This window comes from Helicoverpa armigera, chromosome 21, assembly GCF_030705265.1.
Source record: "Helicoverpa armigera isolate CAAS_96S chromosome 21, ASM3070526v1, whole genome shotgun sequence".
Taxonomy (NCBI): Eukaryota; Metazoa; Arthropoda; class Insecta; order Lepidoptera; family Noctuidae; genus Helicoverpa; species Helicoverpa armigera.
In genome coordinates this window covers 7,430,745-7,501,042 of record NC_087140.1, presented here as the reverse complement: position 1 = coordinate 7,501,042, position 70,298 = coordinate 7,430,745, and the positions used below count along the sequence as shown (strand labels likewise).

Below are 70,298 nucleotides of genomic sequence, written 5' to 3'. Positions count from 1 at the left end.
GTCGAAATCAGATTTTGGTTTTATAATTTCTGACATGTATTACTAATATATTTATTTACCAATATCATATTCTAAATATAGCCATACTTAACAAATTAAGTACTGTTCAGGGTTTTTGTAACTAAAGTTTTAATAAGAAACTAAAGTACATATATCTGCGCACTATACAAAGCAATATACAACGGGTTAATGAATGAATTTTTTCAGACAACATTTTTTAACCTTTTCATCGAATAAAACATTTATTTTAATCGCCGTACAAAAACTTAACATTACCAACAATAGCCAAACACCACAAATGTCATTACCAATCTAATTTACAACAATATAGGGTCCTAACATTGCCATATGCGCGCCTTGTAAACGCCTGTCATTAGAGGGTGCACTCGCAGTGTACTGGATGCAACTCTCTGAGGACTTGCAGTTATTGCTCCTCGTTTATATTAATGTCGCTAAATAATTCGGGATAATGTTACAAGTTGTGATTTGAGTATTGTTGTGCATATGTGACTTTTGTACTTACAATGTTATTTTTTGTTTGTGATAATGTAAGTGTCGGAACTAAATTGTTTTGCTCTCTTCATGAAATGTTCGATAGTTTGTACTTCATTCTATTGAATCTGTAACGTTTCATAATTTTCTCATCGAGATATTCAGAACGTAGAATTTTGTTTTAAAGAATAATATGATGAACTTCAGTTATTTTTCAGCAGCCGGAGTTACCAAAATGAAGGCGACGGGGTTCCTTATTCCGGATGGTTCAAAAACAAAAATTAAAACCTGAAATTATAGGATTAAAACCCAGAAATAATAATCTTAGTCCCCCTTTTGATATTTTTTCGAGGTACACAATCATTAGAATGCATTATTTGTATGAAAATAAAATAACAATAAGTTTGTAATCGTTATTAATGATAAAGGATTTCGGTAACGTTTAAATAAACTTAACTGGAATAAAATCTTGATTAATAGATTTCGGCTAAAACACGTGTCCGTTGTATCAATTTAATATGTTTAGATTGTTTAATTATAAGAAGAATTAGGTACTCCGCCACCCAATGTGTGCACGAGCGTTTTTTTTTCAGCTGAAATATAGGTATTGGTCTATCAAATTCAATTGGTTGTTCTCCCCGCATTAAATCTTAAAATAAGCAATGACTATCAATTTTATTCATACTTTGCTGAATGAAAAATAAAGGTGTTTATCTACCTTTATAAATGCAATCTCTGGATGCAGGTACCTACTGTAAAAGACAAATGAATCTCATTTCTCGCTTCTAAATTCAAATTAACTACATCAATTAAGCGAGTAATATCGAGCAAAAGATTACGTAACAAATCAAAGACCCGAAATATTCCCCTACCTGCGCAGCGACGACAATACTAGCTTACCTCCTACCCTCTCCAAACCACGATAAAATACCATCAAGAAACTACATATCAACTCTTATATACAAGAAAATAAGAACTATAATTCAACATTTTGAGGTTATGTAACAGCATTGTTAAGTTGGTAAGGCATTCCCGCCACTTCATTTGCGAAAATGTTGGTACGCCTGGCTAAGTGTTGCACGCTGTTAAATTAATGAGCCAATCTCAGTCGGCCGGGGCTGCCACCTCTATATTTTACAAGGTGGTAATATGCCGTAGTGTGGTGCTTTAAGAGGGCTATCACAAATTTTCGCGAATTTAAACGTTTTATACGAGTTTTGATGCTTTGGATATAGTCACAATAAAAAAACAAAAATAATATTCAGAAAGTTTGATCATTTATCTTGAAAGTGTATTAAATAAATATTTTAATTTGTCCACGTACATCAGTAAAATCTTTGTCTCTGCAAAGGATGTTTCATAAAATGTTGCTTTTGGGTATCTTTTGATGCTTCGGTACTCCGAGGATATAGCAATTTAACCATTTATAAAAATGTTCAAGATACAACTATATCTTGTACTTGGAAGTGCTTAAATCAATTTATTACAATTCATACAGTATTACAACAAAAATAATTCTATAAAACTGAGAGTTACTGACAATTTTCCGTACGAAACTATATTTTTTATCTATGAAAGTATAATCCAAATTCAAATAAAAAACATTTAATAATTAAGGTGGTATTGTTATAAAGCTTGAAAAAAAAAATTGGTCTATTTAAAAGTAAAACAATATTTTAAAATAATTTTTGTTTGCAATGCAAAAATCAATATAAATCTTGTGACGCGCGGTGTTCAACTTTAGTCAGCGCCAGGCGCTTACCGAGGAGGGACGTATCGCTCGCTGTTGCGCCGCGTAAACTCGCCGGAGTTCGAAAAATATAGCGCAACCTACGCATCTAACACGTTTTGATACTAGAGAGTTTTATTTTATTTATTACTTATAATGATCTGATTGAAATGTAATATACATAAGTATTAGGCCATGATATTCTAATTCGAAAATGTTATAGATTGGGTTCTCTTTTTTTGATGTTGGTTATAAAGAAATATGTACGTAAATGTCATCGTCGTTAGTTTCGCTGTTGCATAATAATGTAATTGGACTTCTTTGATTCTTGCAGGATAATGAAAGCATATTTAATTCAGACTATCAGACTCAATTGAATACCAGTACAAATAATATGGTAAGTATTTTTTGTCACCCGCAAAAGGTATACGTGACATATTTGTTTTAATAAACTATCTACATTCCTAGTTTTCATTGTTGCAGAAAAATGAAGATACAATACATGGAAGACGAATTATAGATTTTAGTTTTTTTATAAATCAATTACTTATAATTGATAAACATGGTGAAAAGTTTGGTTGTCGATTAAATAATTTAAAAATTGTAAACGATTACTTGTTTATTGTAACTCAATCGAGCTATTCTAGGTTATAAAATTCATCGGTACAAATAATATTTCATAAACTATAAAAACAATAAATTATTTCGGAAAAAAATGGCAAAGTCTCAAGTTTGTTTGTGCCGCGTGGCGGTCCGCAGGTGTGCGTTGCGTATTTCACTAGACGCACACATTCGCAAGTGCTGCCGGCTATCGTCTAATTTACCTACAACTGAGCAATTCGATTTTGTAATAGCGCTCTTAATATTGCCCTGTTTTAACAACAGCCAAGTACATTAAAGTAAAATTATGTCTGTAACTTTCGCTATTAAGGTGCGGAGATTTTTATTTTGATTTGTTTTGGTAATTGTGTTTCTGTAAATGCTTTAAGATTGTATTACATCTTGTAAAAAACGTTGCACCTTGAGATTAAGTGCTGCATGTACCATTCACGCAGTATGTCTGTTATAACATGCCTATTTTCGTTCAATTTTCAGGCAGTATCTTCTTCTTATAATTAATTGAATAAAAGTGGTATTCACTTTCGATTTTAGCAGAATCAAGTTTTTAATATGGCAATATACAATGTGAGTCGGAAATTGCAACTAAATTTCTACAGTTGGAAAATTGATTTTAGGAACTGAAGATTTCAGGACATTGCTATTCTATGAATTGAAATAACACTGAAAATAATGTTGACAAATAAAACTTTCCATTACCTTTCTTGAATATATGTACTTGTTGAAATTAGAACTGTTACAAGCTCGATAAGGATCCCGCAGCTAAGATATCTCTATTTTTCGCATAACATAAACACGAGCATAATGTTCCATAAGTTTGTCACGTCACTAGAGGCTACGGTACTCCGTCGATACATAATTTAGTATGGTGAGGCTAACAATGGCCAGGTTTAGAGCAGCCGGCCTCTAATGAGACCTCTCGCGCCCGGAGTACGTAGCACCCGCGGTGCGAGCGGAGCGAGTAGCGGGAATAAAAACCTTGCATAGATGAAAAGCTGAAGAGTAGTAGTAGCTAGTAAAAAGGAAAATGATCGAAACAATGAAGAATTTAATTATATAACCAGTTAAAGGGAATTTAATAAGGGAAAATGGTAAAAACAGTGAAAATATAAGGTCTCTCTAACTAGTTAAAGCGATTTTTTTTTAGCATTAATTTATTCATTTGAAAATAATGTTCCATACATAAGTTTGTCACGTCACTAGAGGCTACGGTACTCTGTCGATACATAATTTAGTATGGTGAGGCTAACAATGGCCAGGTTTAGAGCAGCCGGCCTCTAATGAGACCTCTCGCGCCCGGAGTACGTAGCACCCGCGGTATGAGCAGAGCAGGAAGCGGGAATGAAAAACTTACATGGATGAAAAAGCTGAAGAGTAGTAGTAGCTAATAACAGGGAAAATGGTCAAAACACTGAAGTATGTAATTACATAACCAGTTAAAAGAAATTTGATAAGGAAAATGGTCGAAACAATGAAGAAAGTAACGTCTCTCTAAAAAGTTACAGGGAATTTAATATTTTTTTCGTGGCATTAATTTATTCATTTGAAAGTAATGTTAATACATAAGTTTGTCACGTCACTAGAGGCTACGGTTGTCGATACATAATTTAGTACGGTGAGGCTAACAATGGCCAGGTTTAGAGCAGCCGGCCTCTAATGAGACCTCTCGCGCCCCGAGTACGTAGCACCCGGACTGTGAGCGGAGCGACTAGAGGGAATGAAAAACTAGCAAAAATGTAGGACTGAAAAGCGTAACTAACTGGATAGTAAAAGGGAAAATGGTCGAAACAGTGAAGCATGTAATTACATGTACAACCAGTTAACGGGAATTTAATAGGAGAAAATGATCGAAGCAGCGAAGAATGTAAGGTCTCTCTAACAAGCTAACGGATTTTTTTTTTCATTTTTTCGTGGTGCTAATTTATTCATTTGAAAATAAAGTTCCATACATAAGTTTGTCACGTCACTAGAGGTTACGGTACTCCGTCGATACATAATTTAGTATGGTGAGGCTAACAATGGCCAGGTTTAGAGCAGTCGGCCTCTAATGAGACCTCTCGCGCCCCGAGTACGTAGCACCCGGGCTGTGAGCGGAGCGACAGCGGGAATGAAAAGCTTACATGGATGAAAAGCTGAAGAGTAGCTACTAAAAGGGAAAATGGTCGAAACACTGAAAAGTCTAACAAGTTAAAGAGAGTTTTATACTTTTTTCATGGTATTTATTCATTCATTTGAAAACACACGTTTGGTACTAAGTATTCTATTATCTACCAATAAGGTATGTTTTCTCGCACTCTAGAACTTTTTGTCTATATATATTTATTTAAAGCCAGCGCGATTCTTTACAGTATAACAACCAATGATAGGGTTCTTTACTATTATTCAATCGCTCATTTCTCTTTTGCTCTCAGAAAGTCACACACACATCCTCAAAAATTCTTTAATCCTCGAAAATCAAACATCCACCAAAAACCTGAGAAAACCGCTGTTCCTACCACTATGCCCTCTCCCTCAACACAACAAAGGTATCCAGAGTGTGGGCGGAGGGTAGTTTGCGACCTACAAATGTGGCAATTAGCCCACTGCTGACTAATGATCGCCAGACCGTGATTAAGACGAACCCGAAGATAACGGATACTCCCGGGAAGCTTTTCGTGTGCTCAACCGGTCGGATTAGCTATACGAAGTAGGATATAGTAAACAAAGTGTAAATAAAGTTAGAATTTTTAACTACTAACTTCTGACAGCAATTTTAGCTGCTTTCTTCGGTAATCGTCTCCTATAACCGGATAAAAAGTAACCTGTATATTATAATGTTGTGTAAACTAAACTACCACAAAGTTTCACTAAAATCCATTCAGCCGATTTTGCATAAAGGGGGAAATAAGAGGGGGAGAAACTCGTCAATGCATATGAATTTTTGCGTTTATAGTAATGCATACAAACTTTCGCGTTTATGAAAATAATAGAAAATAGGATATAAAAGAAATATTTAGATAGACTAGAGAAGCTATATTATTTACCGTCTAAAACAATCCAAACGAAAATTGCTATGCTATCTTTTCAAACAATAGCAACAGCCTTTACTAACACGTAATACGATCCCCAAGGATCATGGTTTCAACCACCCTCGTGAACGTTGATAAGTAGTAGCATGCAGTCTTATTTGTTCACTTTATACAATAGTTTGTCTCAAAAGCAGCCCTATTAATATAACTAGCCGATACTGATACCCTGCAGGTAATTTGTGGCCGAATTAGGCTATCAAACATTTACGGGCTCTAAAGGTACCTATAGTTAATGGAAGCTGATCCCCCATTATTGGTAAGTTATTCAAATGGTTTGGCTCTAGTAATCTACAATGGGGTTAACTTAAACTTATTTACTGGGCGCCTATTTTAGATTAATCTTGAATTCGTTTCGTAAAGGGTAAACATCAATATGATTAAATAAGGATATTTTTTTATTTAAAAATGTTCTTGTAATTTCTCTATCCAATAATTTTCAAGGAAATATTTATATCTCCTAAACCACAGGTGTGAGCGAAACGACCAAAAACTCCTTTGTTAACCTGTCAAACCATTTAAATAACAATTATAATCAAAATAAAAGAAACGAAAACCTTTTCTAAAACCCCTATACGCTCTTAAAAAGCCAAGCAAACACACTCGTTCAATTTCAATGGCCGCCGATATCCAAGGGGTATTACAAATTGGTTCTACAAGTCGTTCCGTGCACCATCAAATCTAAAACTTTATAAGACCCTTATTTGTACGGTGTTAAGATTCATTTTAGAGTGAGAAGGGCGTAATTCAGTGGTCACTAGAAATTGGTGTGTGCAGTAGAACTCAATCAATTCGCAAGTCGTGTTTGATCGGAAAAGAGCCCTTCTAGCTCGTATCGACGGTATTAGTTTACATATCAGTTCTTTGGAGATCTGCTATTATCTTTTTAATGGGATGTTACATTATCTTGTGTTTCGGGTGATTTCAGGCTATTTAAAGTTGTGTAAAATAGTTCCCTTGTATTAATACTACCGATGATATTGAAATATATTAATTATCTACTAGCGGTCGCCCGCGACTTCGTTCGCGTACCATGACGCAAGGCTAAAAAACGATTTCAATGCTAAAGAACTTAACTGCAGTATATCATCCCAAAACCATACTAAAACTAAACAGCCGCTCTATAAAGTGCCACAAACCGTGCATATCTTCAGACAGTACATAAAACATGAAAATGTTCGTGCCGAATCTCGCGGCATTATCAAAACGTTGCTAAAGGCAGGCTCTCGGGGCGGATCGACAAATAATTGATGACTGCATTAGAGACATGTGTCCGCCATCTTTAATTCAAGCGCGCGAACTCGGTTCCTGAACGGATGGCGCGAAATGGTGACATAATCTGTATGAATTTGAAAGCTGCCACAGATAAGGAAAGCTTAGTGTAGGGTTGTGAGAGTATTAGTGTTAATAGCTTGAAACACACGTAAATTCAGTAATCGAATAAATAAAATTTGATTCAATTTTCAGAGAATCACAATGGTCAAAAAACATTGATTCCCTAAAGCTGCCGAGATACAACTCAAGTGTCATTATACATGCAGTTTCGTCCAATCAATGCACCTACATACATAAATAGGTACCTATCTACCTACATCCTACACCTAAAACAAAGTTGACCCAAAATCTCGTACAAGTTTGCCAGCAAAGCTTTTTAATTCGCACTCCCAGTAGGTGGACATAACGGAGCACCCTCTTATCTGGAGCACTTAGTAATTTTGTCTAATCCGATATACAAGTTTTAATACCCCGTCCCGTTCGCCCGCGGCTACAAAAAAGGGACTATGTTAAGTCTCGAAAAACTGCACGTTTTCACACGCTCATGCCTTGTGTTGGAGCCATGATGATAGACTTTTTTGGGAATGGTCTCGTTTGTGAATTTTCTTTGTGCAGAAGTTCGATTTCGCTGTGGAAGGAAAGTCGTTAGAACCAACTTCTGTGTCATATGGAAGCTTTTTATTCTACTTAAAAGATATGGTTAATGAACTTTGAAATAAACCTTATTTCTTTTTATATTCTTATTTGTTTATTTAATACTTCTTGCACTCAAAGTGCAATGGTTTACTTATCGCCTTAGGTATTCTCTACCAATCTTCCTTATGGAGTTACTGATGGAGAATATACTTATGTACCTATAGGTATGACCTCTTCCTAGATGTTTGCCAAATATGTACTTTCTGTCTTTCAATTCATTTATTCCCAGTTTAAAGAGTTCATTAGTAGGTTATGTGATACACGATAATAGAGAAACTGAGAATATGCTTCGGCCAAATCCGTACATTTTTATATTTCTAAAGCTGTCTTCATCGTGTCACCCGTTAGTGTGGCGATCCTACTCCTGAATTACGCATGGAGATTCGAAACATTCATTCCGTGCCTCCGTCTCTTTCTGTTCCATGCATTATTAAGAGACGACGCATAATATAATTGAAGTTATTTTCAGCTGGACCTTCCGTATCGGGGACGCTTTTAAACGATTTAGCATTTTGGACCCCCTATCTACGCCCTTTTAATTGACCTTAGATATCCCGTTGATAAGTTAAGGCAATTTTTGGAACACCTGAAAAAAGAAAGGATTAGTAAACTTATATATACTACACAAGTATACAGGTATACTATTTTTGGCAAAACCTCATGTATATTGTAACCCAAGGAAACTACAGTACAAAAGAACTAGAGTGAATCATATTTTTTAGCATTTTTTTTCTATAAAAATATATCTCCTAATGCTAACCAAAAACAATAAAAGCTGGAACGCAATTAAAAAGCTCGTAAACTCGGAACGCGACTCAACTTCGGCACCCGACGAAAGTATAACAATGTTGTTTTTCGCATCGTATAAACCACGACCGCAATCTACAAAGAAACAAGTTCAAACTTGGCGCAGTCAGACTCAATACAAAGGGGAACGGGCTCCGAGCTCGTTACCATTCATAATTCACCGGGCAAACTCTTCGTACGTTTTCCCATTAGAAATTTTATAAGGTTTTTATTGCGACGCCCGTTTCGCTCTCCCGCCAAAAGTTCGCGCGCAAACGTTTGACAGTTCGCGAGCGCCAACCGTTAGGTGTGTTCACAAATTCATTCTAGTTTTTTAAATTTTAAAAAAGGTTTAGCAAAGAAATTGTTCCTTTGAGACGCGGATCGGGATCACCCTAGAATACTGTAGATGATATTACTGTTTCAAATAAATAATTTATTTGTTTTCGCTTCAGTACACTAAACGTTATTTAGACATGTTTCTACACCCCTTCATCTTACAAGTTTGACATCGAATTAATTCAGATTGGGCTAAACTTGAGGCACATTTGTTTTGATGAGGAAATTAATCATCTCCAAAAAAACAAATGCAACAAAATTTAGACCCACAACACAGTATGAATATCGCATCAGTAAGGAGACATTTCTGAGGGCCATACTTTGTACTCCAAGACTCCAAGTTGATTGCGGTCCCAGCCATTCTCACCGAGCTGACGTCGTGTAAACTTTGATAAGACTTTCCAGAACTTTCGGAAGGGTTCGAGACATTTAGCTAACTTCTATAATGACCGGGCCTAACATGAGTTTAATTTTATGACAACCAGACGGCGGCAGTTTAGGGGTACAACCGAAAAGTACGTACGTTGCTTAGTTTTACTGCGATTTTATATGAGATCAAAATTCGTTTAGGGTTTGATATGATGTTCTCAATATAAGTACCAAATTAAGATCAGACTTATCTAAAACAAGCTCTCTTTGCTTTTGAAAGTTCTTTACTTGTTACAAAAGTTAATATTTCTGTTTCTTAAATTCTTTCCAGATGTACTTAGGAAGAAATTCTATAAGCAGTTAAGTTCGTCTTAATATCGTATAATATGAGATAATTAAATTAAATTATCTTTATTTCAGACATTTTTAGTCCATAGTTTTTTACACACAAAATTTTAGTAGGGTTGTTAGTGTAATAATGATCCTCCATATAAAATTCATCCGGAAAAGTTCATAGCATGCGGTTCATTATTTTCTTATTCACATATCGAGACTTTAAAATCCTTTCAAAATTAACAAGCAACTAATTATTTTAGAGGAGGATATCAGAAATAGTTCTACATATTCTCTTGCACATTCACGAGGTGTCGCTAGTTAGGCAGCCCGAGCCAGGTGTATTCAAAGAGCCCTAATCTGTCGCTCGCCGAATAACTAAATTCTGTCCCGATTTATATTTCTGCACAGATTTAGTTTGCTAACACTCCTCGTGTTTTCCACGTTCGAAGCAGATCAGGGCTGTACCACTGTCAGTTTTATTAGTTCTTTAAACTACCTACTGTTTTTGTAAGTAATCGGGTAACTGGGTTGAGGAGGTCATACAGGCATCAGGAGTTGTTCCATGTAAAACACTGGTACTCTGCTGCGTACGGTTAAGAGGACGAATTGGAATTTTTGGCGCCAAGGATGTCAATTTTTAGGGTTCCGTAGCCAAAATGGCAAAAACGGAACCCTTATAGTTTCGTCATGTACGTCTGTCCGTCTGTCCGTCTGTCCGTCTGTCACAGCCGATTTACTCGGAAACTATAAGTACTACAGTGATGAAATTTGATGGGAATATGTGTTGTATGAACCGCTACAAAAATATGACACTAAATAGTAAAAAAAAGAATTGGGGGTGGGGCCCCCCATACATGTAACTGAGGGATGAAATTTTTTTTTTCGATGTACATACCCGTGTGGGGTATCAATGGAAAGGTCTTTTAAAATGATATAAAGTTTTCTAAAAAACATTTTTCTTAAAGTGAACGGTTTTTGAGATATCAGCTCTCAAAGTCGTAAAAAGTATGTCCCCCCCCCTCTATTTTTATAACTACGGGGTATAAAATTCTAAAAAAAATAGAGGTGATGCATGCTAATTAACTCTTTCAACGATTTTTGGTTTGATCAAAGTATCTCTTATAGTTTTTGAGATAGGTTGATTTAACTGTAATTTACGGAACCCTTCGTGCACGAGTCCGACTCGCACTTGGCCGGTTTTTTTCTCAGTAAATACAAAACGGATCAAAATACAACTTGGTTACCTGAAAGTTCATGATATAAGCCTTATTTTGTTAGTTGTAGAAACATGATTAGGTAACTTTTATAACAGAGAAAAATATATCAAACATACCTCTTTTTAAAAAGAGATTCACATATTATGGGCAAACGGGACCGATTTAAGCCTCTTAACTTTTTTAGTAGTTGAGTATATACATACTCTTTAAAATGGTAGTAGGAATTTTTATTAAATTAACATTTCTAAATATTAAAATTACAAAACCATTTTGTCGCTTACGACTTTTAGTTATAAGCTAGCGCGCGTATTGTTATCCTCGCCCCGCTCAGACGCTCCGACCCCTTTTGGCGCCTTAGATGCGCGTGCCGGTTATGGAATTATTGTTGACCACTTCCTCGCCTTAAACTGGAAGCCGACTCCTACAAAGTTAAGAAAAGGCATCACGGCCCACCCTTTTCCCAACTAACCTACCTGTGTTCTAGGTCCTCTTTGGCGTTCCACGATGATTCTTCTTGGTATGGAATCAAACATACGTTATATTTTCTTATTTCATAGTGAAACTTGCCCTTACATACTTTGACTGGCATAAATATCTTTCTTCCTAAAAACCTGGTTAGGTACATAAGCTGCTCCTTCTAATATCTATACTTACCTCAATCTTCTTATCGGGGATTAATGAAAGCTTTTTAATTTGACTCATTGTTTTTGTTGGTTCTCCTAGAACTGATATGTTTGTTCAAACGCCTATAGTTTCTGACTACAGCTTGAGAGAGTAGTTAGCCTATAATTTCACAGTTCAGATACAACCAAATTCAGAAGAACCCACATTGTAAAATGGAACCGAGTCTTTCCCCGAAAAATATTGCGTCCGCAAATAATTTTGCGAACCGCGGTTCAACCCTACGCTAGCCCGGCGACCTCTATTAATTAAAACGCTGTGTAAACCGGGCTTTATCGGCGCGCTGGCCACGCCACCCAATTAGGACGGCCGACGAGGCTCGCGCCAAAAATTATGCGGCTTATCAACTGCCGCGTAATTTTGACAAACGACCGTTCGTTCGGAAACACGCTTCGGTGGGCTGTGATCGATTATTTGTTGTATTGTTTAAATGTTGCGGCCGATTTTGGGTCTAATGGGTATGGTAGTGATTTGGTACAACTATTTCGATGCGTGAGTGGAGTTTTTGGATTTTGTTGTGGCTGAATTAGTTAGTTAGATTTTCTGTACATCATTTTATATACCTGAACCTGTATATGATTTATAATATATGTTGCTTCACAATAAAAACGTCCCTGGTTTCAGCGACTTTATTTTTCTATATTAGGTCTGAAATAAAAAGAATTTCTTAAGCTTGTCACTCAAATGTCCAAAATATAAATCGTCAATCATCATACCTAAACAGATGGGTAAGTTGATATATCATATCGTTGTCGTTGAATCTTGAGTTTGTATAAACATAATCTTATCAAAATTACGGTTGATCTAATAAATTTCATCCTTCGCAACCCCTATACATTCACCCCTTAGCTGGATTGCAGTATTTCGCAGGCGTCTATAACATCATACCAATATGCCATTCATCAGTCGAGGCGTTGCTAAACACCGGCGGCCGCGGGAGATAACCGCGCAGTAAACCGACAACAATGCCCTGACTCGCACTCAATAAAAGATGATAACACATGAAATATGAACTGACGACACCCCTCTTCATCTCACTAAAACCAAACCTAAACTCGACTCTATTCAACACGAATAAAGTTCCAATCATGTTAACCCCAACCCCAAGTTATGATATTTCAAAAGCGAAGACAGTGTTAGCATAATAAACGCGCTCCAATGAAAACAAACCGCATCCAGCTCACGAATACAGCCAAATTTCCCAAAGAAAACATACCAAGTTACAACGTTTCGGAACGAAGCGGTGACGGCGCGAAACAAAAGCGCGGGAATCGCCGCCATTGGTGGAGGAGGTGGGCGGACTCCCGGATAATATGGCGGAAATATTACGAGCCGAGGAGGTATTCAAGGTGCACCGGGAGGAAGGGTGGCCCGGGGGACTGGGAGGACACCCCCCGGAGAGGTTAATTACCCGCCGGCCGATAAGGCAGCGGCTCGCTAATTACGTACTTATGGCGGACTGAAATTAAGTTATCGTCGGCGGGAAAACGACGTTCACTTTGTTTGCGTTCCGTTTTACGGATAATATGTATTCTGCGGCGCTCGAGAGTAATGGAACAAAATTGGCGGCTATTCAGTTTTATCTTTTATGTCTGAGTAGAGGAAGCGTAGCGTCGTTCTCAGATAATGGAATCATTGTTCAAACAGCGCTCGCTCCGGGGACTCTTTTTAATCGTTTAACTTAATTTTTGCTTTGTTTTATATTCAAACAAGCTCCGTCGATTTGCGTTTCATTAAAATATTAATCTGCCTTTTGATAAAGTAGCGAAAAGAATAAGAAAATCCGAAGTAACGCATGAATTTGCGAAGAATTTTATATTCAACGGAGTCGTTCATATTTTAAGTAGATATTAGAGAGATAGCGAAATATACTCAAGTGCGGCAAACAACACGACTGGCAGCTGAGCTCCCAAATAAAATGCGATAAAATAAAAAGATGCCGGCGACAAAACGTAGATACTTATACATGAGCCAACTTATTTGCGACACCAGCCAGATATCGTGTCTCTCTTGCTGCTTTACGAATAAGGATTGAAATGGGCAAGCAAAGAGTTCATAAAATGCACATAAAAAGTTGTAAGTTTATACATATTTACCACAAAAGCGGCTCAGCGAGAGATCGCGGGATCTGTTCCCCGGTTTTATTTTTCCAAGCTCTAAATGGAGTCGGTGGAGCATTTAAATAAGCTTCGCCGCCTGAAGTATGGTAATGTTAGTAATACGCGGAAAGAAACCGCGCCGTTGCTTTCAGTGTCGGCCATTTTGAATTTCCTTTTATTTTAGTCCGCTGAGACATGATCCCTTGCTATGTGATTATTTGATAATGTACTCAGAGGGAAAAGTATCTTTTAAGACTAGAAAAGATGGAGTTTTTTGATACACTTACCTATTTTGAAATTCAGCTAGTCTTCCTTAACTGTAAGAATTTTCATCTATTAGAATCTTTCCTTCTGAAAAAAAAATTCTTACACATTTCATATCTCCCAAACATTAAACAAAGAATACAATGCACTCATTAACAAAATACCCAATTAATTAAACCCAAAACGAATTCCGAAAACGATTCGTCTTCATTCCTAATTATTCCCGAACGATTAATGAATGTAGCATGTAAGGACATGTTCTAAGGGAGCCATATGTCTTCACTGATCAAAGACACCGTTCGTTTTTTGGCTCATAATTAGTAACAAATTATGTAACAAAAACTCCTTGGTATGCTCCCTTCTTGCTGTGAGAATGGCGTGAACTGAGTCATGGCTCATCTCCCGTAACGCGTTGGGAATATTTAAACATAGACTTTGTAATGGAAGCAGTCTAAACTTGCATTCATCACTCATCTCTGTAGTGGCAGTTGGAAGTCGCGAACGATGAATGGCAAAGCTCGTGAAGGTATGCTTTTATCGTAGAAGACTTAATAAGGTTTTGTTTTGGCACTTGGTCTTGACCAAAATGTGAATAATAACTACCATAGGTTGATCTTCGTTATATTGCCCACGCCATGATCTCTCCCGAGCTTTTTTCAGTTATTCGAAGTAATTTTATTTATTGGGTACGATCAATTAAAAATTATGTTTTAAGCAGGAATTTAAAAAAAATGTTCTGGTTTCCACGTTTAAAGTTAAGGGTTGCAAATAGAAAGGTTGCATAACTATATTTCTACATAATAACGAACTTAGACACCATTTTCGACGATGCACCATCTAATCGTCGTCAGTCCTGAAGGCGTCACGTTCGGATGCACGCGCGGCGCGCATAACCGACCGTCCGGGCCCTCCTCCCAACTAATTCAAACTAATTAGCTTCCGTAAGCTGTAAATCTAACGAATACTGCGCCGACGTCATCGCGCGCGCTTTGATCACGCGCCAACTGAATCGGAACGCGACATGTGAATGAATGAACTGAACGATTTTTGAACGGAGCGTTTAATGTCAAATGTGGTGGGAATTCCGCCGACCCCGAGTTTTATGACTTCATTCCGGAGGTGCCTAGATACTTAACAAGAAATGGGCGTATACTTTTATTTATGATGATAACTCGTAAACTTACAAACACGTTAGTTCAAAATGGTTCTTCATTTAACAATATACTTGAAAATATTACATATACCTACCTACCTTCGTGTTAAGTACTTCAACTCTATGTAAGTAGGTATCTACTTACAATTGGCTACCACTTGCTAAACCAATTGCAACTTAACCAAACCATGCATTAGCATCAAATTAGTACTTACCACATTACAAACACATACAGCACCAAGCTCAAATCACACGGTCACGCCGTTAATCGTTCTATCATATCAATCAGTCGTCCAGAAACAATCAATTAGAAAGCGATCCCCTTTCAATTATTCCCCGCATCGGTACGTAATTGCCTCGCCAGCCCCACCTAGGGGCGGTCCGGGGAACCGATTATGTGTGATCGGTGATGGACATTCTATTGCCTTGATAGCACTTTGATGACGTAAGACGCGAGTGTAACAACAGTCCTGTGATTGATTGAGGTTGTAGGGAATTATTGAAGCGGGAGTGTCACCTTAACTATGGATGTGGAATTCTAATTGCTTCTTGGGAATCTCATTGAAAACTGCAGTATATTGTTGTAATCTCGACAACGTATGGTTGGCCCCTAATTTGGTATCCGTTGACTATAAACTGAAACAATAATAATACAGCGCAGGATAATGTAGGAATGCGGCTAGTGTATCGTGCTGAAAAATTAATTCTTGTGAGACTAATTAAGAACTCTATTTAATCAATGACGTCTTGCATTCGAAAGATTTCCAATTTCTATTAGAATCTACCTATTTTCCCGCGTTAAAAAGCATTCATTCAAACAACTTACCATTTGTCTCTTAATCCGTTCATTAATCTACGTGATAGAACTAATTAACTAAACCCAGTTTATTTTCACGATATTATAGCACAAATCCCCATAGCGACACGTATCTCCCCGTAGCACCTGAGACATCTAAAGATTTCTGGTAATTTGTCTATTTAGGAATTATTTCTTAATCAATTATCTACGACCTTCAAAAAAAACAATAATCTAGACTAGAGTTCCATAGTTTTGTTTTGTTGTTGAATGCGCTCCACTCCTACTCCACAGTTCTTAAATGCGCTAATTTCAGAATTCAGTTGTAACTGCTCTGATTTGAAATAATACTTTAGTGTTCGACAGCCCAAACATACCTATATTTTTATCCCTCAGAACAATGGCGGAATCTCTGGAAATAACTACTTAAATATCCGTGCTAATGAAATCAGAGCTATTTCTGTCTATTATAATGCAAGATTCCAAAGGCCATAGCGACACGAATGCGCCCCGTATGGTGACCACCTGAGTCGTCGACAGGCGTGATGGATGATGCTCGCTGTCAGTCCCCCGCTACCCTGATCCGATCCCTGGTCAAGCCCTGCTGTACACTTAATTTAATTTAGATTAGCAATCGAGCTTGACCGGTTCATTTCGTGTAATATTAAAGTTCATGTAGAACTGATTTTATTGAAATTTTGTTTCATTAATCACAGATATAAGCGTTTTGGGACATTTGGGATATTTCAGTTATAGAATAAGACAGGTCTTGCCGTTTCTTTATCAATTTCCTCTATTTTAAACATAATATAAAACCTTCACACTTCTTTGAAACGAAACCTCTTTCGTAGCCCCCAAAAAAGTAAGCAAAAAACGTCATTCGAAATCCAAAACATGACAGATGTCAAGTGACAGTGTCAAAAATCTAAAGCAAGCAAATATGGCTATACCGGTTTTAATAAATCTGTAGTAGTGGCCCTCGTGGTATAATGATACCCGAGAGTTATCATGAACGCTGTGACCGCCGCTGGTTTGGGTGTGGCAATTGTATTAATAATACTCTTCCTTAGGTGGAAATGGAGGTCTTTTGCTGCTAAGGTAAGCGTCACCATCCTCTCTTATAGTCTATGTTAAGGTTGCCAGTAGTTAACTATGATAAACTTTGCCTTCGAGTGAATGTGTTACCAGGTTGTAGCTGATGACAGTTGAGATGGTCACACTTGTGTTATGTAACAAGAAATAGGTATTATGGAGGAAATCCATATGGCTTTTTACATGTGCACCTCATATCTATCATTTAAATAGTAGAATCAAGTACTTTCGCCCTTCGATTTAATTACAATATCAATCTGGTTTATCTCTAATCTGGTTTGCCATTTTTTTTTTTTGTAATCTTTCCAATTTTCTGTCTGCATTTTAAATGTAAATCTAAATGTAGATCAATATTTATTTAAATAATATATACAAAAATACATCTTTCGTCTATGCATTATATTATTTTACAAATAAGGTTGAAAGCAGACATCCCATATGCAAATCCCAAAAACAATACCTCTTAACAATGCAACATTATAATCACCGCATATTGTTCAGGAAATCGAAGAAGATGCACATACATATGTGCCGTGCGCGCCAATGCAGGTGGTGCACCGCCTGTGTCCGCACCACAACGTGGTGCAGCGCTACGAGGTCGAGGAGAAGGACTCCTTGGACGAACACCTCGATGTCCTCACCAGGAAACTCGCTGAAAAGGTAATACGTGTTCGAGAATAGTCAGAGATAGACAGAATATCGAATGTTTGTTGTTGTTGTGTCGGATGGACTTTTGCATAAAGGGCTTTCTTGTTTCGTATTCAATCGTAAAAACTCCAGGTTTCTGCATATGTCTTTTCTTTTGCGTGTCTCTAAAAAAAAATCCTCATTTTTCCCATTACCTATCGCACGGCAACAATGCGATTTCATAAGAGTGTTATCCCAAAAACTTTAAGCAATGTCTGGCTTCCAAAAAATCGAAATTCGAAATCTACGAAGGTGCGACAAGTTGCGCGGGCTTCCTGCGCAATTTGTCGCGCCTGGACCAACCACATGCTCACAGGAGGGTCGTCTCCGACTATCCAAGTCCAAGATTCGGGAGACCCAAAACGAAATCGAGAACCTGCACGCGATAGACCATGACGTGAGGGTCCGCTACCGGGAGATCATGGAGTCACTTCGCAAGGACCTGCTGAGCAACGAGAAGGAGTGCAAGAGGCTTCAGGAGCAGATCGAGTGGGTCTCCCGGAGACGCGCCGAGCTTAAGGATGAGGTATGACGACTTTTACATTATTTCATTGCATTATTTACTTGATCTTTTGTAATTAGGAGTACCTAATTCGAGTAAAAATCACTCGTAGTTTGGCTTCTCAGGATGCCCTTAAGTACATAACATGCTAAGTAGAACCGATACCTCATTTAGACGATATAATTTTTTGGTGTTTGCAATAAATAGCTGTAGACTTTGCAACTTAAAAACTTTTTTGTACAAAATGAAACTTAATACAAGACTACATCCTTCAACGCAACCGCAGATCAATGATGAATATAAGGATATTTTGCTAAATATATCAAGTAATTCGCTTTTGTCTTATGCTGCAGTTGTCCACCTGATCATTAATATTGGTCTTCCCTCAGGTCCGTCGAGGTCAGAGGTTATACGGAGAAGCAGCAGCGGAATTGGCGAGCAACCTTGCAGAACTGCAACGAGGCCGAGTGCCCGATTACCGGATCATAGACAAGCCGCAGAGACAACCCTCGCTGACCTCCCTCAGACTGCGCAAGGAACCACATCTACCTAGAGCCACTCCGGTCGGCTCAGTAGTCATCAAGAGTACTCCTCCGATGTCGCCAACGAATGTTTCACGAGGAGAAATAATGGAATGAACTTCACTTATCTATGACCCGGCAAGTAAAAGTCCAAATCGTGGGTGATTTTTTTATATTGATATTTATTTTTGGTTGTATTTATTTTCATATTGTTATTTATTTATTAAACTATTAAAATTATTTGTTAGTTTGATTTAATACCACATTTATTTAACTTGGTATTCCTTATATACTTAATCTTAGGTGCTAGAGTGTAGAGGTCGTCTATAAGTAGGTACTAATCAACACATCGCAATCAAAGCGCAATAAAAAATAAGTGAACACACGCATCTGAAACAATGACAAACCGCCGCAGCGCACTCGGAAACGACCCCCTTTTATTTTATATCTCTCGTTAATTCCGAGGGTTAAAATCCCCGAAAAAGTGAGCACTTGCCTTGTTTACAAGGTTTTAGATTTTAATTTAGATTGGGGTTGCGTCAGTTTTGCGCGCGAAACGACGTAAACGTCAAACAATATGGCGGGGAAATTGGGCTCTTTTCAGTTGTGCGATTAGGTCGCCCGGGACTTACGAGGGGCGCTCTCGGCGTATCCATTAAAATCGCATTCGTATGTGATCACCTAATACAATATCATCAAGTCCGTGCCGGGGGTGCTTTGTGAATAATTTCGCGGCAATCTGCTCCCGTTTGTATCGGATTTGTATAATTTCATAATTGCTACGGTTCAAGTAACTTTTTGTTGAGTCAATCTCTATGGACTTTTGTTATAAGAATTGATCGGACTTATTCATGACATGGAACTGATTAATAAGAAAAAATAAGATTTTAGCTCCTCACATAGGTAATAAAGACTTAATAATTGTATTAAAGTATCCACTTTCCTACGTGTTCAGTTATAAATATTAGTATCAAATAATTACCTAACTTTAAAAAACGTAATTAACACACAAAAAACAAACAATTTAATTAAGTTCCAACACGACATCTGTCGCGTTTGAAACGCATGAGCATCACTTTTGTCTGTCTGTTTGTTTTCCTTTGCCTCACATTTGTTCCGCCGGGGGCGGTCCACAAACAAAACTACTTGAGCTCCTACTAATGTGTCAATCAATACAACATGCTTCTGGTTTACAAATTAGGGCTGACTCGATTCTATTTTCATTACGAACGTAAGGGTGATGAGAGCAATTGAAATTACCATTTAAAAACGGAAGACCGTTAACTATGAGTGATTATTTATTTTTCTGTAAAAAATTTACCTTTTATTGAGCGACAAATTGTCAAAGGACCTACCTAATGCAAACTTTGTACTGTGTTATTTATTACATTAGGAACACTTAACAAACAAAAATCAGCAACCGAATTTAAAACCTCCTCCTTTTTGGGAAATCGGTTAAAACAAGTTTCATTAGGTACCAACAATCTTTTTATGGATTCTTAACTAAGTTAATACCACCAATTCACCATATTATCGTAACCGTCTTTATCCCCACAAATTAATACATCTACAAATAAGCAATCGAACGCAACAATAAGAATGTAATCTCGTTCATAGACGATATAAAACCTCGTACGGCCGCCATCGCTGCAGCGAAGTCTTTTGTCGCTGGTTCTCATTTGACGGCTCACTTGCTCGCAACACTGCGGCCCTGGTACAATGCAGGCTAGCTTTATGTATTTTGTATTGTTTTCGGATTTGTAGATATAATTTGAAGATAAATAAATACAGCAACTTACCTACTGATACAATAGAAGAAGATACTTAGTCCGCGAATAATTCGGTTTTAAGAAAGTAGATAATAAATTATAGGAATTGTATGACTATCTTCATTGTCTAATCACAGCTGAAATCATAAATTCTTCTAATGTATTTATTATGCCCAATAATTTAAGTAGTATTTTTATAATTCCCAAGTTTATCGACGAAATTAACGTCGCTTTTTCTTAAAATAACGGTTTAACCCACCGTGAATTTTCTCGCTCAAATTTCAAAGTAAGCAGTTGTTTTAAGAAAAACTGACTTTTCGCTTCATGACGCTATCGGCGAAAATGGGCCTTACAGTTTAGATTTTGTCATAAATCCCTTGATGAAACCTACTCGTACGTAAGAGTTGCTCTTTGTGAAATCAGTTTCAGGGAAAGACCTATAACTGAACCTTCTAGTATCTCAACCAATATTAAAACTACCATTATGTTTTATCTTAAAACAAAAAAAAGAAAAATAATTGAATTAAATAATATGAAGTAGACAAGTTTTAATTCATTCAAATATAGTCAAGACCACATCTAATCCCCGTTTAACAAGCAAAGGGTGAAACGTAACAAGCTATAAAAATTCCGCCAGCAATCTTAGCAAAATTAAACATTGTTCCTAATTGTAAAACGCTTTACAAGCGAAATTATCAATTTGTTCCAACGAATAATTAGATGGAGATTAAATGAGGTAGGCAGCGCCATCTATGCTTTCTCTATGTAACGGAACTTTTGTTTTCCGAAATAGAATTTTCATAGATAAGTTTATTTTTTCACGAACAGATGTTAATAAATATAATTTTGAGATCACCCGAGGTGTTCATTTCATGTCACCACTTTAGTCATGATTTGTACGCAGTTAAGATTACAGTTAACCTAACCTAACATTTTTAGTTCCCATGGTCAATATCACAGATATAGGATAATAAGACTTGAATATAGAAACCGTATCTATCTATCACTAAAGTTTGCGGTACCCAAGTTATGTTACTTTATGTAAAAGTAAATTCAATTTTCACATACACGTTATGTAGGTACATACCCATCATATCTGCTGTGTAAGTATATAGTAACAAACTACATAACAAGCAAAACACTCCCCCGAGAGTTATTCCCAACAGTTTTTAAATTCGCTAAGCGACACACACGTACACAGTGTTTATATTATAAACAAACCAACGAACATTTTCTATTAATATGAACATCGGCCACACGAAAATCAACCTTATTTTCCCAACATTAAAGTCGTCGCATAATTTTTGTAGTGACGTAGTTGCCACTGTTATATCTACTGGATATTAAAAGTTGCGCCACCCTTCTAAGTAGAAGCTTTTTTTCTTTTTGTCCTTAATGTAAAAAGAAAACGCGAAAAGTTTGGGGACGCGCCGAGTTTAAATTTTTCCACCCCTAATGCGCTTATTACGAGTGGGGGAAAATTTGATGGTTCTCAAACTTTTCAAATATGGACGAGGATTTTATTGTGCCTATAGAGTTTTTATGCTCATTGTTAAGCAAATGAGGCGAAGAATATAATGTTACGGGCTTTTTGATGGCATTTGTAAAAATAAATTCTCTTGGACCTTAGACACTTACGAAAATCCACTAGTGTGTAAGTTCTATTAAATATTGAAATTGACACCTATATACTAACGAAATGTCTGTTTGCTTTGATATAACTAAAGCTTTGCGCAAATACCTACAAACTAACTAAGCATAAACAGTGAATCGCTCGGATTACAGGCAATAGAATTATAACACGAATGGTTCCCATGTAAACTTCAAAAAGACCTTACAAATAAAGCAATTAAATTGTAATAACATTTTCTCCTAAAGCCACATTGAGACACAACGTCTGGGTAGAAGAATCATCCACACTGCACGCCAGTACGGGTCGTCATTTACATTTTTATTTTATTTACAGCTGGCAATCGCGACGCACAGATAATTTCCTTCCTCTAACGGCGGATAGAATAAATTGGAAAGTTACAATAAGGCTTTGCCGTACAACTGGAGTTAAGTAGACAATCAGGAAGGATTTTAAATTCATTATTTCGTATCCTCGCTAAGGACGAACGATTTACTTTAAAAAATATATGAAGGAACAACATAATGTCCTTCCTAAAGTATTGCAATGTTTCTTTTAAAAAGTCGGTTATGATTTCATAACGCCATTTCCATCAACAAATTGACTACAACCTTTATTGTAGTTTCTATCGCATTATAAAATCCATTCAGCAATAATGTACAGATTAATCCTATGTCTCTTCTAGGTTTCATAAAGCAGCAACTACAAATCCAGCTATCTTCTTCTAGAGTTAATGTCAAACGAGGTCGAGTAGTAGGTAATCGATCTTGTTAACTCATTAGCATTTCACTACAATTCTCAATTTAATCAGTACTTATGTACTTGTAAAGAACCTTATGAGAGTAGGTACGTATCTAAAAGCCGCAAGTTGATGTAACCCACAAACCCCAGTTCAGATAAAAACGTGCGCCCTAAGCCCGTCGTGTCGTTTTCATTAGTATTTTATTTTCCCACATTTCCAACGCCGTGTGCGTTCGCGCAGCGGAATGTTGTTGAATTTAAAGATTTTAATTATGCAGATAATTAGTGTATGACGTCCTATAATTGTGTATGGTAAATAAAAATTTGTGTATGCAGCCATTGTGGAGAAATTCACCAAAAACAGATTCCGCTGGGCGAACGTTGGCGAACGTTGTCCTGGCGGAACTTTTTTTAATCCATAGACTTTAGAAGAAAAGAGATGTGTCCAAAAATTAGTGTGTATTTGTGTATAATTGATTACACAGGTCAACAGCATTTTTGGTGCAAAGGTGAAATATACAATTTCTTGTAGGATATTAGATACGTAATCGAAGTCCAGAACATAGAGTTGCACTAGCACGTAGGGATTTAGAGATATACCCCTCCTAAAGTACCAAAAACGCGATTTTAACGATATTTGACGATTTTTTTGAAGTACAGCAAAATAGTTTTTTTTGTTTCTATCTATAGCATTATATAGTACCACTCTTCCCGATTGAAATTCATTTTTATTTCCAACGTTAAGAGTTTAAATTTTCATGAAATATGTATACAGCTACGATAGTTCGATCTTCCCTATATTTCATTTGGCCTGTTAGTATGAAAAAACTCCACTTTAGTTATAAAATGGTATATATCGGGAAATAAAACTCGCAAAAATATAAATTAAAATGGGGTTAATGCGGGGAAAGTAGTACTATATGATGCTTTAGTTAGAAATTCCTATAAAATTCTGCTGTCCCCAAAAAATGACATCAAATTTCATAAAAAAACGCGTTTTTGGTACTTTAGGAGGGGTATATCTCTAAATCCTGCGTGCTAGTGCAACTTTATGTTCTGGACTTCGATTACGTATCTAATATCCTACAAGAAATTGTATATTTCACCTTTGCACCAAAAAAAAAATTATAATTTGTTGACCAGTGTTATGTTTGAATGAAATCAGTGCATGCATAAACTTCGGAGAAATTCAAGTTTCCGCTACGCGAACGTTTGGCCATTAGCTAGTTTTCATATAAAGCGCTTACATAGAGAGCTGTAGATTTTTTACATACGTTGTTTTGAATTTGTTTATATTTGTTTAAAAAACAGATTTAGAAAAGTCGTAGGGTTTAAAGATAAAATATAAACTTAAAATACACTTATTAGGTCTTAGTTCTTAAAGTATGCAGTTTGGGGTCTAGATTTTCACGTTTACACAAACCTTGTAAGGGTCTCCAACATGTTGCCAAGTATCAATGATGTTCCGTTAGTAATTAAAAAGTTATAGGATATTTTAGCATGAATAGATCACTGTTTACAAAGCAGTCGAATATCACGACGTTCTAAAGGAATTGCATGGTAAAATGTATGCCAATAATTAGTTTAATCATTCAACTATTCACTTGAAAAATTTCATGTCATTAAATTCAGTAATTAAAGAAAGACACTTATAATACTGACGGAGCATCGAAAACCTACATAATCCGACCAAGTTCGGATAGCTACAAAAAAGCGGCCGTGCCATATGTCTAAGAAACGTTCTTAACTTGGAAGGTTAGTATTTATTAATTTTGTACAGTTGCTTACACAAGCGTTAGGAAAAAATAAAACAATTGTATTTCTTGATTGAAAAATATTTTTTAATAATAATGCCATATCTACGATAAAAATAAATCTTCAATTAACAAGTACTTCTCTATTTAAATATCCGTGTACAAAAATATTTTTATTATTATTACTTACATAAATTACTTGACTATGTGATTAAAAATAACGTTAATAAACGTTACGTATTTTAACTAAAATGTCGTAGATAGGGGCATTATTATTAAAACAATATTTTTCATTCAAGATATGCAATTGTTTTATTTTTTCCTAACGCTTGTGTACGCAACTGTACCATATTAATAAATATACTAACCTTCCAAGTTAAGAACGTTGCTTAGACATATGGCACGGCCGCTTTTTTGTAGCTATCCGAACTTGGTCGGATTGTGTAGGGTTTCGATGCTCCGTAAGTATTATAATTGTCTTTCTTTAATTACTGAATTTAATGACATGAAATTTTGCAAGTGAATAGTAGAACGATTAAACTAATTATTGGCATACATTTTACCATGCAATTCCTTTAGAACGTCGTGATATTCGACTGCTTTGTAAACAGTGATCTGTTCATGGTAAAATATCCTATAACTTTTTAATTACTAACGGAACATCATTGATACTTGGCAACATGTTGGAGACACTTACAAGGTTTGTGTAAACGTGAAAATCTAGACCCCAAACTGGATACTTTAAGAACTAAGACCTAATAAGTGTATTTTACGTTTATATTTTTATCTTTTAAACCCTACGACTTTTTCTAAATCTGTTTTTAGGGTTCCGTAGCCAAAATGGCAAAAACGGAACCCTTATAGTTTCGTCATGTCCGTCTGTCCGTCTGTCCGTCTGTCCGTCTGTCCGTCTGTCACAGCCGATTTACTCGGAAACTATAAGTACTACAGTGATGAAATTTGATGGGAATATGTGTTGTATGAACCGCTACAAAAATATGACACTAAATAGTAAAAAAAAGAATTGGGGGTGGGGCCCCCCATACATGTAACTGAGGGATGAAATTTTTTTTTTCGATGTACATACCCGTGTGGGGTATCAATGGAAAGGTCTTTTAAAATGATATAAAGTTTTCTAAAAAACATTTTTCTTAAAGTGAACGGTTTTTGAGATATCAGCTCTCAAAGTCGTAAAAAGTATGTCCCCCCCCCTCTATTTTTATAACTACGGGGTATAAAATTCTAAAAAAAATAGAGGTGATGCATGCTAATTAACTCTTTCAACGATTTTTGGTTTGATCAAAGTATCTCTTATAGTTTTTGAGATAGGTTGATTTAACTGTAATTTACGGAACCCTTCGTGCACGAGTCCGACTCGCACTTGGCCGGTTTTTTAAACAAATTCAAAACAACGTATGTAAAAATCTACAGCTCTCTATGTAAGCGCTTTATATGAAAACTAGCTAATGGCCAAACGTTCGCGTGGCGGAAACTTGAATTTCTCCGAAGTTTATGCATGCACTGATTTCATTCAAACATAATCAATTATACACAAATACACACTAATTTTTGGACACATCTCTTTTCTTCTAAAGTCTATGGATTAAAAAAAGTTCCGCCAGGACAACGTTCGCCAACGTTCGCCCAGCGGAATCTGTTTTTGGTGAATTTCTCCACAATGGCTGCATACACAAATTTTTATTTACCATACACAATTATAGGACGTCATACACTAATTATCTGCATAATTAAAATCTTTAAATTCAACAACATTCCGCTGCGCGAACGCACACTCCAACGCCCGCCAGTCGCCACCGTTTTATTTATATCGAAGTTTTTCTTTTATTTTCGCCGAAACTTTTCAGCGTGGAAAGTGCATTTTCCGGGCGGTAACGATTTGAATACTCGCATTTCTTATTGGGGAAGTAAGTTGCTTTTTAGCGTTATTTCATTTATGTGTTAAGGTGGTTTTGAGAGTAAGGTACTAATTATAAACACACCCACAGCCTATGATCGAGTATCATGTTTTTTTATGGATTGTTCAGAATATTCATGATTTGAATTCTAATATAAATAACTAAACAAGAGCGGTGTCAAATAAGCACATTATCCCGCACGAATTAGTGCGATTGGCATATAGACCAGCAAATATAAAGCAAGGAAATGAGGTAAAAAGGTGGCCAATGGAACATTGAATATTGGGGCTTGATTTAGAAGGTCAAATGAAAAAAAAAATCTCATGTTCCATGATCTTTATTCATATAATCCTAGAATCCATTTCGAACGAATTGTAATAGCATCAACATATTATGTTTTTAACATATTATACTAAAACCATGTCACATTACATAGCTTCTCTTGCTCACTTACATTATAAATTAATTAATAAAAATCAACTAGTAATTAAACATATACATTGTCATCTAAGGACAGAAACTAGTGTTAATATAGATATTGAGGCGAACAAATATACAAGACGGTAAATATTAGAGATGTCACGAATGTTGTAAACTGTTCTGCCGCATACCGAATAGTAAATTATGAAAAAATTATTCGAAAGATTACTAGCAAAGATATTCAATTAACAAAAAATTAAAATTAACATACTAATATTTAAAATCAACCAGAGGTCCGTTTTAAATAAGATGTGTTAATAAGATGTAGTTACGGTTTTGATAAATGAAAACATTTATCGATAGCCAACAATTGGATATTACCTATTTCCAAAACAACCTTTATACCTACTACTACCAGGAAATGATAAATAAATCTTAAAAAATAATGTTCTGTCCCCATTTTTAGGGACTTTAGATACCTGAATATTCGGCACCGCGGCTTCGTTTAATATTCGGTATTCAGCCAAATAACTGTTCGTGGCATTTCTATTAAAAATACCAATAATTAGCCTAAACGTCATTTTCGCATTTCTTGTTATATCACCAGAGACACATAGTATGAAAAGGCCGGTATCTTAGTTCCTAATAGGTACCTAAAAATAAGTAAATATAAAATAACGCTGATGAAGTGATCATTAAAGTTACTATTTACAATAATATTCCGAGTCTTCTTTATTTTACAGTTTATTTTATTTTTTACTACAAAATCATAATAAGTTTACTATACTTCAAAGAATTTTAAATTATGAATGTTGTAGAAATCAGAATATATATTAAAATTCAAGGTTTGGCTTCAGTTTTAGTATTCAGCTTGAAAAGTAAACTGAACCTTATTACATCTTCTCTATTTCATTAGTAAACTATTACTATTTTTTACTTCATATTAATACTAGTGCTCTTACTGTTTGAATTATTTATATTAAAGAGTGGGTAGAAAACATGAATTGAATAGTTTTGATTCTATTATATAGAAACCTACACATATCGAATTTAACAACTTACATACTTATTGGACAAGACTACATATTTTGTGTTTGGCTAATTTCATCGAAATAATAATCAGAAATATTTCATGGATTTTATGGATAAATCTACAGATGTAGATATCTATCTATCTATCATAAAATTTTAAACTTTTACATAATTCGGTTTTTATGCAAATGAACATGAAATATGAATCTCTATTCCAAAATAGATATCACATACATCTCGCCCGAAATCTAATTTTTAAATAGAGATTATTTGTACATTTTGAAATATTAATTTAATATCATGAGATGATAACTTGCACAGTCTAAACATTACTATACACATTTTTGTTTTACATCCGGTTTAAAGATTTAAATACACACTTTTTTTTTCGACATAATTATGCCATAGGTTTTATTATTTTATACCTAAAGTACTTTTTATTCCTTGTAGGAATATTAGTATTATGGTTTTCTAACAGTTAAACATTAATAGGGTAATATTAAACCCTCACGATCGACATTAATCGATAACATCTAGACGTTTCTAACATCGATAAATAGTGATGTGAAACGCAAATATCGATATTTTGGTCATTCACGTGGACTTAATAACATCCTTATACATAGAGAAGTCGTCATGTTTATATTATGTTGAATAAACAGAAAAAATGTTTTTGATTTTAATAATTGTGTTTATTATTCTAAGTTTTTAATTAATATTACCTATGGTTATTTCACTCCGCTTTCACTTCGTCGTCCATGCAGAATTCAGCATCTAACACAACCTGCATACAATATTTGTTTATTAATAAAATTAAAGCAAACCAAAAAATGCAATAAGGAGAATGGAAAGGAAAATTGCAATTTATTCAACTTTTCAGTAGCTAATGTTACAAACTACAGCACATCAAGCTACTTAAATATGTTGAATTTCTTTAATTAATTTTCAACTTTATCTCTCAAGCATAAGGTTTTACGATTGATAAGCAACATTAACAAGTTGCGTATTAATTAGCTATGTATTTATAACTTACCGCTTGCATGCCGGCGACGGCGCGATCAGTCTCTTTCTCGGAATCATTCCCTCCATCTTCAGTTTCCTCCACTACCTGCATTTGTGTTTCTTCACCACCATCTAATGAATCAAATGTTTGAGTGTAATTTTAATTAATTTCTATGACAATTAAGTACTTATAGTAGGTACTTTTTGAAAAGATCAATGGTGGGCAGTCCGCCACTAAATTCCTCAGTTAAGTTAAGCAATGCTTGATAGAAAGAAAGAAGAAAGAAAGAAATAGAGCGGGTCTTATCAAGAAGTATCGGGTTGACAGGTACCTGAGCAGAGATCAGAGAGGCAGTTGCTCTATGTACTCAGCTGCATTCGGTCAGACTTGGCAGCCAACCCCAAGATAGTTAAGAAAGGCTAAGCATACGATAAGTTTTCTACTGTCCACAGTCGTTATAATAATGTACCTTCAGATCCAGTATGTATAAGCTGCAGAGTGCCATCCACAATCTGTCCGGAGATGACCCCGGACAGGCCGGACACGTTGATCTGTTGGCGCATCTTCTTAGCTTCCAGTTCAAGCTGCTGTTGGATGTACAGCTCCTTGTGATGCACCTTGTTGTGGTACTTTAGGTGGTGGGCTTTCGTGAATTTCTTGTTGCAGGGGCCGCAACTGTGTCATGTGTGGAAAAAGAAATAGATTCTATGATATGTTACTCGTAGTACTTTCATTACCCTATCGCTATCGACTTCTTTCAATCGCTTTGCTGTTAGAGAACCCAAGTCTGAGTTAAGATCGCCTTTGTACATACTTTGTACTTACAACCGTACTTATGAAGACGCTATTAATAAACTGTAGCTCAATTACAGAACGTTTTTTATTTTATTTTTAAAAGTGATACACAGTCAAAATTCAAGAATTAATTATTTCTAAGGATCCCACAATTTGTTCTTCCACTAAGCCTAAAGTTTAGCCTGAGTAACTTGATGAGTTCAATACACTACTATTATTATATTTTTTATTTATTTTTTAACAAATATAATACTCACGAGTATTTCTTCTCCCCGGTGTGAGTGAGCATATGGTTGGCGAGCACGTAAGAGTACGTGAAGGATTTTCCGCACAACGAGCACTGGTACGGACGGACACCCATGTGTAACCTGTTGGTTTAATTTTTAAGTTAAAACACAGAAAAATAAGAAAATATCATTTATTTTGGGAAAGTGTAAAACGGTATAAATTGCTAAACTGTATATGCTTAACAGTTTATTGAAATAGATTCAATCTTTTCAATTAGATATAATGTAAAGAAGTAGGTATGTATTTTTATTTAACTAATTCAACTTTTATTACATGAACAATACTCAAATTACTTTTATAAAGTTTTAATTACTTACTGAAGATGTAGGCAGGCTTTTTCTTCTTATATTTTTATTATTAACGTTGAAATTACATTACCTGTGCTCTTTAGATCTCATTGCCCCACCAAATCACTGCCAGGTTTCTCAATCTGCACCTATGTCTCAAGAAATAAATCTCAATATCCCACCTCTCATGTTTCTGCCGGGTCCCATAGTCTCCGAACCGTCGATCGCATATCCGGCACTTGTACGGCCGCTCTCCGGTGTGTCGTTGCATGTGACGTTTCAACGCCTCGCGCATCACGCAAGCGAAGCCGCATACACTAGTCAATGGTACTTATGATGTATGTATTAAACTAGAAAATACATTACCTGTGCTCTCTTTAGATCTCATTGCCACCAAATCACTACCACATTTCTCAATCTGCACCTTATTTATAGAGAAATAAAGTTCAAAATCCCACCTCTCATGTTTCTGCCGAGTCCCATAGTCTCCGAACCGTCGATCGCATATCCGGCACTTGTACGGCCGCTCTCCGGTGTGACGTTGCATGTGACGTTTCAACGCCTCCCGCATCACGCAAGCGAAGCCGCATACACTAGTCAATGGTACTTATGTTGTATGTGTTAAGGTTGAAATTACCCTGTTTTGCCGGTCTTATTGGTTGTAGATTATGCAGGCACTGTTTCAATGTATTTTGGTGGCGTTGGGTAGTCTGGGGCTAGTAATTTAGTGGTGGAAAAGTTTAGGCATCACAGTTAATTCACAGTTAAAAGGAGTGTTCAATCACTTCTGTCGTTGCTCCCGACGGCTCCCAATATGCTATCTATCTCTTTATTTACTTACTAGAGATAAGCATTTGACATTAGCCCCATACAAGTATAGTCAAGTTCCTATATCTAGGAACCAAAACAACAGATAGTATAGCATATTGGGAACATCCTTAGGTCATAATTTTGAGAACTGAATCGAAGCAAAAAAACAATACGGTCGAATTGAGAACCTCCGCTTTTTGGGAAGTCGGTTAAAAATCATTTCAAGTCCAGATAGGCCTACGTTTAGCTACTTTTGCGAGACTCAAAGGAGCACTAAACCTCTGCTTAACTAAACTTTTCCACCACTCAACCAACCTCACCCAAACTACCCTCCAAACAAAAAGAAACTCGCCTCTCATGTTTCTGACGACTTCCAAAGTCTCCGAAGCGTCGATCACAGACGCGACACTTGTAAGGCCTGACGCCCGTGTGACGCATCATGTGCCGCCGCAACTCCATGTTCAGAACGCACGCGTACCCGCACACGCTAAGTAAAGAGGGATCTTAGATTTTATACTGGATGTGGTTTTTGAACACACTACGTGACGAATTATATTATAATTGACGTGATTTTATTTGTAAAAATAATAGGTCTAAGTCTACACTTTTATACGTAAAATGTTCTTTGAATGGTTAGATATGACAGTGACTTGAAATATGACTTATTTTTTCTTCAGTCTCTTCTTAAATTGATAGAAAGATAAGGATAGTTGAAACACAAGTGTATAAGTTTTGGTGCGGGCAGGTTAATATGCTATAGATAAAATTAAAATTGGACTTTACAAATTAGCTTAGCACTTCTTGGATTCGTGCACATTGTATGTGTGTGGTAAATGGTGACTGGGGTAATTTATTTATTAATATCGTGCTAAACATCAAGCAATTAAGAGATGTAGATGAGAGAGGGTGGTGATTACATTTTTCAACTGAATTTAGTATTATAGGACAAATTGATACTCTAAGGGAAAATGATAATTTCTCACTACGTGTGTGCATCATAAACCTGTTCAGTATAAAATCTACAATACAAGTCGATGATAATCAAAAAATAATGATAAAATAAAAGAAATATTTTAAAAGTTATTATTATTAAAATTTCGAGAGGCGGGTGCGGGTGCGTTCTTTTGAGAGTTTTATTTAATTTATTTAAATTTTAAACATTGAAACAGCGCGTGCTGAAACGACCGACAAAACATGGGCGCAGGTGTTTAAAGTAAAAAAATGGAAAAATATAAAAATAATGATAATTAAATAAGGCCCCACCCGCACCCATATCTCAAAGACACATAAATAAAAGAATAAATACATCACTGCAATTGATATAAGAAAGTCATTGCGTATTAATCATTAATATGAAAAATTATTAATTTTATAAATGATCTTAAATAAATCACTATGTATTGGAAACTATGTTTTTTTCTTAGTAGAATTTTAAAATAATTCTTTAACAAAATCATATCTGAATCAATTTTCTTTATAATAATTATGGATAAAACTCAACAATATTATTGTAACATAAACAAACATAAAATTCTTCATACCTGCAAACAAACGGTTTGATTCCAAGATGGCGTCGAATATGCGCCTGTAGAGAAGCATTTGATGTAAACGACGCACCGCAAGTCTCACATGTGTGCCTGGGAAATTAATATTAGTATATTGGTAGTTTGTTATTAATGAAAGCTTTAAAATGGTCAAGGGGTAAAAAGACGATGGCCAAAAAAGTCAAAGGTCCTATTTAATATTTCCATCGTAAAATAGTTTAAAAAAACTAAAAAACACGCTTTTTATAGAAAAACGAACTAAAAAATAGGAAATAAATTTTAATGAATTTAAATTAAGAAAACAGTGTTAAAAATTTCAATGAATATAAATTAATAATAGTGTGAATACAAAAAAAAATATTTAAAAAAAAGCGTGGGGTGCATGGTGTCAATAGTTATAAATATTTTATTGACAGATATGAGTACAGTGATTTTCATTTCGATAATATCTTAAAAAGCACCCCACGCTTTTTTTAAATATTTTTTTTTTGTATTCACACTATTATTAATTTATATTCATTGAAATTTTTAACACTGTTTTCTTAATTTAAATTCATTAAAATTTATTTCCTATTTTTTAGTTCGTTTTTCTATAAAAAGCGTGTTTTTTAGTTTTTTTAAACTATTATTTATTTTCTACTTTTTAGTTTGTTTTCAAACTATTATTTGTTTTGTAGAATTAAAATTCTCTTTAGTATACAAAAATTTTTCAATATTAGAGAAAACGGCTAAAGATAAAATTATTGGAAATAAAAATTAACATCGAGTCCTGCCTTATCGACTGTAGAGAAAAATTCTAGTAAATTTTAATTAATTTTCTTACCTTATCGACTATAGATGAAAATTATATAAATTAACAAAGATCATATTTTGCAAATTGAAAAGCCTAGAAGTCGGTGTCTAATGGATGTTACTAAGTTAATTTTGCCACCGACTTCTAGGCCGATGCACCTAAAATTAGTTTTTTTTTTGCTTTTTAGTGTTTTGGGAACTCGGTTTAATTTTTTTGTAAAAAGGTTATTTATTTAAAGCTTTTCAGTGATACGAATAGTTGTCACTATCCATACACACATCCATACAAGTGGGAAGTTCTCATCAATACAAAGAATATAAGTCCAAACGAGGTATTTTACATAATCAGTTGTCGAGTTCCCTCGACTTTCTCTGGTCTCCATCATCAGGTCAGCTCCAAACCTTCACTGTTGCATAGGTCTGGTCAATACGAATAATTTAAGCCCAAACACGAGGTAGTTTACATATTCAGTTGTCGAGTTCCCTCCATTTTCTCTGGTCTCCATCATCAGGTCAGCTCCAAACCTTCACTGTTGCAAAGGTCTTGTCAATACAAATAATTTAAGCCCAAACACGAGGTAGTTTACATATTCAGTTGTCGAGTTCCCTCGACCCTCTCTGGTCTCCATCATCAGGTCAGCTCCAAATCTTCACAGTTGAATAGTGCTTTTAGGCGTACACCTAAGTGTCAAGTTTTCACCCTATGTATGCCTACAAGTTTTGAAGGTTGCCCTCGATTTCTCAGGGTTTCCATCATCAGATCCTGACCTGATGAATATAAGACCAACTGGCAGCTATTCCAAGTCGAACAAAAAAAGAATCACGTAAATCGGTCTATAAACCTCGGAGTAATCGATGTGTATGTGTAACCTCCTCCTTTTTGGGAAGTCGGTTAAAATGGAATAATTTTATCAAATTAGTGTATTGTCATCGGTCCTCAATAAATCTACAAAGTTTGAACGAAATCTGGCCGTTTAAAGTGGGTCAAAATCGCGCCCAAAGAAGTCGGTTACAAACAAACATACAAACATACAAACCTACAAACCTACAAACATACAAACATACAGGTGAAGCTAATAAAAAGCGTGTAAAAAGTGTTGAGATCTCATAGAAGCCAAGTTCTGATAAATTTATGTTGTAGTTTAAATCAATATTTAGTGCCTGTATCAACAGTTTCTTTACATATAATAGCAACTTGTAAATGTGCATAATTTATATGGAGCTAATTTCAAAATTCAATCTGTAATCTCATAGCAACTGATCAATCCGGTATTGAAACCTGCAGTATATAGCTACTTGGAAATTAAGATTTATGCCATGTAGCTACTATACTCACGTCTTCTCATAAATATATTTCTTCTTATTCTGATACTTCTTCTTAGGCTTTGGATTGAGTATATGTTCCGGGATGGGCTCGGAGAATGCCAGGATAGTTTCCTTGAGTAGCACATCTTCACCGTCTTCTTTCTTAGGTTTGGATTTTGCTGGCTTGTCTTGCAAGGACTTGCGTGGTCGGCCGCGCTTGCGGGGCGGCGGGTTCTGGGAAACAAGAAGTAAATGTAAGGAGTTTGAATTTGAAATATTTGCACAATAGGCATGATGACAAATTTTTAAATTCCTTTGTATGATGTAGGTATACGTCTATTTTATATGAAAAATTATTAATTTTAAGAAAATGCGAAGTTTTTTTATCAAATAATTGCATTTTTCTCTGTCCACTTTGAATCCGGCGCGAAAACGCTTGTCAGTGTCATGTCGTCACTTGTGACGTCACGACTGAAATTACTAGACGCAAGTAAACAACGCTCGTGCAATAATTAAGTTTTTTGTGTTATTAAATATGAATTCGAAAGTGCATTGGTGTTGTGGGGTCCCCCAGTGTAGGAACACATCCAAAACAACTCCTGATAAGTTATTTGTGTACGTTCCTCACAATAAAAAAATACGAAACAAGTGGTTTAAACTTGCAAGGCGAGATTCAAAAGCAATATTGCCCCGGGTACGACTTTATTTTTGTGAAGATCACTTTGATGTAAGTTATTTTACATAGTTCTCTAGATTCTAACATAGAAGTTTTTTTAATTAAACTAATACACTTAGGTACATGGAAGTTTTTTTAATTAAACTAGTATACTTACATGGAAGTTTTAACATTTCTAAATTCAGTTGAACAAAAATCTTTATTTGATGCCAAAAACTCTCCCAGCATTATGATATCAATTCTAGGCAAATTAGCGCTGTTTGCCTTGATAAATCCGAGCTCCATAACTCGTGTTATAAACAATTAATTAATTAAAAACAAAGATCGCAGTGGAAGTTCACAATAACGAATTGTGACGTTCGCGCGCTTTCGCGCGAGTTGTTTTGAGAGATGACGTCACGAGCTCTGATTGGTGTTCAAGATATCATGGCGGATTGCCTTATTTCGTAATTTTATTTTATAAAAATACATATTAATCACATTATTAATAAAGGAAATAATGCGCGTTTTGTATTCCAAGCTTCAAGTTTAATTTAATAAATATATTATTTTAATGATTTTTGATTACTGTCATCATGCCTATTGTAATGGAAGGTAATGGTGTTATTAAAACAAAAAACACTTTCTCTATTTGAGTTACCAGAGGAGCTGAGCTATTTCAAATTGTGAATTATTTTTATACTGAAAAGTTAGCTAAAATGGTTCAACATATAAAAAAAGTATAAATACCAATTCCTTAGTTTCTGGTTCAGATTCCTGTTCCTCTCCAGCTGGCTCAAAATCAGGATCGTCATCAGCACTGCCGAATTCTGAAAAATAAAAATATACATTATAGTTAGTAGTTAGATAATTAATAAAAAAAAAAAAACAAATAAAAAATAGGGGCAAAAAAGATGGTTAAGATGAAAAGGAATGGTTAGAAAATGCATGTTAATTCATTAAAAACTTGCTTCCTGTTTTAAACAAAGCAAGTTATAAGTTTCATACAAAAATTACAAACTAAGTCTGTGCAATGTGCAATATTAATGGATTATAGGTACAACAAATTTTCTATTAGGTGTTAATAACATGTGCAATGTGCATTATTTGTAGATGTTTTAGTAACATTTATGAACAAAAACAGTGCATGTCTAAGTGCCACTAACTAAATTACAAAACCATGACTTAGATAAAATTAAGATATTACCAGCACTGTATTCAGTTATAGATGTTTTATCTCACGAAAGCGAGTGAGCCATACTTGCGTAAATGTACAAGTAAAATTGTCTTTATAGAAAAACAGCAACTCAACCACTACTGAGCGCTCTTAAGCTTATGCTAACAAAGACATTGTAAGTTGAACCATTTTCAGTTGTCAAATTGACTATTTGAGCGATGGGAAGCAATGTCACAGCTAGTTATAGTTCATTATCTGCAAAGCCTTTTTCCCAACTATATTGGCTTCAGCTTAGCTCCAGCCTAACAGTATTTAACAAGCAGGTTGTTGTTATAACTAAAATGACCAAATCAACTTTACACTCTCAGGTATAGCTCACCCGCCTTTGTCAGACAGTCCATCCATACCATAAAACAATAGAAATAGAACGAAAGCAAAATAAAAACAAGGATATTACCAATGCTAAACTGATGACCCTCACCCTCATGACCGAAAGCATCGTCCTCATTGTCAATGGGCTCTTGCTTGAGGTCCAGGGAGCCAGCAGCCAGGAGTGTGGTCAGGGCTTCCGGTTCCTTCTCTTGGTTCTTAGGCTTCTTGCGTTGGTATGGTGAGAGTTCTACAAGTAAGATTGCTTGTGAATAATATGATACATAATGAGAAAGAACTTATTGATAATTCAATTTAAAAATTCAGTTTTATTCAAATTAATTTTGTATTTCATTTGCTTTGAATTAAAAAAAATCTATGTATATCTGAATAATCTGATCTACATCACATTAGTCTAGTATGTAAATGGACAATGGATAGAAGTAGAATATGTATGCTTGAATATATCATAAATATGTATTTAAAGTTATGTTTAAGAAGTATTTTGTCATGATATTTTTTTATGTTAACTCCAGCACTTTCCATAAAATTAATGAATATATTCAGACACACAAAATACTAATATGTATAGTATAGAATAAATTAAACACATTTTTTAAAATAATTTTAAATGTATAAAATCCTATCTTACCAATCTGCCCCTGTTCATTAGGATATTTCCTAGGCCGTCCTCTCTTCCTGGGCCCCGGAGCCTTAGTAACAACGGCACTGCTGGGAGTTTTCACCAGTGTGCGAGTCCATTGACCTTGAGGGTCATGCTCAACTGGCAACTCATATTGGAGGAGCAGACCATTCTCCTGCTTTATTGTGATTGTTTCTGTCTCCGTTGGTACTGTTTACAAATATATTTGTGGTTATTTATTCAAGTGAGTAGGACTGTATGTATAGAAATCAGTATGGAAACAGGTACTTATAGGCATGTGGACATTGAAGGTCTCTTGAGAGCAGTAAATATTTTTCTTATTGAGAATTAATTTGTAACACAAAATAGCGTCTGTCACTAGCTGAATTAATAATTTGGCGGGAAATTATTAGGCTGCATTTATGAATGCTGATGATAAGTAAAAATGTCTAACCATTGGCAGAGCTCCCTCCAGACACGGCTTCAGAAGACTTTTTGAATTCTTCCAAACATTCTTTGAGTGTATCGTTAGAAGTTATACACTGCTGCTTGAATTGATACGCGTAAGTTAGCCGATCGACGCAATTCAAGCATATTAGCGTTGGCAAACTATCGTTTTTATTCACCTAAAATATAAAACATCATTCCATATAATGAGGTATTTACGAGTCAAATAATAACATAAATAATTTCAACTTCTGGGATGTCAGCGAAAAATCCCAAAATTTGCTACAAATAAACCAATATAGCAACATTATTGTAGTAAAAAATCAAATAGGGTGGCCATCGCAACCATTTTGATGTGGTAATTTTTACATACCTCCACGCCGCAACAGAAGGTGTACTTGTCGCCAAGTTGTTCGTTATTTTCGTCCCAATCAAAGAGGGAAACCATGTCCCCAGTTTCTAGACACACCCGACACGTTAATTGCCAATCCATTTTGTTGTAGAAAAGGCGTAATAGCTGCAAGTTTCTCTAAAAACTCAACAAAATGCTGCGTTTTCTCAAACCGGAAGTTTGACCATTTGACAGTAATACCAACATGACGTCAAAAGTTTGCTGTCAAAGCGCGGCAAAGATTCCAGCTCTTCTACCTCTATGATCAACGATTTAGTTTACGGTTAATCGCCAGTTGGACTAAAGAAATGCGTTAAAACGTTCAACTTATTTTACATAAATGTTTCAGGAAATAAATGTACATTGATATATTTTTTTTATTTAAAAAATATATTTTTTTACTATTCTGGTGGACCCCTACCTCAGCCACTCAATGAAAGTGGGACTGCCAACATTCTAAAATTGTCATTCTGCCCCTTCCCCTTTGAAGAAACGTCAATTCAGTGCAAAATACAACAATAATAAACACGATGAAATTAAATCGAAACGTTTTGAACGTGTAATAAATCAAGCCAAAATGGAATTATTTAGATCAGAGTCGTATTATATATTCGTTAGAAATGAATCAAGTTTATGGTGGAACAGACTAACAGGGGCTTTCTCAGTACGATCAGGTGAATATTAAAATCTTTAAATTTTTGGCAACTGCAGTAATATTTGACCTAGTTTTTAATAAAAACATAACGATGATTAATTATCTTAGTGCTTTATAGGTTTAATTCTTACGTAGCATGAGTTATGTCGTGTTAAAAATTGATTAAATATGACTCATAAAATGTTATCGTAATTCTTTGTTTTAGCATGGGATCTCTCTGATATTGAAGATATAGAATGCCTGGGCATTACGGATGGGATCGTAGGGAAGGTGGAACACTCCAATATATTCGAGCCTCGTCTAATGATTATAAAGGAGAGTTCTCCAGTAGGCACAATATATTTCCACCACTCAATTAATAAAATCAAGTCAGTATGTTTTTTGAATATGGGGCCGATAAACCAGGAGATAGAGCTGTGCCCTTGCACGAAACACGGATCTCTGAACCCTGTATCGAGTTCTAATAAGTCATTGAATAAGAAGATGGGAACTAGGCTGTTTGAGAACTCCGCATTCCTGAATAAAACTGTTGGTGCTGTGAAGAACGTTAGCAACACCATTAAGACGACCACACAGCAAGCTGCTACCCAGGTATGTTGTACTTTTAAGTATTTAGTATGAAAATAAAATTTGTAATTCACTTTGGTCACTATTAAATAGTTTAACAAAAATAGGACAGATAGAAAGTTGAGGAAAAATATCGTTCTTACCTGTGTAGTGAAATTAATTATGACATAGCATTATTCTGATTAATAAGTTTTACATTTAAGCAACATGCGAAAAGAAGGGAACCATCTTTTCTTTACTGTAATTCATGACTAATTATAATTTTAATCATAGCCTTGCATTACTAATAGGAAGACCTAATTATAAAAATATTGAGTTTTTTGCTGACCTTTTCACCCACATCCAATGGGAACTACTGCCTATACTAGGTTAAAATATAGCCAGGAAGAGTGTAGCTTTCAAACAGTGAAACAATTTTTAAAATTAGTCCAGAATTTTTTTTGTTTATTCATTACAAACAAACAAACAAAAATATTTTTTCCCCCTGTATTATATTAGTATAGATAGGTACGTTGTTCATATGAGGAAAATTAATTATAGAGTTATTATAATAAATTTCCATTCATGTAGGTATTTTGTGCTTAGTTATATCGTTAAAAACATAGGATGTAATATACCACAAAAATAAGAAAATGCATTCATTTAATTACAACATTATATGTGTCGACCCTTACTTAAGTAAATAATTGTAAATTAAATTATTACTCTTTAAGAGTTACATTTTAAGCACATCAATTTAGAAACAGAACCTCTTTGCCTAAAACTAGAGGAATAATTCTATGATTCATATTGATAAAAAAACAAATGGACAGTGTTACACACTGACTACATACATATTCTTCCCCGTAAACCACATGCTATTATTTTATTGAAGTTAACACGAATAACCACTTAACTATGCAAACAAAACATGTTTGTTATCAGGGATTTAGATTATTGTATTTCTATACTAATATAATAAAGAGGAAACATTTTTGTATGTTTTGTTTGTACTCCTTGTCTCTGAAACTACTGAACCAATTTGAAAAATTCTTTCACTGTTGAAAAGCTACACTCTTCCTGAGTAACATAGGCTATATTTTATCCCAGTATGGGCAGCAATTTCCATGGGATGCGGGTGAAACCATGGGAAAATGGCTAGTTAATAAATATTCCTAAACTTATATAAATGTATGTAGTTACACAATTTTTATGAGGGCTTGGTAGAATGCCAATTAATGTTGCCTTGAACTATATCAAGTTTAGATTGACGTAACAAAATGTTATAGTCATAGTTGTGCTGTCAAATGCATTTTCGATTTTATGATGTTTATTTGGCTTGCTTGGATAATTTGGGAAAATTGGCAGATTTTTATGATGGCACATTTAAAAATAATTTGATCATTAATTTGTAAAGATTTATTCAATAAGTAGTTTGTACATGGTATACACAATTGTTTTATACAATTAGATGGTATTATTAATAAATAGACCTAGTATAAAATATATAAAATGGACCATTAATTTAGTACATATACATAGAAATAGTAGAGTAAACATTACGCCAATATTATGTGGATATATAGGACTATATTTCCTAAACTAGGCAGAAAATCTGCCTGCATCTTAGGTAAAATTCTTGTATCAGAATATGTAATGTGTATACGTCTATTTTATTATGATCTGCATATACAAAGACAGTAATATATTATTTCTGTTCTTTTGAATTCTACATGTCAACTAATAACAATTTTGTATATAAACTAGAAAAACAAGTGATGAAGAACTGATATAATACTGGTATTCCATGACTTAGTTCTTATAATTGCATCGCCAGGTGTAGTTTTGAAATAATCTACTAAAGGATGATTTATGCTAGGTAAGTCCGGGTCCAAGCTGTTGCCCAAACGAAGGACACTACAATCACCTCAATAATCATGGAAAGAGGGTATGAACAACTAAATATGGATCAGTATACATAGTTCCATTTCGAGTTTTATTATATTTGTCGATTTTGTAGCTCCCAGTAATAAGTTCGAGAGTTCTGTTTTGGGTAGAATTACACATCATTTGATTTCAGACTAAGTCTAGCATATATCATCCTTTGTAGTTGTAAATGTATTGATTAACTGTTGAAATTGACTATAGCTAGATACTCGTTACCTTTTAAAATAGTGGTAATGTATTAAATTGAAAATGATTGAGACGTAAATGTTTACATGCTCAAAACGATCTGAATTTCACCTGTAAAAGCTTGTACAATTTTCAAATTACCATAATATGTAGTTATAAATAGTTAAAATTCAAGTGGTATTCTTATGGTTAAGTTTGGTTTTGATGTAGGTACAAAAATCGGGTTTTTTATATAAATATCTATTATGTGCAAAAAGCACATAATTTTTAACCACAACCAATCAAAATACAAACCCACTTTATCCTCAGGTAAAACAATCAGTCAAAAAACAACGAGACCCAAAACTCGACGAGCGTTTCGAAAAACGCCTCACCGATGAGTTGACGAAAATCTTCGATGACTCCGAGAGTTTCTACTACTCCCGGACCTTGGATATCACCAACAGTCTTCAGAGACAGTATGAGATAGAGAAGCTACTGGAATCCGAAGCTGGAACTGGGAAACCGGTGGTGGATATCACGAAGTGGTGGAAGCATGTTGATGATAGATTCTTCTGGAATAAGTATATGCTGAAGGATATTATTGCACTTGGGGTGAGTTACTTTTCGATTTTAGTTACGTAGTTAGTAACCCATCATGTCATCATTTCCCGAGCCTTTTCCCAACTATGTTGGGGTTGGCTTATATGTACGGGGCAGTAGGTAATCCATCATGTGATTGCCTGTTTTTCAAAAAAGCTGGAATAATGTAAGATAATGTTTAACTCATTCGGGCCTGTAGTAGGTAGATACGCAGATTTAATCATAGTAATAGGTACATGTATGCACAATTATAAGCAAATATTACAGTCCAATAAATTCCAGATTTATAGCATAAAATGCAGAGTTAAAATACATGCCAAAGAACCTATAATAATAAGCTCGGGAAACTTATGATCGATCAATAATCAAACAGTAAAGTGCTAGTTTGCATGAAAAAAAAAATATTACAAAGCATTAGTTAACTGAACTCTTTAGTACACAACACCCGCAAATATAATTTGACCTTGAATTAATCGCTCGTTAGCGTAACGATTGTAGCACCGATATATGAGGTGGTTAGTCAATCTTTTGTTTTTTAATCCCAATTTGTTAATTAACAAAAACCTAAGATTCGCCTTCATGGTACCGTTTATACAGCTTTCTTGTGTAAAACCATAAAAAAGCTAACAACTTCATAATAATTAGACCCAAAAGAAAATTGGCTGCGTCCAGTTCGCCTTTTTAATGGCGTCTCTAAACATCGCGCATCGCGCAATCACTACGCCAGAAACCATTTTTACATGATATGTACACGAACATTGAATATTTTTGACAACCACTGATCACGTGATCTAAACTGCGCTCTGAAGTTAGTTGGAAGCCGCCATTAAGTTTGGCGAGAACCATATTTTATATTATATTTTTCAAAGTAGATAGTTATTGGGGAGCCTGAGGAGACACTTTTTTCCAGGAAAAACACATAGGAAGTTGAGAAAGGCGGGCATTTTAGGGGCTGTCTTTTGTAAATTTTGACGTTCAAAAAGTGGAATTATGCAGCCAAGTTTCAATACATGATTTTTAGTTTGAGTTGAGATATTCTGACTCCCCATTTCGTCAACAGAGTCCAGACTGCGACCAATGGATCCTGCCCATCATCCAAGGTTATGTGCACCTCTCACAAATCGCCGTGGAACCGGCAGACGTGAACCCTCTGAATACAGAGTCATTATCCAACTCTAGCTCGTGTGATGAGACCTTTACTTTGGGGCTGATCTCTAGAAGGTCGAGATATCAGGCTGGGACGAGGTGAGTGGGAATTTTGGTATAAGAGTGGTTACATATAAGGTAAGGATTTCTTCCTTTCCTATGCATGGAAAGAAAAAAATCGTTATCGATATTGTATATGTTAAAGTAAACTCGTCTTTCTGTTTCTCGTGAGTTTTACTAGCAACTATTATATAATCTGTGGTTTTACGTTAAATCTACTGAACCTGTTAAAATAAAATAATAAAAAGAAAAATGTAGGCTTGAATGAAGCCTACATTTTTGAAGGTTTTTCCGAGTCGTGCAGCTAGTCTTATTCTATCATCATCATCATCATCATCAGCCTATCGCAGTCCACTGCTGGACATAGGCCTCTCCAAGTGCACGCCACTGAGATCGATTTTCGGCTACTCGCATCCAGCTCCTGCCAGCCGTCTTGCGCAAGTCATCACTCCACCGTGCCTGAGGACGTCCTACACTACGCTTGCCGAGGCGTGGTCTCCACTCTAGAACTCGTTTACCCCAACGGTTATCGGTTCTTCGGCTAATATGGCCAGCCCACTGCCACTTCAGCTTGCTGATTCGGTGGGCTATGTCGATGACCTTGGTTCTCTGACGGATTACCTCATTTCTGATGCGATCCCTCAGAGAAATGCCAAGCATAGCCCTTTCCATAGCCCGCTGAGCGACTTTAAACTTGTGGACCAGCCGTACCGTCAGTGTCCACGTTTCGGCTCCGTAAGTCATGACAGGTAGGACGCACTGATTGAAGACTTTCGTCTTTAGGCACTGTGGGATCGACGATGTTAGGACTCGACGTAGCTTCCCAAATGCAGCCCAACCCAACTGAATTCTCCTATTCACCTCGTCCTCAAAGTTGTTTCTACCTAACTGCAATGTCTGCCCGAGGTATACATATTTCCGAACAACTTCGAGAACGGCGCCGTGTATCGCAATCGGTTCCGGTAGAACATGTTCATTGAACATGACCTTGGTTTTGTCCAAGTTCATCCGTAGGCCGATGCGTAGAGAAGATTCAGCCAGGTCGTTCAGCATTTGTTGTAGGTCCTGCAGCGTTTCTGCCATGATGACGATATCGTCAGCAAATCGCAAGTGAGAGATGTGTTCGCCATTGATGTTGATGCCACGTCCTTTCCAGTTCAGCGTCTTGAACATATCCTCCATTGCATTAGTGAACAGTTTCGGGAAATAACATCCCCTTGTCTCACTCCTCGATGCAACGGTATGGGCCTTGTTTGCTGATTTTGTACTTGGACGGACATTGTAGCGGCTTCGTAGAGACATCTCATCACTTGGATGTATCGCCAATCTACTTGACAACGCTGCAGGGACTCCAGAACAGACCAGATTTCAACCGAGTCAAAGGCCTTCTCATAGTCCACAAATGCTAGACACAGGGGCTGATTATACTCTTCGGTCTTCTGTATAATCTGCCGCACTGTGTGGATGTGGTCTATGGTGCCGTATCCGCTCCGAAACCCAGCCTGCTCCGGTGGTTGGAATTCGTCGAGTCTTCGCGCAAGTCGGTTCGTGATCACTCTTGAGAACAGCTTATAGACGTGGCTTAGGAGGAAATGGGTCGATAGTTCTTCAACTGGGTTTTGTCTCCCTTTTGAAGAACAGGACGACAACACTCCTACTCCACGCCTCTGGAGTTCTCCTTCAAACAGGACGGCATTAAAAAGCTTCTGGAGCTCCCCCAGTACGGGCTTTCCTCCTGCTTTTAATAGCTCTGTTGTAATGCCATCCTCGCCAGGGGCTTTTCCATTTTTGAGCTGTCTCAGAGCGATCTCGATTTCGCCACTGCTGACATCTGGCAGGTCTTCGGTGAAATGGCGCGTTAATGTGGCTCTAGAGTCCTCATTTCCGGGATCAGGTCGAGATGCATGCGATGCGTATAACCGGCCATAGAAATTTTCCACTTCCGAAAGGACTGCCGGCACCGAAGAAACGACTTCTCCACTTGTTGTGGTCAGCTTCGTCAAGTGGCTTCTTCCAAGAGATTGTACGAACACCTTTGACCCCCGATTCAGCTCAATTGCTCTTTCAATGTCAAGAGTATTTGAGCACCGGAGGTCGCGTCGTACGTGCTTGTTGATCTCTTGGTTTAGAGCCCGCTTAGCTGACGAAGTGACAGGTGGGTTTTCACGTCGTCTCTTCATAAGCCCTAATGTCTCTTCCGAAAGCTTTGATTTCCTGCCCTTACGCTGCATGTTACAGAATCTCGAACCTTCCTCCCTGAGGATCCGAACCACATTTTCGTGGTTCTGGTTAACGTCTGTTGTGGTTTCCACGGCGGCAAATCGGTTCTCCAAATTTGACTGGAACGTTTCAGATCCTGTCATGGTTTGGAGCAGTGTTGGTCGGAGCCTGGCCTTCATCAGACGGAAACGTTCAGCCTTGAAGTTGATATTCAGAGAGCCTCGGACCAGTCGGTGATCGCTACCGGTATTAAACCTATTGATCACGGAGACGTCTCTGAATATGTGCTTCTTGTTCGTCATGATGAAGTCAATCTCATTTTTAGTCATAGTGTCGGGGCTTTGCCACGTCCACTTCCTTTGGGGCTGCTTTTTGAAAAAAGAGTTCATCAAAAAGAGCCCCTCACGTTCGAGGAAGTTGACGAGCATTTGCCCCCTATGATTCCTGCTTCCAAATCCATGGGATCCTACTGCCGATTCGCCGCAAATCTGTACTCCCACTTTAGCGTTAAAGTCCCCCATGACAACGGTGTAATGGGTCTTTGTAGTGAAGTGGAGGGCCCTTGATATGTCATCAAACATATCCTCCACTTCATCGTCTGAATGTGTCGAGGTCGGTGCGTACACTTGCACTACCTTGAGGCTATACCTGTCGGTGAGCTTTAAGATAAGGTACGCTACCCTGTTCGACACACTAGACACCTCCACAACGTTATCAGCTAGGGACTTATTAACCAGAAACCCAACGCCACCTTGGGATTGTTGGTCTCCCTCTCGGAAGTACATTAGGTGACCTGATTCGAGGGTTATGGTGTCCTCCCCCTCTCTTCGAACTTCACATAACCCTAATATGTGCCACCTAATCTTCCCAAGTTCCACCTCGAGTTGCGCCAGATGCGAGTCAAGCCGTAGCGTGCGGCCGTTGTACGTCGCCAGAGTCAGTTTTGTTTGGTGGCCTCCCGTAACCCGGAGATTCTTCGCACCCCCTGCCCCGCCGTAACCACGGTCGCCACCATGACCGGGAATAGCGGGACTGCCGGGAACTAGGGGCCGTGGCTTTTTTGTGCTGCTCATAGAGGTATTTAGCCTACTGCTATCACGCTGGCCAGACGGGTTGATAGAGGGTTTTTTCCGAGTTTTCCTTCTCTTGCACTGGTGTTTGGTGCATTTTATACTCCATTAGTCGACTTTTACGACACCCACTGGAAGAAGGGGTAGCGACATATGTATTCTTAAGCCGTCGCTACACGCTACAGTCTTATTCTATAGAAGAAAAATTGTTTTGCATAAATTAATTAAATTGGACACACAGACTTGATGCTTCAATAGCACCTCAGGCTATTGAACTACTTCTAAGTCTGCTAGGTGCTTTTTATCCATATGGGTGAAGTAGTGTAAGTTCCTTAGTTGCATGGGTAAAACCGCGTCCCATATACTGCACAAATAAATAATGCTACTTCCTTTTCATCAGGTACAATCGTCGAGGCATCGAGCCGGGCGGCAAAGTGGCCAACTACGTGGAAACTGAACAGATTGTGTCCATCATATGCTCTGATAGCATACATCGAGCTTCCTTTGTGCAGGTGAGACTTTTGTCATCATATGTATCTATGTGTATTTCTTTTTTCAGGGTTCCGTAACCAAAAAGGTACAACGGGACTCTATTGCGACTTTGCTGTCCGTCGGCTATTAGGCTGTATCTAATGAATCGGGAAGGTTAAAACAAATATAGTGTAGTTATATAGCTGCAATAATAACAAATACTAGGATAAAATAAATTTATATTTTAGGAGATTCCCAAACAGCAAATGTGTGTTTTTTACTCGTTTTATAGGAACAGAACTTTTAGTTATTATTAAAAGTGCAATAAGACTTAAATTCGCCTTGTAAGCTTATAAACAATTACATTATCCTGCTTAAAAAATTGTAAAAAATAAAACTAGAAAATTGTGTAGATTAGGCCACAATGACCACATCGGATTAACACCATGTAATCCTCTATTACTACTGCATAAGAGCGAATGTAACTCGCTAAACATTGCAAAACTTTCAATGGCAAGCATAACAACGCGAAATATTTGAGCACAACAAATGGTTACGTTTAAACTGATTGTGCAAAACCGTTACTTGCTGTTTTGGACATTCACGTACTAAAGTGTCATGCACTGATGACTTTTAGACGGATGATGCTGACTTTTTTGTGTTTTTTGATAACTGTACCATCGTTTAGGTAAAAGTTTGGTGATAACTACTGCGATTTTGTGTTTACATAAAGGCTATTTTTGCAAAAAGTATCATCATCATCTCCCTAGCATTTTCCTAACTATGGGGTCGCTTTCTAGTCCTGTCGGATGCAGCTGAATATCAGAATTTTACATGAAGCAACTGCATATCTGACCTTCGTAACCCAGTTATTACCCAACCAAGACTTTCTGGCTTCTGCTAAAAATCTTCAAGTGACAGCCAGGATCCACTAACCGAACATACAATTCGAGACGCTGTAGAATTTGCATGACAAAATGGTCATCCATTCACCGACCGACCTTGTTTAGCGGTGCTTAACCTCATGAAAGGTGCTGAACTTTAAGAATTAGGGTCCGTTCAGATAGACCGGCTCGGAGAGAAGAGCAAATTTTTAACACGTTGAAAATCGAGTACTTACTATTTGCAGTAAGGTTTATTTTTGGATGTGCACTGCATTTGTCATTAAGAATGCTGGAAGCGCTCGGTATGAAATAATAAGAGGAGCCGACCGGCTCCGATCGCGTAATTTTTCTTGACGTTTGGCGCCGATTGCATGCTCTTTAATGCTCGCGCAGCCGATCGGTTCCGGTCTGTCTCCGATGCTCTCCGAGCCGGTCTGTTTGAACGGACCCTCATGCGGCTGTTACTCAGCGAAGAGCTTTTTTGCAAGGTACATTATGCAGTAATTGTTTGGAATCAATGAGCACAATAATTTGATGACCCAATAATTGGCTGAACAATTTCAATATATGTAATTTCAGAATACCTATGTGACTGTGTGTATTGTCCCATAGGTGCGTGGTTCCGTGCCTATATTTTGGAGTCAACCCGAGTACAAGTTCAGGCCACCGCCTCGTCTCGATCGAAGTAAGTAGAACTTAAAATTAAAACAAATAAAAATATAAAAAAGATGGTACCGTTCGATGTCTCAATATGATTGAACTATAAGTAATCATTCCACTACATAAATTCAATGTTTATTTTTTAACTCTCGACGTAAATAGAGGAGAGTATAATAATGTATAATAGTAATATTTTTTAATAATTTTGATCGCTGCGTGTTTTTGTCTGTATGTGACACCGGATGAACTGATTTGCATGCATTCTTTCACCTGACCTATAATAACTCAAACGAAAGGGGACACGATGACATGAGTGATCGTCGTACACTGACATTCATCTTGTTGTAAACCCCAGATGAAATTGCCAACAGGAAACACATTTCATTATATTCAATTCACTTCAAAACCTATATAATCTCTTTACATAAACCACCCTATTATAAAATGTGGTTTTAAAAAGTACCCGCTTTAGTACCTAATAGCTTTAGTCCATTGATTTTGTTCGAGACGGTGGTTTAAAGGTGGTACAAAAGCCGCTACTTTTTTTAAACCACGTTTTATAATAAGGTGGAAAACGTTTAATTTACCTCTATTTCCAGCCGAAGACGAATCTCACTCAGCCTTCAAGAACCATTTCAAAGAAGAGATAAAAACATACAAAAACGTTTGCATAGTAAACTTAGTGGAGCAGCAAGGCAGAGAGCGCATCATATGGGAGGCGTATGGTAACCACGTGCTGCGGTACAACAGCCCTGACGTCATATACGCTACCTTCGACTTCCATGAGTACTGGTGAGCAGCGGCCTAGCCTTTTCCTATGTTGGAGTCGGCTTCCAGTCTATCCAGATGCTACTGAGTACCAGTGTTTCACATTGAGCAGGGGTCAGCTTCAAGTCTAACCGGATGCAGCTGAGTACCTACTAGTATTTTGCATGAAGCGACTGCTTATCTGACTTCATCAACCCAGTTACCCATGTCCTACATACGATGGTCGGTCTCAACGGTTCTTGTCATAATATACAACATGTAACTTAATTAACGCACATCCTGAAATAGTTTGTTCAGAATCGTTTACTGAATCGATTTATATCATTTTTAATATAGGTATTTTTTATCCCTAAAATAATTAAAACTACGGAAATTATTGTCATATTAACCCTGTACAGTCAAAACAAATTCAAATAGACCGTAACTCAAAGTAATAAGATAAGACGCAAATATCGAGTCGAGCGGCGCGCGGCGCGATATTTGCGTGCGTAGTAGTATGACCAAAAAGTTCTCCAAGAATTGGTATAACTAATTTAGTAAATAACAATGCATATACATGTTAAATTAAAAATTCAGTGTGTGTATTATGATTATAACATAATATTCTAATTGGGGTGTTTGAGGGTGTGCGTTAATTACGTTACATGTTGTATAAGGATATCAACCTACTGCGCAGAACATATTATAGTACACAAGCATTTGCGCAGATTCAGGTGCACTCACTATTCCTTCACTCTCATAGCCCGATGGGACGGCAATCAGACACAACCGGAAAGAGATCAGGCGCAGGATCGACATTAACATGCTCTCCGATGCACGGGTGTAACAATCACCAACTTCCAGACTATGGGCTGCTTTGTGAAAGTTTCATAAGCCACAAAGCGAAAATTCTTTAGTAAAAATATGTTTCCAATATTTTTTGCACAAGTATCTAAAAGCCGGACTTTTAGAAAAACTGTTTTTTTACTCTATTGACATGAATTTTGTTCGCAGTCGAGGCATGCATTACGAAAACGTGAGCATACTGATCAACGCGCTAGCCGAGGTGATAGGCGAGATGCGATTCTGTTGGCGCGACGACCGCGGCCTCATATGCGCGCAGAACGGCGTCTTCCGAGTCAACTGCATCGACTGTCTCGATAGAACTAACGTCGTACAGGTAGGTGTAGTTAGTAATAATAATAATGTTCCCAGGTTTTTTGGCTATAGGAACTGTTCTAGAAGAAGAGCCAGCTGCGCAGAAGATATTGTAATTCAGGTGCGCAGGATATATAAAAATACATGTGCTTACGCGTAGATTATATAGGTGCATCCTGAAATAGTATATAAGACTTTTTTTAAGAATGCAAAAATCATCAAATGATCCCGCTGTGGCTTAGCAGCGGTGAGAGAGTGTCAGACTTTTAATCCATCGTGTTCCTTCTTAGGCCTATTATGTACCAGGGTCGCGGTAACTCTGTCGAACAATCCCATGCCCATAGAAAATAAGACTTCAGACAGAATTCGAAATCGATATACCTATTTTTTTCTGTTTTTTTTATTAACAAAGTTTTTGTAACTTATACATGAATAGTATGTGCAAATTACATTATACTTAAAGTTCAATATATGAAGTAGATAGTCGGTAATGAAAATATAAATGTAGCCACACAATAATATTTACCGCTGAAATATTTTTTTTCACAATCTGGCTCCAATTCGACCTCTCGGCTTTTAAGACTTAACTAAAGCATATTATTCTTGTTTGTACCTACAGACGGCCATAGCGAAGTACGTGCTAGAACTGCAACTGTGTCGCTTGGGGCTGGGCACGCCGGGCTGCGGCCTGCCGCCGTCGCTGCGCCAAGCCTTCCTCACCATGTGGGCCGACAACGGCGACGTCATCTCGCGACAGTATGCCGGCACTAAAGCTCTGAAGGTAACTGGTATATCATGTAGCTGGTGTCTGTCCGGAACGGTTGTGTAGCCTTAGCCTTTATTAATAAGTTGCACATAAGGTGGACAGACGATCTTATAAAGGTCGCCGGAAGACGCTGGATGCAGGTCGCCTCCAACAGGTATCTGTGGAGATCTAAGGGGGAGGCCTATGTTCAGCAGTGGATGTCCTATGGCTGAGATGATGATGATGATGATGATGATGAAGCCTCTCCCAAAGACCAAGATTGATGTAAATGTCCAATTAATTTTCTTTTTGTAAACCCCATACTTTTAAGTTTTTATGTTAATTTTGTCGACTTCTATATGTACTTGTAACTTCGATTTGTCAAAAAAAATTGCAATATAGCTCCATTTTGGTATCCCAAACTCAGGGAACTTTTCAGAGACGTATTCTGAAAGTTTCACATCCTGCAGACTGCTATTTTGGAGGTCTAATCCCATCTACTTTTTCCACAGGGCGATTACACAAGAACGGGCGAAAGAAAGTTCACAGGGCTCATGAAAGATGGCGTTGCGTCCGCAAACAGGTAAGCAACACCCCACAATATTCCAAAATTTGCTTAGGGTTTACGGTACAAAACCGACAAAACATTTTTCCAGATTCATCATCTGCCATTTTAACGACGCAATAACTCAATGTGCCATAGACATTTTACTTGGACAGCAAGTCAATATGGCTACCGTCGAAACTTACAACAGTTTTTGGCGGGATTTTAAGACAGCGTCAATGATGGTTTTCGAAAATATGGACAGTGAGAGGCCAAAGTTAGAAATGATGCCGAGTTACTTTGGTCATACGTTGACTAGCGAACTCTTGGGCGCGGAAATCGCTTACGGGATGGGGAGGTCAGTTCGTTGGAATTTGAACCTTAACTAATGGAGTTTAGTTGCGCTTTTTTTTTGACCTCCTCTCTCCGGCTTTTAACTTTTTAATTAGATGTGGATGCTTATTATAATTTTCTATAATTTTAAAAATTCATTCTAGAATCATGATAAACTTGATTTTATTTAATTTCACATTATGTAAATACTATGTACAAATTACTGGCCCACTTCCTCTTAACATTTTCAATACTTACTCTAAAAAACTTATGGAGAACATCGTAAACTTTTGAGCAGTGTTCTAACGCCTTTTATTTTCTGATGAGTGTTGTGTTTGAGTGTTTTTGTTCTAATATACATGACTATCATTAAACTCACTGTAATCTACCATATAACCATTTTTATAAACTACAGACAGACAAGAACATTTAACATGTTTTAATATATAAGTAGGTGTGTTTGCATGATAGATTGAATTGAAAAAAATAATTGATACCAGTTTCATTTTTCTTTTTCCACAATTGTTACTAGTATTTTTTCACAATTGTGTAAAAGTCGCAAGTCAAATCATTTATTTCATGTAGGCCTATACAATCACTTATGAACGTCAAAAATATAACTATGTTTGATTCTATTTGGCCATTCCAAAAGTAGTTTCCTATGGAGAAGAACGGAACGTATTTTTTTAATCAAGGAAATTTATGGTAGTAAAACACAACATTCAAATGCCTTGTATCTTCGTCGTTATTTTTTTGACGAAGAAAAAAATGACCTTGGCAATTATTATAAACAAATAAAATCTAGGGTGTCAGGGCAGCATATACTAACTTTTCATCGACCATACCAATTGTTTCAGATATTACCTGTCAACTTTCAAAGACGCTCTCCGTCAAGTTGCCATAGACGTGATGACGGGCGAGTCTCGGTCCATTCCGGACCAGTTGATAGTTCCTGAAGGAGGACGCTGCACTTCTGTCAAGGTTCTTATGTTCAATGTGCGTGCATGATGTGCTTGATTTTATTATTATTTTGTTGGCTCAGTAGCTATAGACTATAGACGTGATGATGGACGAGTCTCGTCCATTCCGGACCAGTTGATAGTTCCTGAAAGAGGACGCTGCACTTCTGTCAAGGTTCTTATGTTCAATGTGCGTGCATGATGTGCTTGATTTTATTATTATTTTGTTGGCTCAGTAGCTATAGACTATAGACGTGATGACGGGCGAGTCTCGGTCCATTCCGGACCAGTTAATAGTTCCTGAAGGAGGACGCTGCACTTCTGTCAAGGTTCTTATGTTCAATGTGCGTGCATGATGTGCTTGATTTTATTATTATTTTGTTGGCTCAGTAGCTATAGACTATTACACTATAGACGTGATGACGGGCGAGTCTCGTCCATACCGAACCAGTTGACAGATTTGATTATTATTTGTAGATTTTTAGTTTTTTTATGTGGCAGAAATTTGGTAGAATGTTATTTTATCTTGTAGATAAAGTACAAAAGTAGCCTGTTGTATATAATGTTACTGTAGATTAATCAACCATACCTCGCTTGCCCTGCCATAAATCATTGCTCAGCAATCGACCATTTTTCCTACAGTCTCCACTCAAACTCGCTTATTGAAACATGTCTTCAAAACAGCACTTTTTGAACCTCAAAAAATTTACAATAATAATATATATAAAACGTCTACCTTTCACCACTTCCTATGTATTTTTGCTGGAAAGAAGTGGCGCAATAACTCCCCAGCAATAAAAGAAATAACATAAACCTACAACAATTTGTTACAGGACCAAGCGGAGCCGGATACGGCGGCGATGGCTCAACACGTCAAGTCCTTGATAGATGACTGCAAGAAACTGCTCGTTGATACGGAACCTATTTTAGGCTCCTGGGGACTGATTGACGCGGATCCCAAGTAAGTGTCATTATCATTATATTTTACTGTCTCCACTGGTTCTTACCGCATCCTTCTTCATACCGCAGTCTTCTTCTTTCAAACTTGTAGGGAAATTCTAGTGATCTTGATCCCGTACCCGGATTATAAACTTAAAGTTTTCCTCGATACATGAGATGTCTAACGATTTTTGAAAATAAGTTCAGTATTTCCTAAGATTACCGTGTTGGAGGGTTGATTTAAACCAAAAAATATGTATATTAAATCGTTAACTAATAACCTATTTACAATACTAAAAATAAAATACTATATACAAAACATAAAAACATATATAAAAGAACATTGATAAAACATATAAAAAAACATTGATCAGGCGTCGAAGTATTCCTCCGCATCACTGTCCTCCGGAAACGTGCCCAGAAGACTGGCTGGATTGTCACATTTAATGGCAATATAGTATTTTTATTTAGCAAAGTAGTTTAAGTTTGTAAATATAGTGTACATATTTTTTTAAATAAATAAATATTCCCTATTTCCCAGTACCGGCGATCCTCACGAAACGGAAATGGACAGCGTACTAGTACTAACAAGCGAGGCGTACTACGTGGCCGACTACGACGAGACGTCGGACCGACTGCTCGGGGTACAACGAGTGCCGCTGCGGGATGTCACCGCTATAGAACTCGGACCTTTTGACGCTAATTGTACCACGGTTAGTTCATGTTGTAATTTATAGGAATAATCTCAAGGAGAACTGAATTATAATAGTCTGAAATCATCAACCAACATTGAGCAAGGGTGGTGATTAACGTTCAATCCTTCTTTGTGTAGTAGAATAGGTAGGACTATAAAAATCTAATTCAAAATAATGCATAATCGTTTATTCAAACTTGGTTGCAAAACAACACTTTTTGAACGTCAAAATTTTTCAAAAGGCAGTCCCCACCCTTTTCCACTTCCTATGTGTTTTTGCTGTAAAGAAGAAGTGGCGCAACAAACTCCCCAGCAACACATGTCTGTCTGTAGATTAGAAGAATCTTTCAACAATGTTTTGTATATAAATTCTTATACAATGTGTATATTGCAGTATACAGTATACAATCTATCTGTCTATATATATATAAAAATGAAACCAGCTTTCCGTTGTCACGACATAACATGAAAACGGCTTGACCGATTTGGCTGAAAATTAGAGGGGAGGTAACTTAGACCCGGGAGAAGGTTTTAGGATAGTCACCATCCGGCTACCCCATCCATCCGGCCACCATCCAGGGACCCGGGTGAAACCGCGGGCGAAAGCTAGTATTGATATAAAAGTTCATGTAAAAATGATTTAATTGCAGATATTCAACGTGGGCCGCAAGAACTCGTCGGAGGCGATCTACTGCATCCGCATCAGCTACTCGTGCGGCGGCGAGGCGGGCTACTTCCACATGTTCCGCTCCACCACGCTGCGCTTCTTCAACAACATGGCGGTCGTCATCAACACTAAGGACGAGATGATAGGTCAGTACACCATGAACTTCTTATACATGTATTGAACACAAACCCCTAACGATACAGGACAGACCAAGGGCAGATCCAGGGGAAAAGGATCATGGTCCATGTGACACTCTGCCTCCCCTGAACTCAAAGCTGGATCTGCACTTGGGACCTACAGACTGGAGCGGTACAATAGGTACTTTTAGTAATACGTGTGAATGCAACGATATATCTCATGACAAACTTAGATGCTTAGGACATTTTTGGGACGCTAAATATATCGTTATTATTATGGCAATACCGTTAAAATTTCAATTATAATCGAAGTTCAAAATACATAAGACCATACGTATAGAGAAACATTGAATTTTAACTTTATTTCCATACTATTAAATTATATTTTGTTCGTCGCATATTGCCCTCAAACTATCCTCAGTGAAACAGTAATCATAACATTTAAAATATTACTGTCTACAATTTCCACTTTATTATTTTCAGAATCTCTTCACTCGATCTGCGAATCGTTAATGGTCGCCCGCGACGTCGCCAAACTTCCACCGATACCATTCCATGATGGAGTTAAATTGGAGAAGAAGAAATCTAAGGTAAATCCGTTTGTCCTTTTCTATAGCATGAAGCCCTTATAGACATTTTTATAAGCTTGAGGAATTCTTACTGGTTGACATGATGTTTTTCCACCGTGTTTTTTTTATTTGTATGTAGGATATTTACAATAATAATATTTACATAACTATGCTATCTACCAATAACATGGGACAATCAAAACTTCACTGTAAAAGTTAATTTATTATTTTGCCAATTCCAAATCTTTTTTATCCAATGCCATTCATATAATTGGTTGATAGTGCAAACGTAAATAAATAAAGAAAATTCTACAAATAAAACTTTTGTTGATCAGGTCCACCCGGGACAGACAGGTAACGCCCGTTCGTCTCTATACCTGGACCTGTCTCGCTTGCCCACACTCACGCGCAACGTCAGCGAGACGCAACTCGTCGCGGACATACGTAGTGTTGGTGAGTACATACGTCACAGTCAAAACTAATTAGATAATTATTTTTCACGTTTTTCTTACTTTAAAATTAGAAACAGACAGCACCCCGAAACGCCCCCTTTCACCATTTCCTAATGTTACACCTTAAATCATCATCCTTTTCCTCATACTCTTATCCCAATTTTATTTGGGGTCAGCGTAGGGTGTTTTTCATTCCCTTACATAACAATAATGGTAACTTTACAGAAACAAAAATATACTTGAAGATATTTTAAACGTGGTTATCAAAGCTCCATCCATCTCTGGGTGGTAGGATCTTTGCCCAACAGTGGGATGATGAAGTAGACTTATGAACTCCTTACCCTTTACACCCTTGCATCCACCATCCGCCATCGATAGTGGGTTAAACATATCTTACTTTTCCCACCAATCCTTTATCCCTAATAGTATCGCTAACCCCAATCTCCCCGTCCCCTATTTTATTACTACTTATACAGGCGTAGGTAGTTCGTCATCCCCCCTCCCTCACCCCTAACCCACCCCCTGTCCTCGCAGACAGTTGTCAGTCGCGAGTGTCGGCGACGAGCGCGGTGCTCGGACAGATATTGCGCATCGTGTCGCGCCCGACGCTGCACATGCATCGCAACGTCGTCGCTACAGCCAGCGATAGATTCCAAACTACTCATTATTATAGCAAAATATAGCGATCAATTCCCGAAATATTTTTGTAAATATGACACTATGGACCATCATAATTCCATCACTTTGAACCTCGCGGCATCCACCCTACATTTTAACTAACTTCTATCTCCCCATCCCCTATTTAATTACTTTTGCAAGTGTAGGTAATAAATAGGTACTTCATCCACATACACATAGGCGTAGGCAGTAGGTCATCCCTCTCCTCACCCCTAACCCACCCCCCTGTCCTCGCAGACAGTTGTCAGTCTCGCGTGTCGGCGACGAGCGCGGTGCTCGGACAGATATTGCGCATCGTGTCGCGCCCGACGCTGCACATGCATCGCAACGTCGTCGCTACAGCCAGCGATAGATTCCAAACTACTAAATATATAGCAAAATATAGCAATTAATTCCCGAAATATCTGCGCAATAGACCATCATAATTCCATCACTCTGAACCTCGCGACATTCGCCCATCATTATAGGTAACTTCTATTTCCCCATCCCCTACTTTTGCAAGCGTAGGCAGTAGGTCATCTACCCTTCCTTCATCCCTAACCCATCCCCCCCGCATCCCACCCTACGTTATAGCTAACTTCTGTCTCCCCATCCCCAAATTTTAGTTACTTTTGCAGATGTGTAGGTTATAAGTAGATCCTCCATCCACCCTCCTACATCCCTAACCCATCCCCCTGTCCTCGCAGACAGTTGTCAGTCGCGAGTGTCGGCGACGAGCGCGGTGCTCGGACAGATATTGCGCATCGTGTCGCGCCCGACGCTGCACATGCATCGCAACGTCGTCGCTACAGCCAGCGATAGATTCCAAACTACTCATTATTATAGCAAAATATAGCGATCAATTCCCGAAATATTTTTGTAAATATGACACTATGGACCATCATAATTCCATCACTTTGAACCTCGCGGCATCCACCCTACATTTTAACTAACTTCTATCTCCCCATCCCCTATTTAATTACTTTTGCAAGTGTAGGTAATAAATAGGTACTTCATCCACATACACATAGGCGTAGGCAGTAGGTCATCCCCTCTCCCTCACCCCTAACCCACCCCCCTGTCCTCGCAGACAGTTGTCAGTCTCGCGTGTCGGCGACGAGCGCGGTGCTCGGACAGATATTGCGCATCGTGTCGCGCCCGACGCTGCACATGCATCGCAACGTCGTCGCTACAGCCAGCGATAGATTCCAAACTACTAAATATATAGCAAAATATAGCAATTAATTCCCGAAATATCTGCGCAATAGACCATCATAATTCCATCACTCTGAACCTCGCGACATTCGCCCATCATTATAGGTAACTTCTATTTCCCCATCCCCTACTTTTGCAAGCGTAGGCAGTAGGTCATCTACCCTTCCTTCATCCCTAACCCATCCCCCCCGCATCCCACCCTACGTTATAGCTAACTTCTGTCTCCCCATCCCCAAATTTTAGTTACTTTTGCAGATGTGTAGGTTATAAGTAGATCCTCCATCCACCCTCCTACATCCCTAACCCATCCCCCTGTCCTCGCAGACAGTTGTCAGTCGCGAGTGTCGGCGACGAGCGCGGTGCTCGGACAGATATTGCGCATCGTGTCGCGCCCGACGCTGCACATGCATCGCAACGTCGTCGCCACCGCCAGCGATAGATTCCAAACTACTAATACGCAGACCGTTAGTTGTGTTTGTTTTATGGGGTTTTTGTTTTGTATATATTTTTGGGGTTAATACTAAAGCCGGCAATACACGGACCGGTCGAAGTAGTCATGGGCGTCAGCTTGAAGATGTCGACTGCTAGTGAACTGCAGAGTTCCATGGACGCACATACACGAACGACTCGAGCAGTCGCAACTCATTCGGGCGGTCGACAGCTTGAAGCTGTCGCCCCTGACTGCTTCAAGCAGTCCGTGTATTGCCGGCCTAATTGCCAGTATTGATTAACTATTTTAAATGAATTACGTAGATTTCAATGTGCAATAGATTGGACTACTGTACCTTAGTTTAATTGAAGTCTAGAATGCAGATTTAATAGAATTTTCAGTAGTTGATTTACGAGTAAGGCAAATTTTGTGTCAGAAGTTCCGATTATTTTCAAGAAAATTAAATTCTTCCTTTTTTGCAGAAATGATTTGTAGTCCAATAAATAATATCCCCGTCTGCAAGTATATATCCTACTTTGCACCAATTCTACGAAATGTAATTAAGAATGAGGGTAAAATTATGTTTTTGTTGCTATTTCTAGGATCCAAAGCCCTGACCAACATGACGGAACAATTCAGCAAGTTGAACAAACTGAGTCACTCGCTAAACGCTCGCGCGCGTCCTAGTCTCCAGCTCAAATTCGACCAGAGCGCCTCTCGAACCAAAAAGATCTTCACACTCGGACAAAATAAGGACAACAAGAAAAAAGGCAGCCTTTCCGACGGCATGAGCTCCGACTATTCCTCCGACGACGAAAATAGAACTAACATCTTCGAACCGACCCTAGATAACTTCGAAAACACCCAACATTATATTGGCAAGCCGGGACAGAAAACTGACGCGGAAAACGACTGCGAATTAATTTCAAATCCTTTATATTCTTCTAAAATTGAACCGCATGATACACAGGTCTTTATTCCGTCGGAGATAGTGACTAATGTTGAGAAACAAGCTTCGAAGACCCCTATTAACGTGAATAAAATCAATCCGTTTAACATTGACGCTTCTAAGACTCCAGAAATTCACGTAGAAGGGGCTTTCTCGAAGCCAGCCCCACCGAATTCTCTCGTATTGTCTCAAAAGCTTTCGCATAGCTCTAATGAGTTAAATTTCGACGATACGCAGTCAGAAGGAGCTAATTTCCATGTTCGATCGAATTCTCAGCATGAAATTACACTGAATATAGCTCAGTCGCATAGTGAGTCGGCTATAAGGCAGTTTAAGAATATTACAAGTCCAGTTGGAAGCGCTACTAAGGAGATGGTACTCTCGCCTTTGACAAAGTTGGCTAAGGGTGTCCAGAATCTTGGCGCTAATTTGGACCCGAGGAAGATCAAGGTACTGTTTTCTTTTTGCAATAAAATCCTTTTGTGTCAACTGTGTATTGGCTTCTAATATAAAATTAGGAAAATATATTGGTTATTTTGTATCTATTGGCTGTTCTATCCAAATGGTATATTTGCGATTTTAACCCCCAAAAAAACTTTTAACTCATTTTGTCTTCTCTATCACAATTTTTAACTATTACATGTTACGTTAGAAGAAATATTTTGTTTTTACTTATTTATTATTATCTCTATATGTTTTTCACCAGGCTGCACCCGCAGTAAAGCAAATAACCGAACAGCAATACGAGGAACACAGAAAATTGCAGGAAAAATGGCGCGGATGCAGCACCCGACTCGTCGCGCTCTAGAGTTACCATCACCAACACAGTGTTGCCAGGTGAAAATAAATTCCCCCATTCTTGTCCAAAAAAGCCGCATACCCAGTGATAATTTCTTTTTAATTTATTTCAATTTTGTGTGCACAATTTTGTATTTATATAACGTAGACTTAGTCTGCATTGTACAGTTGACTCGTAGATCGCGTATTATGGACGTTTTCAAACCATTCAGTATTTAGAAAAGTAATTAATGTAGAGTGTTAAATGATACGAATAGTTTGCAGGGTTGAAACGTACGGTCCTTTAGTGATAGGAAGTGTTTTGTAAGACAGTTTATTGTTAAATACATCTTTGATACTACTCGGGGGGATAGCTAACTATGGCATATATTTTCTTACAGCGATATTGTTTTTTGGTTGGGCAAATGTGATAGCAAAGTGGGCAAATATTCGTTTTCTACCAAAATAAAATAAAACTAACATAGGAGGTTTTTATGTTTCATTATTTTGGTGTTTGTTATGTTATAACAATCAAACAAAGTTTAAAATTAAAAGTATATGTTTTTCTCTATGAGCTAGCTATTCTCTCTAAGCAGTATTTCTATATTCGTCTCACACGATTAAATCTTCCTATAAAAACTAAAGCATGCTTTGATTACCTCAATATCGATGTATTTTCTTCATCACGTTTTATACGAAACTATAACAAGCTTCATAGAATAAATGGAATAATGTTTTTGAAATAATTCCTGAATTTAATAAAAAAAAACTAACTTGGATTTCAAAGTTACGTATGAAACGTTTTCACAAAAATTTCTAACTGATGGTTTTTGGAATAAAATTATTATGAAAACATAAAAATAAACTAACAATATAATAGCAAATGTTTCTCTACTCTAATACTGTTGACATTCCTTTATCTAATATAGTTTTTAAAATTAAGGCCTCATATAGAAAACCTTGAGAGTTAAAATCTATTGTTATTTAGAGTTCAGTAAATGTTAGATTCCCTAGTTAATCGGTATTATTGTATTGTTAACATTTCAATAATTCATACAATGACGTAATATTGTTTCCTTTAAGCCACGTATTCACTGGGAAACAATGTTTCAGATACACAGTTTCTGAAACATTACGTAGATGTTTACAGCAACAATGTTTCGGAAACTCTGCCGTCCACATCGTCCATAGAAACAAAATTATATGTTTCTGAAACAAAATTATTTTTTTCAGAAACACGTAGATTTTGTTTCTGAAACAGTGTTTATAAACTGTTTCTTAGTGAATACATGGCTTAAAAATTGATAGTATCTTGAGTTTGCTTATAAGTTTTACTTAAAATCTACCACCGCGTTAAATACTGTTGTCTAAATTATTATTTTTCGTTCGTTGTTTACCTTCGTATAACTGGGGTTTAACGTAATTACTCTATCTTATTTCTACATATACTGCAAAAACTATAAGATCATGTCTTGTGTATTTAAACGCCAGTGAAATGATAACCTTTTCAAATGCTTTGACAAATTGTACCAAAAATTATATGTAAACTCGTAAAATATTAGAATCGTTATGTATATTAGACAAATGCAGTATTATATATGTTAAAATTAATTAGTGATATGTATTACATTCAATGGTTAGACGTGGGTTATATTTTGTACGTTATAACTATCAGATTACAAGTGTAAAAAAGATACGATACGTGGTCATGATTTTTCACTTTTGTAATATAATCTCGATTGTTATAATGTCAAAGTATAGCCGGTTATAATATATAATCAAAATAGTAAAATCCAAGCATATTTTATAATATACTTTTTTCACGAATCCTTCGGAAAAAGGCAGTATCAAGAACGTAATCTTTCAATGCACTATACTACTTTTTTATGGTTTAGTAGATTTAATATTCTACGAAAAATATGCTTAGATTTTTATCGTTGATTTCTCCATGTATAAACTGCCAGTATGATTTCTGTGAATCAATATACTCCGGTTTTACAAGCTTGTATTATAAATAAAATACCTATATTTTAATTTATAATAATAGACATAGCTTAAACAAAGTCGAAATATACTTAAATTTATTGCACCGATCATTAGACAAATGTTAATAATATATTTCGAATAGTTAGTGTAATATAATTAAGATTTTTTTTGTTGATTTATTCAAGGAATTGTTAATGCAATAAATTATTATCCAATGTTATAACTAATACTTTGTAATGACGAAAATATTTACAATTGTAACGAATATTAATAGTATTATTCACATGCACATTCAAATCTAAAAATTTAATGTACAATATGATATTATTGCAATATAAAGACATATTTTCACTTGCCAGAATTTTCTACGTAAATAGAAGTAATTTTGGCGTTGTTTCGCATGTGAAAATTTATATCTTTCATAATCTACATACAGCTTCCATAATTATGTCAATATAACAAAAAGACTATTTCGTCACAAATATAAACTTGAATATTTCCCTCATATTCCTTGTACTATAAACGGAAAAGTGAGAATTAAATATAGTATTTTAGTGATTCCATTTAGCAGTTAAAGTTATTAGAGAATATAGTTAATTTTAGTGTGCACGTCACAAGTTTAGATCGAATGTACCGTGTTGAAGAAATCTAAAAGTAATACCAAATGTCTAAGATAATCGAATTTATTTGCTTTTAATTCGATTAACTCGCGTAAATTTAAAATCGATATTCATAAACGCCGAGGCTTCCTAATATGCGAGCAAAAGTTATATTCGACGTTTGCTTACATGCACATTTTCGACAAATGACATCCCGAGAATGCGCATGTGATATGCAAAAGTACTTCTCAATGTTTAGCAGTAATATCTATGATAGAAAGACCTCGCCATTGTTGGGTAGTCAGCTTGCTAGCGACTGACACTAACGTCAAATTCGAGGAGTGTTCTGGTCGGTCCTAGATTAGGTACGCCGCGTAACGGGTAGAAAAGTGAGTATTAAGGTAATGTGGAATGTAGCTGCGTAGACCGTAGGATTTTATATTAGCTTTATTATCGACGTAGACAGAATATACACCAAAAAAATACAACCCTTCCTGAAAGTCGGGTAAAAAAATACGTAGGCGATGGCTTCGTAAAACTGTAGACTTTGTACTCGGTCTGTGTTAGATATTTTTAAAAGCAAATTAATACAAAATGCCTATATTCTAATAGCTCTGTTTACAGTTTATATACCTGTATTTAATATAACCGATTTAACGGAGTTACTTTCGCTTTTTTCAGAAGTGTATCTTACAAAAATATTTAATGAAATCTCCTGGTTGACCAAAAAGCTTAATGACTGATTGTGAGTTTTAATATGTATACAAGTAGACGGCTACTAGGGCGTAGAAAATCGAAGTTTCTAGATTGTTATTATCTTAGTACAGTTTATGAGCTTACGAACAATTTCATTTCACCGTATAAAAAAATCTATATGAAAAATCATGTTTATTGTCAAAACTGCTGAACATATTATAATGAAATGCTACGTATATAGCCTAGTTACTAAGTGCGCTACACAATAATAACGATTATAGAACAATATCCGATACATCGATGTTATAAATGAATACATAGGCATTTAGAACTACTACTTAGACAGTTATATCTTGTGAAATGCATGTGACAGAATTATTCAAAAATTAGCAGAATTTTATTTTGAATTCAGTACAAACTTTCAGTATTGCTTTACGTAAATCAAAGTATTATTTTTACAAAATATATTAGCAACTTGTTAACTGAGCTAAGCCTGAGACGTAATACACAGGTCAATTAATTTGTATTCAATGGATATTCCAAAATCTACGCTTTTATAAAATCCTACCAAAACGCGTACAAAGCTGTTGTAGGTAATATTAAATTTAGCTTATACCTAATATATAAAACGTTAGTATTTTAATTTGTGTTGTACCATAATGATTTAACTAAAGGTACCAATTTGCAACGTATTTCTGTTAGTACAAACTTACTTAGCGTTATTTACCTGACAATTACGAAAATATTTTATGATTTCTTGTCTTGAAGTTGGTATTATCCGCCTTTGCTCTCGAATCGCAAGTATATTTTTTTACAGTCGTTCCATATATTCTAACTATGCGTGCTTTGCTGACCAGAGATAGAATTTGATATAACTTGCGTAGCTAATTTCAACATCTTATCTCCAGTAACAAAACAATAGATAGGGAGAATATTGGAACGATAGTCCTTATGAAATTGAGCAATGTATGATCGAAACACCAGAGACAAGCGATATGGCTTATATGCTCCTATTATAAACAGTGCAACAACATATAACTCGTATATTTCAGAGAGTCTGTAAAATCTGTTGAATCGAAAGTTTAACCTATCCTAATCTAACAAATTTTACCGATTGATCTTCTACTAATGAGGTAGGTTTATATGCTGTTATCTGTACCTATGCCAATATACCTATATTACCACCTCGAGTTGCATTGCTTAGGACTATATTAAAGTTGGAAAATATGAATAGGATGTCCCAAAACTCAACGATAACTTGTTAAGGGGGCCCAAGCTGTACCAGTCCCGGAAAAAACATGTTTAGTTACATACATATTACACAATATATAAGTATATAAACAAATTAAAAGTTAAAAAACATATTTTTAAGTTGTCTTGTTCGCATTTTTGGGTTCTGAGAATATAATTCAATTGTAACCTTATTTTACCCAGTCAGTAGTGATTGGTAGTAATTTTACCCAATTTGGTAGTGATAAAACTATTTTCTAAATTTTCTCGAATTGGTTAAGCTGGACTTTCTGCTCGGCACCTAGTTATCTTTGAGTCTTGGTACATAAACCAATAAAGTGGATGTTTTACAAGGAAGTATCTGACATATTATTGTATTCTATAAGTTTTTTTTTTTTTGTATGAAATTCTAGACAAAAAATCTGTATTTCCTATTGAGTTTTGTCTGTGATTTAATTACTTATGTACAGAATGTTTTGGTTATTATTTATTTAGTTATTATTTTTTGAACATAAATAAATAATGCTTTTGAAGAAAGTTTTTGGCGTACTCATTCTCACCTTATTCACCTGTTGTTCCTTTATTTTGTACTATCTTCTGCCCGCGGCATGCCCGCGTAAAGTTCGGTTATATCGCATATCCAAGAGAACTGTTCAAAAGTCCGAGATAAAAACTATCCTATGTTCTTTCTCAAGGTCAACTGTATCTCTGTACCAAATTTTATTAAAATCAGTTCAGTGGTTTATATGTGACAGCATAATCGAGAGACAGACAGAGTTACTTTCGCATTTATAATATTAGTAGGGATAAAGATGTAGGTAGATAATATTTTTCATGTTGAGAAATCATGAGAATTATTCTGGCTGTATCTGCATATCACAGACTTATGATACTTTGGTAACTCGAAGTCACTCATGTTGCTTTCCTATACCTGTAAGCCAGTAACTCTAACACTGCCCCGGAGTAAAACTCTAGTTGGGCAGATGGCGCCAAAGTCGACTGCAATGTAAACAGGAGATTCCCCTTCTGCTGCCCTCCGCCCGACTTCCTAGCTTGGACTATATTTCCTTTGTCGATGGAACAATATTTTTATATTTTTTATTAATTAAGTATGCAATAAATAAATGCTGCAATATATAAATTTTTCATCTAAATTGTAATGAAATGTAGGCAAGCACTTGTTTTTGTCAACAATTCAATTGAAAGTTACGAGTCGACTTAATATTAAGAATTAAAAATTATCTTGTGTTCTCGTTTATTACTAGAAGCAGAATATGTATCTAGAAATCTAAAAATGAAGTATTGTGGGTTTTATCGATTAGGCGCGTAATAAAATGTTTTAGTTTTTATAGATGATGACAGCAAGTGACAATCAATAAAATGATGAATGACATTGACAACTAAAGTGGCGCTTGTCCTGTCTGTCTTGTCTTCTGGCTTGCATTATTTTTATTGCATGTTTATGTAAAATGATAGAAATAGTAATTTTTACATTGTTATTTTGTAAACTCTGTGCATACACTGTTTTGTTTCGTAATAATTAATGAAAAATTTGCGGAATCAGTTAAATTTACGGTTCATATCTTGTAAATATCAAGACGATGCGTGCTCGTAATAAATCGCAGGCAGAAAGCTCTATAACAAGCATTAGAACCTCAAACGGCAAGAAAAATCTTACGGAGAAGTGCCGAGTGTGTTTAAACGACGGAGAAATACCAATATTCGGCGATAATGACATTTCTCACGATGTCACTGACTTTGGAAAGATCGAAATCAGTAAAGATGATAACCTACCACAATATTTATGTGAAGGCTGCTTCACTTTGTTGGAAGCTGCCATGCTATTTAGAAAAACTGCGAAAGAATCCGAAGAAGCTCTCAAAAGGAATGATAATGCAGATAGCGGTACAGAAGGTTCAGATGAACTATTCATTAAAAAAGAATATCTTGAGTTAGTGTACAGCTCTGAATCAGAATCCAATGATTTTGGCCAAATTAAAGAGGAACCTGTATCTGCAGATGAAACAATGTATCCATCTACAGTTTCTGAAACTGACATGCAGGATCATGATAATGATAATTATTTAGACATAGATTTCCTTAAAGAAGAAGAAAGTAACCATTCATCAGAATGTAATAAGGATGAAATGATAATGATTATTGTCAATGACAAAGATAAAGAACAAGCTTCACAAACTGACAAAAGTCTCATAAAAATACTTCCCAATCAAATAGAATGTGATGTTTGCCATACTGCTGTTCTCAAAACATCATACAAACAACATTTGATAGAACATAGAGAGAAATATAAAGAAAAATGTAACAAAAAGTATAGAAAAGTTGAATGTGAACATTGTGGCAAAAAAATAAGCAAATCATACCTCAAACATCACTTGAAATTGCACAGCTCAGATGAAAACCAAGCGGACAGATTAATTGAATGTAAAATGTGTGAGAAAATGTTTAGCATCCGTTACTTCAATGATCATGTCAGACGTATGCATAGTAAAACTAGTCAGGAAAGAGTTAAGACTAAAGAAGAGTCTCAACAACCCTCCAACTATCTGAAATGTCCTGTTTGTGACAAAATGATTGGAGATACCTTGTATAAAGAACACTTGGCCAGACATGGGTCAGGCTTCAGGCGCTTCATTTGTGACAAATGTGGGAAGGAATTCAAACACCAATCAGCCTTCAAAACTCACTGCCTCACACATGGCAGCGAGTTGAAGTATAAATGCCAATTTTGCCCTTATCGGGGCTTGCATCAAGCACTTCTAAAAATTCATGTGAGGACTCACACAGGAGATTACAATTACAAATGTACAGAGTGCCCTGCCAAATTCGCAACAAAGAGTAACTTGTCTAAACATCTTGAGAGGCACAAAGGGATATTCAAATTCAAATGTGAGGAGTGTGGGAAGGGCTTCTATTTTAAAAGGGATCTTGAAAGACATGCCCAGAATGTTCATACTGCAGTTAAAAGTCATATTTGTGAGATATGCGGTAAAGCATTTGGGCACCGGGACAATATGCTCGGCCATCAGTTAAGAGTACATAAAAGAGATAAGATCATACACATAGGCAGAATGCCTTCGTACATGAGACCAGAATTTAATCAACCTGAATAATTATTATTACGTTTTGACTTGCTATAATTATTAGAACAATGTATATTTTTTTGGTTTATGAATTATACAAAATTTTGTATAATAATTTTGAGGATTTATTTTTATCCCCTATTAATTTTTATGGCATCGCTAAAGACAAAATAAACAAGGCCATGTTGTTTTTTTCATGTGTCGGAACTATCCCACTTTTGATTATAATCGGTTTTATTTAATCGCCAGCCGGCTCGTGTGCGTTCGCGCAGCGGAATGTTGTTGAATTTAAAGATTTTAATTATGCAGATAATTAGTGTAAGACGTCCTATAATTGTGTATGGTAAATAAAAATTTGTGTATGCAGCCATTGTGGAGAAATTCACCAAAAACAGATTCCGCTGGGCGAACGTTGGCGAACGTTGTCCTGGCGGAACTTTTTTTAATCCATAGACTTTAGAAGAGATGTCCGAAAATTAGTGTGTATTTGTGTATAATTGATTATGTATGAATGAAATCAGTGCATGCATAAACTTCGGAGAAATTCAAGTTTCCGCTACGCGAACGTTTGGCCATTAGCTAGTTTTCATATAAAGCGCTTACGTAGAGAGCTGTAGATTTTTACGTACGTTGTTTTGAATTTGTTTATATTTGTTTAAAAAACAGATTTAGAAAAAGTCGTAGGGTTTAAAAGATAAAAATATAAACGTAAAATACACTTATTAGGTCTTAGTTCTTAAAGTATGCCGTTTGGGGTCTAGATTTTCACGTTTACACAAACCTTGTAAGAGTCTCCAACATGTTGCCAAGTATCAATGATGTTCCGTTAGTAATTAAAAAGTTATAGGATATTTTATCATGAATAGATCACTGTTTACAAAGCAGTCGAATATCACGACGTTCTAAAGGAATTGCATGGTAAAATGTATGCCAATAATTAGTTTAATCATTCAACTATTCACTTGCAAAATTTCATGTCATTAAATTCAGTAATTAAAGAAAGATAATTATAATACTGACGGAGCATCGAAAACCTATATAATCCGACCAAGTTCGGATAGCTACAAAAAAGCGGCCGTGCCATATGTCTAAGCAACGTTCTTAACTTGGAAGGTTAGTATTTTATTAATATGGTACAGTTGCGTACACAAGCGTTAGGAAAAAGTAAAACAATTGTATGTCTTGATTGATAAACATTTTTTTAATAATAATGCCACTATCTACGATAAAAATAAATCTTCAATTAACAAGTACTTCTCTATTTAAATATGAGTGTACAAAAATATTTTTATTATTATTACTTACATAAATTACTTAACTACGTGATTAAAAATAACGTTAATAAACGTTACGTATTTTAACTAAAATGTCGTAGATAGTGGCGTTATTATTAAAAAATATTTTTCATTCAAGAAATGCAATTGTTTTATTTTTTCCTAACGCTTGTGTACGCAACTGTACCATATTAATAAATATACTAATCTTCCAAGTTAAGAACGTTCTTAGACATATGGCACGGCTGCTACCTATCCGAACTTGGTCGGATTATGTAGGGTTTCGATGCTCCGTCAGTATTATAATTGTCTTTCTTTAATTACTGAATTTAATGACATGAAATTTTGCAAGTGAATAGTTGAATGATTAAACTAATTATTGGCATACATTTTACCATGCAATTCCTTTAGAACGTCGTGATATTCGACTGCTTTGTAAACAGTGATCTGTTCATGGTAAAATATCCTATAACTTTTTAATTACTAACGGAATATCATTGATACTTGGCAACATGTTGGAGACACTTA

At 36.4% G+C, this 70,298-nt stretch overlaps 4 protein-coding genes across 7 annotated transcripts; 3 read left to right on the top strand and 1 right to left on the bottom strand.

Annotated features, from left to right (window-relative positions):
• Window positions 1–16,817: 16,817 nt before the first annotated feature.
• LOC110373581 (uncharacterized) lies at window positions 16,818–18,957 on the top strand. Of its 2 annotated transcripts, none has more exons than XM_021330888.3 (4): window positions 16,818–17,013; window positions 17,509–17,667; window positions 18,035–18,220; window positions 18,586–18,957. In XM_021330888.3, the coding sequence occupies exons 1-4, from the start codon at window positions 16,924–16,926 to the stop codon at window positions 18,832–18,834; spliced, it is 684 nt and encodes a 227-aa protein (XP_021186563.1). In that variant the 5' UTR covers window positions 16,818–16,923; the 3' UTR covers window positions 18,835–18,957. The 2 variants fall into 2 exon arrangements, with proteins under 2 accessions (XP_021186563.1, XP_021186562.1); XM_021330887.3 differs by having other exon boundaries at window positions 18,011–18,220.
• A 7,891-nt stretch (window positions 18,958–26,848) lies between these two features.
• On the bottom strand, window positions 26,849–38,765 carry LOC110373595 (zinc finger and SCAN domain-containing protein 31). 3 transcript variants are annotated; one of them, XM_049849263.2, is made up of 12 exons: window positions 38,468–38,765; window positions 38,102–38,273; window positions 37,657–37,857; window positions 37,117–37,254; window positions 36,209–36,288; window positions 34,835–35,037; window positions 32,704–32,799; window positions 31,515–31,649; window positions 30,035–30,145; window positions 29,452–29,657; window positions 29,013–29,113; window positions 26,849–28,763 (listed from the first exon to the last, which is right to left on the bottom strand). In XM_049849263.2, the coding sequence occupies exons 1-12, from the start codon at window positions 38,585–38,587 to the stop codon at window positions 28,713–28,715; spliced, it is 1,614 nt and encodes a 537-aa protein (XP_049705220.2). In that variant the 5' UTR covers window positions 38,588–38,765; the 3' UTR covers window positions 26,849–28,712. The 3 variants fall into 3 exon arrangements, with proteins under 3 accessions (XP_049705220.2, XP_049705218.2, XP_049705219.2); XM_049849261.2 differs by having other exon boundaries at window positions 37,093–37,254; window positions 38,468–38,764; XM_049849262.2 differs by lacking the exon at window positions 31,515–31,649 and adding an exon at window positions 30,811–30,945 and having other exon boundaries at window positions 37,093–37,254; window positions 38,468–38,764.
• A 156-nt stretch (window positions 38,766–38,921) lies between these two features.
• Window positions 38,922–65,560, top strand: LOC110373558 (phosphatidylinositide phosphatase SAC2). The gene is made up of 18 exons (XM_064039984.1): window positions 38,922–39,159; window positions 39,346–39,731; window positions 42,129–42,413; window positions 43,462–43,646; window positions 47,298–47,409; window positions 48,865–48,937; window positions 49,512–49,704; window positions 50,674–50,839; window positions 51,437–51,598; window positions 52,075–52,145; window positions 53,297–53,420; window positions 54,232–54,359; window positions 54,879–55,050; window positions 55,682–55,844; window positions 56,319–56,425; window positions 56,740–56,857; window positions 59,761–60,557; window positions 60,814–65,560. The coding sequence occupies exons 1-18, from the start codon at window positions 39,063–39,065 to the stop codon at window positions 60,913–60,915; spliced, it is 3,441 nt and encodes a 1,146-aa protein (XP_063896054.1). The 5' UTR covers window positions 38,922–39,062; the 3' UTR covers window positions 60,916–65,560.
• Window positions 65,561–66,784: 1,224 nt separating this feature from the next.
• On the top strand, window positions 66,785–68,562 carry LOC110373552 (zinc finger protein 845). The gene has a single exon (XM_021330854.3). It carries the CDS (start codon window positions 66,997–66,999, stop codon window positions 68,524–68,526), a length of 1,530 nt encoding a protein of 509 aa, XP_021186529.3. The 5' UTR covers window positions 66,785–66,996; the 3' UTR covers window positions 68,527–68,562.
• The last annotated feature ends 1,736 nt before the right edge of the window (window positions 68,563–70,298 follow it).

Bases quoted from the DNA above. Each gene is read 5' to 3' on its own strand.
- LOC110373581 (XM_021330887.3), top strand. From the start codon at position 16,924: ATGAACGCTGTGACCGCCGCTGGTTTGGGTGTGGCAATTGTATTAATA. The intron at 17,014-17,508 runs GTAAGCGTCACC...CATATTGTTCAG, and splicing joins GGAGGTCTTTTGCTGCTAAG to GAAATCGAAGAAGATGCACA. The intron at 18,221-18,585 runs GTATGACGACTT...GTCTTCCCTCAG, and splicing joins GCGCCGAGCTTAAGGATGAG to GTCCGTCGAGGTCAGAGGTT.
- LOC110373595 (XM_049849261.2), bottom strand. From the start codon at position 38,587: ATGGATTGGCAATTAACGTGTCGGGTGTGTCTAGAAACTGGGGACATG. The intron at 38,274-38,467 runs GTATGTAAAAAT...TTTATATTTTAG, and splicing joins CCTTCTGTTGCGGCGTGGAG to GTGAATAAAAACGATAGTTT. The intron at 37,858-38,101 runs GTTAGACATTTT...ATTTGTAAACAG, and splicing joins TGGAGGGAGCTCTGCCAATG to TACCAACGGAGACAGAAACA.
- LOC110373558 (XM_064039984.1), top strand. From the start codon at position 39,063: ATGGAATTATTTAGATCAGAGTCGTATTATATATTCGTTAGAAATGAA. The intron at 39,732-42,128 runs GTATGTTGTACT...CTTTATCCTCAG, and splicing joins CACAGCAAGCTGCTACCCAG to GTAAAACAATCAGTCAAAAA. The intron at 43,647-47,297 runs GTGAGTGGGAAT...CCTTTTCATCAG, and splicing joins AGATATCAGGCTGGGACGAG to GTACAATCGTCGAGGCATCG.
- LOC110373552 (XM_021330854.3), top strand. From the start codon at position 66,997: ATGCGTGCTCGTAATAAATCGCAGGCAGAAAGCTCTATAACAAGCATT.